Genomic DNA, 72,089 nt, shown 5'->3' on the forward strand with positions numbered 1-72,089 from the left:
GCCCCTAGAATTCTATTTGACTTAACCAGGAGGGCATCGGAACAAAGAAATTTTGATTTAGCATGTTGGATTTGTGGACACAGCAAAGTGGACTTGCTCAATTGGAATGACAGTATCTTTAAAAGTAAACCTGCAGTACCACTGAGCAGATCTTACCTCATCCTACTCCCATCTACAAGCCTGTGATCAACAGCAGCAGCTCTTTTTGTCAAGCCATAATTAGTTGTGTGTTTTTGGAGGGTCGTTTTTGTTTGTTATATGTTATTTTTTTCTTTTGAGTGCCATGGAGGATAGAGGAGCAACTTGCCAGGGGCTAGGGGTGAATCTCTGGCCCAGAAGTCATAATGGAAGGACTATGTAGATAATAATACATTTTATTTATTGTGGACGCTAGAGGGCACTGTTGCTCCTCAAACCTGACAACGAGGCAATGATGACACACGTTAAAAGCACCAAGAATTTATTTTTATTTCTTTTTCTTCTTTCACAGTGCTCTCCACCACCACAGCCACAAACAAATACACAATTAATTTTTCTTCTTCTTCTTCTTTCCTTTCTCCTCCACACCTCCAGCAAGTGTTGTCCCCTTCTACCTGACTCTGGCTCGCTTACTGGGTTTGCAGCAGTCCATTATGTATATTGCTCCTGCTCTTCTGTCCACATGACCTACTTCCAGATTAGGTGAGAACCTTCCTTTCACAGCGTTACCTGCTGGCACCCAACAGGGCTGAGATACAGAACTCCATGTCCCATGATGCCCTGTGGGAATCCGGGGTACCGCTTCACTCCAGGGAAGTTGCGCCATCTAGCATCTTGGGGGAGGCAGTGCCTTAAAGAAGCTGCCTTCCCCCATCCTTCCATATTTAGGGCATCCCGGCCAGGCTGGGCTGCCAGCCATCCCTTACATTATATAGTGACTTTCACATGCTCAAGGTGCTGCACAAGGCGACTCTCAGAAAGAAGTGCAGAGTAACAAATATTGTGTTAAATAATGTATATAACATTGGATACAAATAATATCTTCCCAGAATACTAAAAACAGATACAAAGATATACAAAGCTTTAAATACAATCAAAGACAATAAATCAGAGGAAAATACTAAATTTAATACCTGAAGAAAAGCCTAAACAAATAACACAATTTGTGACATAACACCGGGCCCTCCCTGCGTGAAGTTTGCATGTTCTCCCCGTGTCTGCGTGGGTTTCCTCCGGGCGCTCCGGTTTCCTCCCACAGTCCAAAGACATGCAGGTTAGGTGGATTGGCGATTCTAAATTGGCCCTAGTGTGTGCTTGGTGTGTGGGTGTGTTTGTGTGTGTCCTGCGGTGGGTTGGCACCCTGCCCGGGATTGTTTCCTGCCTTGTGCCCTGTGTTGGCTGGGATTGGCTCCAGCGGACCCCCGTGACCCTGTGTTCGGATTCAGCGGGTTGGAAAATGGATGGATGGATGGGTGACATAACACACACACATGAATTATCCTGAGCATCTGGACAGAAGAGGCAGAATATTAGGTTAAGTAAGATGGAGGCATAACTTGGCTGGGACACTTTATGATCCCAAGAATAATGGATGGACTGGGTGAAGCTAGGTAAAAGAAGACGTTAATTTCCCAGAATAGAAGGTGGCAGAATTCCTCTCAGCTGATCCCACTTAGGACACCCACAGAGTTGCATGGGACTTGAAGTGTGGAAGTGCAACCCTTTCAGAGTCCTTCAGTGCCACCAGAGAGACAGCCCTAGTTTTTTTAAAGAAGCATTCCTGGGTTAGGCTTAAAAGGAGCCCACCACCTCACCTCAGAGAGTCTATGGGCAAAGTTCGCCTGCAGGAGTGAAAGGAGAGAAGGAGCATTTAATTAATCTACTACTTAGTTTATGTTGGTTGTATATACTTGGACATTGTTGGTGACACATAAAAGTCTATTTGAACTCGGAACTGTGTTGGGTGAAATTGTGTCTGAGGTTTGGGGCTCAGTGGTGCCCCCCTTCTTTTTCTGCTGAGAGTCTGTAAAATTTTAATTTCCCCTTGAACAAATAAATAATAATAATTAGAAAATATACTGTATACTGACTCTTATTAAATATCAGTGACAAGCAGAACAACATAATGCCTCTCTTTTCATTCCTATGCATGGCTAAAATGGCACCTTTCTCCACCTATGGTGATTAATGTCCAACCCTGCTGCACCTTGTGCATGCTATTGAGAGCTACCATCGAATCAAATTGATGCTTTTTAAGCTGATTACTGGTGTTCATAGGCCAGTAAGTCAGCCCTCCTTGATTCATCCTCTGCAATTTGATATTCATCCCTGGAGGGTGTATAAGTCAGCTCAGTAATGTGCAGTGAGGTAAGTTTGGATATGACGTGCTTGGTTGGCACCCTGTGCTTTTAATGGAGTGCATTGCCTTTTATGGTATAAGGACTAAGAAAATGAAGCTCATTCTAATAGTAGATTAGGAAGTGAAATCCTGAACAGATTTAAAGTGACCACAGCAACTGTCTCAGAGTTTATTAGAATGTAGTAGGAGAGTAAAGAGCACAATGAGTACATCTAATGGTGGGAAATGGGAATAATGCATCAGCTGGGTAGACAGGACAAACATACGTACGTAGATATCTGTAGAAGGCGAGGGACAGATTAGATTTTGCTTCTCCTGCTGTATTTGTGCTGTGGTCCACACCCTCATATTAGAGTGTGAGAAATCTTGTATATGTAAAACCAGAAAGACAGACAGGATTTTGAAAGAAAATAAGCCCACGTTACTAATGTACAAAAGTTGTATTTGAAATTAATATAGTATTGAAAACCGTTTAGATTGTGATCTAAGTAGCATCTGAAGGCAGTCCTATCACAAAAATTAAATTACCCCAACTATGTGTAAACAGGTGGAGAGGAGATGTTAATTTTGACCTTTTTGCATATTCATGTAAATAGTTTAGTGAGCCTTCTGTGCTCCTGTTGGGAACATGCAGCCCATCCAAACACAACCTCATATCAAGATGACATAATGGCTGTTCTTCATCAAAGGGCCTGACACCCCACTTTGTAAATATGTTTCATCCCTCTGATTCCAGATCACTGTTAGGACTTTGTACCAAAAGAAGTGGATTATTATGTAGGGGGCCACTAGGCTTTGGGCATCCATGAACTGATCCTGAACCTTTTTGGTTACAGTATTTGAAGCTATTCATGGACTTTCAGGAATGAGATCTTAAAGCCATTTTAATTCCACCCATTCCTCTCCTTTCTAAGACTTTTAAACACCACTGAATCAAATTTGCTAAAAGTTCTTACTGATGTACAGTAAATACATTTCATAGATATAATATGTCATACCTGTTACTGCTATTTTGTTCAGTACATCTATCCATCCATCCATTTTCCAACCCGCTGAATTCGAACACAGGGTCACGGGGTGCTGCTGGAGCCAATCCCAGCCAACACAGGGCACAAGGCAGGAACCAATCCCGGGCAGGGTGCCAACCCACCGCAGTCAGTACATCTATGTATCTGCAAAGTGTTTTCACTTCTTTCTAAAGAACAGACTGAATTGTCCAGGTCAGGAACTCAAAAGGTGGTCCATGTCAGCTCCGTCATTGGCAGGTGGTGGATCTCTACTCCAGAGAGCCCAGAAGTGCAATAGGAATGAAATCTGGTGGACAGAGTAGGCCATTGCACTAAGCTAAATTTCCTGTCATGCTCCTGGAATTATTCTGGAACTTTCCTACTTTCCTTCCAATTGCAAATGCATGTAATGCTGCAATGAAGTGATGTACCTCATCATGAACAATGTTCATAAATCAATTTAAAATTCAAATTTTGGTCCACTAGTATTATATGGGGCTACGCAGGCATCACCAGCTTACAACCTAAACCAGCAAAACTAGAACTTTGTTGGCCCATTGGCTGTCATACCCAATATATGACAAAACAGAACAGAGCTGTGCATTCTTAAATGCCTCTTTAGGCAACAGACTTGTCCTTGGCTTTTAGTTTATTGATTGCTCCTTGTTTGTTACTCTGAACAAGTCACATCAGCCTCCATTTCATCATTGGTCTTTTTGAAGCATTGGATCATTAATGGGCCAATGCTTTTGGAGGTAACTGTTGGATCTGTACAAATTCGAGATTATTCAGATTCTTTAGAAGAATATAGAAGAGCATCTGCTTGCACCAAGGTTTTCATTTGAAAAAGCACTCCAGGTACTGCCATGGAAATGTCCATTACACTATACATTTCCAGAAGTGTATTCATAACCCAGGGAAGGCACTCTTTGAAGAGGTAAACAGGCCGTTAAACAGAAACATATCCTACCAGATGGGTTCCTCATATCAGTGGGTTGCCTGATATTGTCATCACAATATCACTTGCATTTTTATGGCTAAGTGTCACTTCACTGACATTTCTCAGTGCACTTATGACACCTTCTGCAAAACAAATGCAGCAAAGTGGGAACTCATATATGACTCGAAAGATGAATGCCAACTTTGCCCTGGACACCACTGTAGAAAAAGATGAATTGATTAGTTAATTGATTATCAGTTTTGCCTTCATTAATACTTGTCATTAACTAGGGGGCTTTGCCCCCTGCTCGCATCGCTTGCCAACCCCCCCCTGCCCAACCCCGGCCTGCGCTGTGCACCAGCCACTTCACATCTCTGCCACTTGCGTATGTGGATTTCACTTTCACCAAACAACAAATCTTTTAATTCTGGCAGATACCCCTCTTCATTGGGAAGAAACACTACTTTTCCCTGATGGCAACACGAATTAGACGATGTACAAGTCTCCAACTTAAAGTTTAAATCCGAACAATGTATTTGATCTCTTTTCACTGTTCTGTTATTTCACTTAGTAATAATTTCCGTTTGTTTGTGCTAATGCGATCTTTACTATAATTTTTTTGAGACTTTCGAGTTTTAGTACTTTCATTATCTCTAACCTGCTCTGCCATGTGTATCGCACCAACATTTTTTAATTTTTTACGAGGTTCTACTTCAGCGTTTCTCAACCTTTAAGTACTTGCGACCCGAGTTTACATAAGGTTTAATCGCGCCCCCCCCTAACATTTTTTTGAAACCCTAATAAAATGTATTCCTATATTTTTGCTGCTGATACACCGCTACGCCACATATGGCAACATTCATGCCCCCTTTTCTAGGGGGGTGCACCCCACAGTTTGAGAACTGCTGTTCTATCATCTACTCTATGTCTTTTATTTCTGGCCCCGGAAATATTTTTGGCACAAAGTCTCATCTTGCAGGACATGAAAGTATCTCTCTGAAAATCAAAGTCACGTCTCATCCCAGGCCAAAAAGTCTCATCTCATCCCAGGATATTTTTATTATAATAGAGAGATTACACAATTTTTTAAGAATCCCACTTTATTTTCCATATCTTGCTCTGTAGGCGGCACTCTCCAGCCATTAAACTTACATCTAGGTAACTGAGGCACACTCGTTTTAAGAAGCAGAATAATACAATTTTTTGATAAACACAAAGATTATAGAAATATGATAACTATTAGCATGTAAATAACATAGAAGACAAGTCACAAGACGGTGAAACATTTACTGGCTATTTAGAATTCTAATTTATCTTGGCACATATAAACACTTTGACAATACCAAGTCAGTGATGTCCAACATCGTGTGGAGTTGTTACTGTTGTTTTTCACGTTCAAGTGGACTCTTCTCTTCCTTGTTACATGGTCCTTTGTTCATGGCATGATGTGGTGTGATGCTGCCTTTCTCAGCTTGCCATCAGGCTCTTTGCTGTGCCCTCTCCAACTTCATACGGAAAAGGATTACTCTTTCTGGCTCAAGAGTGTGGGTTCAAAAGTTCCATTCTTGAAGCAATGACTGCTTTTTAGTCTTATCAAACTGGTCTTAACCACTGGCACAGGGCTTGGATTGGCAGAATGGATGTTAGAGCTAGTTCAGGGTATCCATCGTCAAAACAACAGATCGTTAACATTCAGCTTCCCAGAAGAGCTTTTTGGCTCCCCAAAAAGAGCAGCTAATCAGCTGTAAGGTCTCCCTTGAGAAAGAAGAGATGACTGCATCTGATTTTTGAAGGAAGGTGTAGCCTCAGGTGATTGCATCAAGGTCACTTCCAGTTACAGAACCAGTGCCTTCTTATTGGAGCATAATTTTGTTCACATATAGGCAGGTTCATTTTGCAATCACAAGCCTAAGATGAATGTCCATTTGGGTGCCATTTTGTCTGAAGGAGCCTCTGCAGAGATGTTAGTTCAAATCTGATTTACACCATTGATATCAGATGAAGTACATGGGCTGTGCAATGTGTTGTTAGGAGCTGCAGTTTAACCATTTACTCAGTGATGCACATGGGGTGAGTACACCTGGACTTCTGCCACCCACTTCATTCTGCTGTCTTAACAGGCCTTGTGTGCCACTCAAATTCTAACTAAATGTGCAATGTTTAGTTTGTCCTATGGCACCTCCTGTGGGTTTATGACCTAAAGCCCCCCCTCAAGAGGATAATGGTATCACATATGAGCCCACTATTGAGGAGGTGCACCCATGATGCCTAATTTTGTAATTTCTTACAAATCAGTTCAAATTACAGAAAGAAGATGGTTAGGCAAAATTACAAGGAAATTAAAAGATACTATTATTCTTCCAGACAATTAAATAATATAAAATAAATACACATCTTAGTACATACATTATTGTGGAGTGGACACAGTATGAAAAGTTTCACTTTTGTATTATTATTTAGAAAAATTCAGTATTCTAATCAATTGCCCTTTTTATCAAAAACAATAATAAGGGATTGTTTTATTTACATGTAATTTTAATGGAATAAAATATTGTTGTATTACAATTGTATATGTAATTCCTCAATCACTTTAATTCTGTGGAGAAATAAAAAAAAAATGTGGAGGAATAAACAATAAAAACATATATTATAATTAATATGACTTACGAGAGGTCAAAAATTATTCTTCTACATACTAGAGAAAAGCCAAGCAAAATGACACCTTTTATTGGCTAACTAAAAAGATTACAATATTTACTGTATTGTATACACTATATAGTACAATATAGTATACGATCAAAGTAAAACACACGCACACACGTAAGACTCAAATCATGATGCCACTGACTTTCAGTCCAACCATCTGTGCTATTCTGCAACCACTGTAAACTGCTGACTGTGGGATTTCTCAGGGTTTTTTCTCACAATTTAGTTAACTTTTCAGCAAGGATGACTTTTTCAGGGACTCAGGGCCATGAGATTACTCCATTAGTGAAAATCAGTTTTAATCTTAGATTGTTGGCAAATAGCTAAGAATTTCTCGATCACAGACATGGAGTTTTTGACATATAGATCTGCCTGTTTTCCACTACCCCTTCTGCTCTGTCCCTTTGTAAACTGCACACACACAGTCCTCTGGTACCTACTTACCCAACTGCTTTAAACAGCACCGTCTGCACACACGACACTGTCACAAACGCCAGTGTCACAGTATGCAACTGCTATGGTTTGGGTACATCAAATTTGCTAGTCAGAGTTACTGGATAGAATCTTGTTACTGGTTGATGTTAATATAAATGACTGAAAATCGCTGCCCATGTCACATTTACCGACTTGAGTGCTGACCTTTTGGGGGTGTTGCTTGGCCCTTTTTCTGACATCCAATTGTATGCTGCCTAATGGTTTAACACAGCATTTCTCAACCACTGAGATGCCCCCCACTTTTAGGATGTGGTCTCCCGCCGGGATGTGTCACAAGTTGCTATTGTTAAAATTGGTAGTGGGTTGTGAGTGGGTCACGGCGGATCACCGCTCCTACGATAGCACACACACCTGCACCAGCTCTCACAATGGAGTCTCAGATGCAATTTCTTCCCTTTTTTCACTTTTCCATTTTCTCATGGTACATAAAACACGAGACACCAGACAGATGAATGTCTCTTCTGTTTGTGAGGTCCAAAACACCCATGGCTCCTTATTCCTTGTCACTGCATTCTATGCATTGTACTTCTGGTTGCACATTCATTGGTTGTCAGGTCTCATGCACACAGAGTCCGCCCCTATGACTAAAAACAAAATCAGACATGTCAATGTCAGTCAAGGACCAGCTGGAGTGAATCACTGGTTATGTCACATTTGGTGACAGATTTCATGGGAGCGTGCCACCAGCTGCCTCTAAACTTGCTAAGGTTATGTAAGTGAAGGCTACGACTAGAAATCACTGGAAAAGCCGCCTAATGTGACATGGACTTCACAGAGTTCTTAATAACATGGGAAAGACAGGTCTGTCTAGTGCAGTGGCCGCTCATTTTATACAGAAAATAATATATTTTATTATTAACTCAAAAAATCTTGAATCTTAAAAAGTGAGCACTATTTCAGTGCTTGTTTGTAAAAAGACAAAGCAAACTTACATTGTTATAAATACAAAGATCAAATATTTCATTGTTCACTCCAAAATAACAAAGACTGCTTCAACTCTGGAGAAGCAGTAAAAAATGTCTCTTCTCCATGTTCATCTCCTTTATGACCTCTCTCAGTGCACACTGATGTGTTGACTTTGATTGTCTTTTCCATTTCCCTTGCTGGAGAAAATGTAACCATCTTATTGTCAAAGGGTCTGCCTTTTGTGATCTCTATCACTTCAGACTCTGAAGAGCTACATTCTATAACCTCCGCTATCTCAGAATCAGAAGAGTTAATTTCTATAAGATCTATCCCGCCAGACTCAGAAGAGCTGATTTCAATGGGATCTACCATGTTGTCATTGGATGGACTGTCCTCAATAATCTCAACATCGTCACTCTCAGAGGAAATATATTCTGTTCTGTGTGTTAATTCAGTGGATTCCTGAGGGATAACTTCTACTTCGTTTACCACCTCAGGAGAATCCAGGGGGATAACTTCTACTTCGTTTGCCACCTCAGGAGAATCCAGGGGGATAATTTCTACTTCGTTTACCACCTCAGGAGAATCCAGGGGGATAATTTCTACTTTGTTAACCACCTCAGGAGGACTTTCCTCCTTTGATGATGCTGACTTGGACATTTCTTTGTAAGACATGTTTGAACTGGATAGTCTAGGAATTTTGGAAGTACATGAAGAGTTATTGTTTCCTCTGTTAACCATATCAGGGGTATACAGAGACCACCATTGCCACTTACTAACTACGTCTGATGAGTTTAAGTGGACATCTTCTCTTACAGACACCTCTGATGTGTCACAATTACTGTATTCTTCAGTGATCATGTCTGGAACCTCAGTGGGACTACAGTCAATGACACTGGCTGTATCAGAGACATTACTAGGGCTGCTGTCTTCTATAAGAATCATGTCCGATGGGCTCATGCAGTGTAATTCCCCTATTGTAATCACGTCAGATGAACAGGAGCTATCACTACTTCTAACTTTTGAGTTGTATAAAGAGGTTGATTTATTTTTTATACATATTTCAGAGGTACTGGAAATGCTGTGTTCGTCTCCATTTATCACATCAAACTGTCTGCTCTTACTTCCACATTCCATCTTAGACATATCCAAGGGGTTTGTTTCACTTCCCTTAAGAACATTAGAAGTATCAACTGAGTTAATAATCTTTGGGCAACCCGAGCAGTCGCATTCATCTCTGCTAACCAACTTCTGCTGATCCGCATGCTCACACATACCTTCATTTTCTAAACTACACTGTCCTATAGCAAACTGATTGCAGGTGTACAAATGGTTACTTTTATTTTCAATCACCACATTAAAGTTGCACAAAGGGTGGCATTTCTGTCCACTAATCACCTCAGGGGTATGAATGTGTTTGCAGTCAAAATCACTAACTATGTTAAATGTGCTCAAAATGTTACTTTTGTTTGAAACAGTCATCTTTGGGTTAATTAGCAGGAGGCATTTATCTGCTTCAATCATCCGAGAAATATTCAAGGGGCAAATCTTTCCTCCAGTTGCTACCTCAGAAGTGTCTGTTTTGCTACTTTGGTCTTTCATACCGACTTTAAATGTATTACGATTGGTGTGTTCCTCATCACCAGCATTATTTTTACTCAAGTGAATACAGTCTACTCCATTAACTAAGCTGTGCATGTGAAATAGGCAGCAGTCATCAGCGGGTAAAAAGGTGCTTTCACGGGACCAGCATTTCTCTTTGATAGTTGCCTCAGAAATATTTTGGGCATTGCAGTCATGTGTTCCTGTGCTAAGCCAGCTGGAGATGCTCGTTTCCTTTTCGGTGCTCAGAGAAGTACATTTGTTCTCTGAAATTGCCTCTGAGTTATCCAAAAGGCAAGATTTAGCTCTGCTACCCAATACCAGGTCCAATGAGCCAAACAGCTCAGATGTTTCAAAGGAGGTGCACGGTGCTTCACTGATTTCTAGGTTTTCCAGTAGATGGCATTCTCCTTCACTACCCAAACTGCATTCCTTTTCTCCACTATTATCAGTTACAGTCTCAAAGTGGTTACATTCATTTTCAAGGATGGTGCTGGAATTAAACAAGGCATTACACTCACTTCCTGCTGTTATCTTTGCAGTAGATGAAGGACTACAGTCATTTCCTGCATCCAATGAACTGTCATTGCCTTCATTAGCAATATTTACACTGCCCATAAGGCTGCAGCAATCTCTTTCATTTACTTTAGAGATATTCACAAACCTGCGTTCACCTCCATTGGCCATGTCCAAGACAATTTGCCAGTTACTCTTTTCTCCTTCATGTGTTAATTTGGTGACCAAATGGTTGGATTCCTCACCATTAACTCCCTTGATGTTGTGCAAGGATCTGTGCTCTTCATTCACCATCATGGATATCTGTACGGTGCTGTCTTTCGCATGAACAACGTCAAATGTATCTAAGGAAGAGTGCAGCAAATTGTTGTCAACAACTTTTTGTTTTGCATCTATCAAGACTGTTGTGTCCAAGACATTGTACTCTTTTCTAATGTCTTTTTTGTTAATCATCTTCGGAGAGTCTTGTGGACTGTCTTCTTCTTTTTCTTCTTCTCTAGTCTTCACAGAAGAATAATATAAACTACATTGTTCCTCACTAATTTCTTCAGGGGCATCTAAAATGGAAACGTGTGTATCATGAATTATCTTACTGCAGTTCTCTGGACTGTTAAACATTTCACTTGTATCCAAGGTGCTGCCATTTCTAACTATGGCAGAGTCATCCAAAAAGCTTAATTCATCTGTATTAATTATATCCCTACTGTTGAGTAAATGACTTTCTCCAAATGTTTCCATCTCAGCGGTACTGAAGGATTCATGTTCTTCTTTATAAGCTACTCCAGAACATTCTGAAGGGGAAAATTCCAATTTTCTAACTAAATTATTTGAGTTATGTTGACCTGTTTCTCCATATCTAACCACTTCAGAATCATCCAATGGGGTAGCGGTGTCTGTGAAGCTGCATTCTTCTCTATGTTCTTCAGATGTATTCAAGATTGTGGGGTGATCTCCATTAACTAACTCAGGCACATCAAAAGCAGTTATTTGTTTTCTCCTATCTGCTATGGCAGTATCTTGAGTACCACAGCTTTCTCCTCTAAAAGCCTCCTCAGAATTGTCTGAAGCACTATTTGCAAATGAGGTGATTTTTACACTACTGATTTTCTTGGTAGTGTCTTTCGAATTGCCTTCTCCCGCAGCAACAATGTCACCGGAATCTATAGGATGGACATCCAAGGTTTTTAAAGAGGCCAGTTCTATCCTGTTATTTTGTTTAGGGGTGTCGGGAGGAGTGCAGTTTCCTTTATTAGCCATCTTAACAATTTTGATGTCAGTTACACTTTTGATATCTGATGTCCATGTTTTTCTTTCTTTTTTTGTAGCCACCAAATAAGGATCCAAGGAAGTAAATTCTTTTGTGTTAATTATGCTGGTAGCATCCACATGTTGGTAGTATTCTTCTTCCCCTAATTTGTCCAGATCAAAGCTATCTGAACGATTGTAATCTTCTATACTACCTACCTCTGAGGTGTTCAGGTGGATGGATTCTGCTCTATTAATTATCTCATTGATCTCTGAAGGGCTGTTTTTCCCATTTATAGATAATACAGAGCTATCTGAGACGTTGCGTTTTTCTTCCATTGTATCTTCTGAGGGCCACAGCAAACTTACTTCTCTTAGGTTAACTGATTGTGTGGTGCTCAATGAACTGCATTCTCGTTCTCTAGCTGACTGAGAGCTTTCCTTTCCACTAGCTAGATCAGAGTTGTCAAACATAGATAATACTTTTCTACTAACTGTGAAGTCATTATCTGTAAACCGTTTTTCACTTTGTGTACCCATTTCTGCTGCATCCATAGGGATGTTTCGTTGTTTATTCATTTTTTTTGGAGCACGAAGAGAGTTGCATGTTTGTCTTTCTCCGTCTTTCTTAAAATCATCCAAACGACTGGCAGTCTTCAACTTCCAAAATTCTAACGTTTCCCAGTTCTTTGCACTGCACACTTCAACCTACATGTAAAAGTTCAACATAAGGATGGGTTAATCATACAGATAAAATTTCAAACCGTAACTCTTAATGCTGTACATTCTCAACTTTCTATTTTAATTCATTTTTGTTATATGCATTTCATTTACAAAAACAGTGTGCACTGTAATAATCAGAATTATAGTATAACTAAAAGACCAGCTACATAAACATAAAATGTAATTTTGAAATATAAATGGAGAAAGAGCTGTCTTTATTGGTTGTCTTTTTGGACTGGACTCATTCGGTATTGTGTCTCTTTGGAGAATCATTAGGTATTTCTGGTTTAACTTGTGTCAGACGAGTGGTTGCTCTCAGAGTCCCGATTGAGCCACATTAGCTGTATTGTGAGTGAGCACCAGTTACGGTACTATGGCCATGTGGCGCAATTCCCCGAGGCAGATCTGGCTCACAGGATCCTCATTGTTGAGGACCCATGTGGCTGGACTAGGACAAGGGGACACCCACAAAACACCTGGCTGCGGCAGATAGATGATCATTTCTGGAGGATGGGACTGGACTGTTTGTCTGCCTGGGGGAGTTACCAACCATGATCTTGAGGTGTGGGTGCGGCAATATGCTGTACCAGTGCATGCCCCTCAACCTGACCTAACCTTATCTGACCTGCTCTCATTCTCTCTCTACATATGCATGTAATATGTAATTTTATATACTGTATATACTGTATATATCAAGCTGTACATTCATATACAAAAAAAAAGTCATTTGCATCAGAGGAGCACCTTCTAATTGTATGTATGTCATACCACTCCAAGACGAAAGGAGTTGCTGCAGCTACCCATATCATCTCCCTTTCCCTCCAAATCTCCTTGAGGGCAGCTGACTCCTCCACTTCCTGTTGAAGCACTTTAACACCATCCATAGCTGGAATGACTGAAAGATGGTATCCCTCTCTAACCAAGACACATGCTGAAAAATGGCTGAATCTCATCTATCAAGGCTGCTTTCCCTTTATTTAAGATGCACTACCATTGAACGCTCCTTTCATTTGTACATTTGTTGAAATTAAAAAGGACAGTCCAGCTGCCATCCAAACCTTTTGTATCTCTTGGCTGCATCTTTCACCCACTCGATGACAACAGCCACACACATGCACACACACACAGACACACACCAGATTTCAACTTCTTTCAATGTAGAAGGAATGGGTTAATTAGCATTTGTGCATTGAGGGATACTAATCGATCTTGAGCTCATGTCAAGAGAGAGAATCTCAGACGAAAACCACCTATCCGTGACAACATCAGATTTGCTAACCAAACTCAGTCCAGGAAGCAGCATGAGCATACTTTTACATTTGTTAGTTTGCCTATGACAACTGAGCCTAGATAGAGAGCCAGAGCCAGGTCTCTCATCTTTTATCAAAAAAAAATGTAATATTTAAAAAATATCATGAATTCAGGTCAGTTTGCCAAACTCAGAACTTTCATTACTTGGCCAGAGATCTCAAAGACGTACAAAGAAGAATTTCCACCTTCAAAAAGTCAAAATCATCAAACCTTTTGAGAATAACTCTATGAACAGCTTGCTGAGCATTGCCAGTCAACAGAGTGGCGAGGATGGCAGCCCAATTTCCTCTGTCCTAGCACATCATCATGGCATTACGCTCAAAGGTAAACAAAAAACACTCGGGGTCATTGGTAGGAGATGTTTTGTGCAGCATTATCTCTAGCATGAATAGGAATAGAGGCCCTCACATCAACATCTTGCTATTGATCCATTTTGTGCAATCCTCACTTCTGGTACCACTTGTTGCATTTTGGGTCTAGAGTTGTCCAAAGAATAGTCAGAAAAGCCCTTTAAAATACACATCTCTCTATTATAAAAGGAAATCTTGGGACGAAACTTTCTCTGAGATAATTCCAACTCCCGCGAGAGATACGTTCAGGTCCCGTGAGACGAGACTTTTGCCAAACAACATCATAAAAAGGTTCAAACATATTGACGCGATACACATGCAAAACAGGTTAGAGATTATGAAAGTACTAAAATTCGAAAGTCTCAAAAAACTGATAGCAAAGATCACATTAGCTCTAACAAACAGAAATCATAACTCAGTGAAATAACTGAACAGCAAAAAGAGATCGAATATATGGACATAGGTGATATGACAGAAGTATGTAGATATTGTTCTGCGTTAAACTTTAAGTCTGAGAATTGTAGATCGTCTAATTTGTGTTCCCAATCTTCCCAATGAAGAGACGTATCTACAAGAATTAAAAGGTTTGTTGTTTGGTGAAAGTGAAATCCACATACGCGAGCAGCAGAGACGCAAAGTGGCTGGCGCATAGCGCCTGTCCAGGAGTTGGCGAGCGAAGCAAGCAGGGGGAAGAGCCCCCTAGTAATTTTTAAACTTAGTATATTATTAGAGTCTGCAAACATGATGAACTTCACTCTTTTGACCCCAGTTGTATCTTCATGGAAATGAATAGAATTCATAGGCACCTCCATCAGTGCTACCGAGCTCCGCGAACAATCCACAGGATAGAAAAGTCAAAACGGCAGTGAACCAAATAAGCACTAAGTCGCAGAGGTTTCCAGGCTTCTGCGAGCATGTGACAAGCAAATATTGCACACCGGCCTGCAGCTACTTGCAGTTGATCCTGCACTCTCAAAGCTACAATTAACTGAAGGTGTGTTTTCTTTGAAATTGAATCAGCGCTAGGAAATGAAACTGCATCCTGATTGCTCGCAATAAATATTTGTATGGGTGTGCATGTTAAATACTTTGTATTATTGTATGCTAATGATTCTTTATAAAATACATCCACTTATTGTGCTCATAAGATTTGCTTCAGAATGCTTTGAAATCACTTGTTATTTTAGCCTATTGCCTCCTGACTCACTGGTACAAGAAAACCCTGACAAATGTTATACCATTTCAATCGTCGTGATATGTACTTACGCAAGAAATCAAACTTTTTGTCCCCCATCCTATCCAATTGGTCACCTTCTAGACCTGAAAAAACATATTTTTTAGGCCATTCCTCGACAACATTTTGTACAGGAAATTACACCCTTATGATAAAGAGTAAACCAACAGATGTTATCCGCAAAAATAATCAGAAGGGTTTGAAGTTTCTGCAAGTCATGTTAATTGACTCCAGGGGTTCACCCCCTATGAATACCAGAGGTCAAAGTTACCCCTTTTCAGAAAGGTTTCAAAAAATAGGGATTGTTAATATATGGGCATGTGAAGTGCTGTTTTATGCTATTTTGAGGTTGCTGATCACAAATACAATATGATATTTTTTATATTTGATTCTTTACCATTGGAGCTAGCCTTCTAAAAGCCACCCCCAGAAGGTTATAAATGACAAAATTTCAACATATGCATATAGGGGTATTGATTTTAGACTATTTCAAGCTCAGTGATTACAGAGATGATGTTGTACTTTTGATCCTTTACTAGAGATCTAAATCTCTATGGACCTCTAACAGAGAATGAAAAATGACAAGTTTCTATTACAATCAAGAACATTTAGACTTCAAACATTTAAACTGAAGCGCACATTTTAAAATATTAAATAGTTGGCACAGCTATTCTTGTTTATTATGTGCTTGTACCTCATGAAATAAATGACATTTCTTATGAACACCCTGTAGTGAGAAGTCAAGCAAAATGACACCTTTTATTGACTAACTAAAAAGATCACAATATGCAAGCTTTCAATGCAAAAAAGGGGTCTGAGTTGCGTTGAAAGCTTGCATATTGTTATCTTTTTAGTTAGTCAATAAAAGGTGTCATTTTGCTTGACTTCTCACTACATTCATAATGGCCAACATGGTACAACACCCTAGTACTTATGAAGTTACGCTAATTCAGACTTTTTGTCGTGTCACTAACCGCCTTATAAGTTATATTAGATTCTTTCATCTCTCACCTGTGACTTGTGTCTTCTGGTTTGTGTTTCAGTTGTCCCTACTAAACAGCTGGTTCGAGTGGGTACATGCATTCATCATTCACTACAGATATGTAGAACTTGTCATGAGGGTAAATTAAAAAGTAAAGGCAATGTAAAAATTCTGCAGTAATCATAATGAACAGAACCTGATGCAGTACAACACAGTTGCAATGGCTTTTGGGTAGTTCAAATACATACAGCGCAGTACTCTGCCATCAGTCTAGTTGAAGCCAAGGACAAATGAACATGGACGCTCCTCTGCAGTATTGAGCAACACACTTTGAGCAGAGAGAGTGAAACCTGTTGAAACTCACTGAAGGATGTTGGCTTGTGAGATCAGTAAGCTGTTTGGAAACCCATCTTGCTCAAATTTTATTGTACCCCCAGTCAACATGAAAATGGTATGTGCAGATCCATAGTTGATATCCAAATGGGTAGAAACAGTGGACAACTGAATTTGTCAACCTCCTCTGATGTCTATGTGACGTTGATGATTGACGAGATTGAGTTTTGTTGCTTACACTTGTCTATCCCACTTTAAACCATTCTATCCATTCATAAACTTTTTGTTGAGTTGTGCTGTTTTCATTTCCCTACTGATGCAACATCCTTCTTTGAATTTAAGGAGGTTTCACTCCCTCTCCCCAAAGAAATCTCACTACAGCATGTTGTTCAACAATTGTGCAATCTCGCAGCAGAGCATCCATTTTGATTTGGTCTTGGATTCAACTAGATGAATGGCACAGCACTATGCTCATTATGAACGTATTGTATTGCATCAGCTTCTATCTGTAGCAGTTACCGTGTTCATTTTCAAATTGTACCCTTGTACATTATTCTCCCTGGCACCAAAAGTTATGATATGCACCTTTGAGGAATCCCCATGTATGTATTTTCTTCCAGTGTTCATCTTTAAGGTGTCCCTAAGTCCTTTATTAAGGTAGTTCTCTTCTCTTCCTTCAGACCACTCCATGGCACCAGAACAGCAGTCTTCTGCTTCATTAATATTTCTTTTGCACAAAACATTCATTTCTACTTCCTCAGACTCTTGAGAGGTCTCTGAGGTCTTCATCTTCCAAAACTCGAAGATCTTCCAGTTGTCTGAGTTATTGACCGGTACCTGCATATAATGGTAGAATGATAAGACTGAATAAAATGCAGACCCTGGTAAATGATTATTTATACAGTATACTGTACAGCAGACAGCACATTTTAGCTTAATAAATCAGCATGTTTACATGTACTACAGATTGGCAGCCCTCAGAGTTGCTTCCTGCTTTGTACTTGACGTTCCTGCTGCTCAAGACACAGTAATGGGGAAGCAGGTTCAAAAATGACAGAATTGAGATTTGAGTTGATTATTTTTTAGGTTGCTGGCAGTGTAATTGTAAGTTACCCACTAGGCAGATTTCTCAAAAATCTGAATAGATGTTTACTGAATTTTGGACTTGATGAAGCAATGAATACACCATTAGACTGATTTAATGAAAACACCATTACAGTGAATTAAATTACACTTGAGTATCAGCCAGCTGTGGGTTTTGCTTATCTAGTGTGTTATCACTGAAAACCTCAGGCAAGCTCTCTAGCTGGATACAAATTTGAATAATTTTTTCAACACTACCCAAGACTGAAATTAAGTCATTAGCTGTATGTAGGCATTGATCACCATGGGTTCAATTGAACAGAATTGGCTCAGGCTGACAGACAATAATCTTCTCTTTACCAACACTCCATGTCTTCCCCATGGGGTTCATGAGACAAGGCCATTCTGTCCTTCATAACCTTTTCAAAGATCCTGTTTAGAATTCCAAAAAGATCCCAGGATAGCCATGAGATACAATCCATCTACAGTGTCCCAGATCTGTCCCATATTGTCTCCCAATGGGCCATGCCTGACAGGTATAGCAAGATGGCACCCTAGCTGTATCCTTAAACTACCTTAACGGGCTCATCTTAATCCAGAGAAGCAAGGGGTCTGCTCCATGTGTTCTCCTGTATTCCTAACAGAGAGAATGAAACCAGCAAAGGAATCTCCTTTTGGACATTTGTCCCCATGGTGCCATCGTTTAGGTCACAACACAAATGTTTTCATCACAGGTTAGAAAGGGGTTATAGACTGAAAGGCACATCAAAAGCTTTGTCCGAGGACTTAGCTTCTGCTTCCCAATCACAGTCTCGAACAACATTCACAAAAATGCCATCACTGCACCAATTCATTGGTCAATTATCCCGATCACCTCTACCCTCACTGGTGAAAAAGAGCCCCTAGGGACTTGAATGCCTCCATTTGAGGAAACTGCTTAACCCTTACATGTAGGTGTGACGGACGGCCGGCTGTTCAACCCGGCCAGGACGTCCAGAAAGGAGTAAGATGGGGGAAAGCAGGTACAGAGGGACACTGCCTCTACCAGAACACCAGATGGAGATGCCCCTGCAGCACAGCGGCACCCCAGATTCCCGCAGGGTACCATGGGAGTTGGAGTTCGGCTTCACAGCCCTGCTGGGTGCCGTGGGTGCCACCTGGAGACGCTACAGGGGGGCTCGAGAATCTGTACTTTCTATATAACCCGGAAGTACTCCTGAGTTACAGGAACGGAACCACAGAAATACTTTTGGGCCGAAGAAATCCACAAATCTCCATCTGACCCGGAAGTGCAGATGAGTCACGTGGCCTGAAGAACAGAAGCACTTCCGGGTCAAAGACTATTTAAAGTACTGGTGGAGACTCACCAAGAGACTTGGGAGGGAGTAGGACAGAGCTTGGTGGGAGGAGTGGAGGAGAGATTTGTGTGCTGGTTATTGTTATTTTGCTTGTGTATGGTGGCGGAGGTACTTATGGGCACTGTTTAAAGAAGAAAAGATCATTAAAGATCTTCTTGGTGGTTTTACCCTGTGTCAGTGTCTGTCTGTTGGGTTGAAAGAGGCAACAGCGACCTCTAGCGTCTTACAGTAGGGTAGAAGCAAGACTTTACAGACTAGCATAACAATTTTGATAAAATGTAAAATCAGTTAAAGCAACATTAACCTTAATGATTTTCATTATCTAGTCATATCGCTAAAGTGGAAGTCAGCAGCTTTGTGCTAAGCTCTTCTTAAACATAAATAAATATACAAAGTAAGTTGCCATAATTGATGAGTGCAGCATAAGTCTTGATGAAGTATTGTGAGTGGGATCTACATCAATGATCAGAGGCAGACTTCATGATTTGAGGGCTCTAAGCAAAAACAGGGATATAGATGCCCTCAACATCTTGTTCTTCCCCATGAAAGCTGGTGCATAAATCATTCTGTCAGACAAAAAGTTTAAAACAACTCTTGTTATAATCAATAGAAGAACAGCGTGGTGGCAAAACATGCAGTAAGTTTTCAAAAGGAAAAAACCCATTTGTTATAATCGATAGGAGGACAGCCTAACAGCAAAACACAGAGTGAAATACAAAGCAAAGACCAACTGTGGATTACAAAGCTACATTAAAACTGTATACGTAAGTGTGTGTGTGTGTGTGTGTGTGTGTGTGTGTGTGTGTGTGTGTGTGTGTGTGTGTGACAGAACAGATTACTAAAACTTGTCTCTCTATTGCATTTACCTCAGCAGGTATCTCCACTAAACTAATTACTATCGCCACTTCCATTAAGATGGCAACCAAAGCACACCACATTGTAATTTTTCTCACTGTACACCATCCATTATCTCCTTATCTTTTCTCCATTTTTCATTTTTATATAATAATTAGAATTAGTAAATTAGTAGCCATTGTGATTTAAAATATAAACATTACTTTTCACCTGAACCGGCCTCCTCCTCACCACTGATCAGCAATCTTTATCATATAGCTGTTTTGTCCAGACAGCAGGGTGACCATTCATTATGGCAGTGTCATCTTGTTGGAGGTGAAGAGGCTCACCTACATATTCATCTGTTTTTCACTGTCACTACAAAAAGAGGTAGCGTTAATTTCAATGCGAGCCTTTTCACATTCCTCTGCAACTGAGATTGAAGGAAGGGTGGCTGGTAGGGCTGCACATGCAGTACCACATCATGTTGTGTTGGAGACTCAGAAGGAGGTCATTTTTGGTACATTTCTCTACGAATTTCTTCATTTCCTCTTTTTTCTTCTACTTGTCTGACCTGAATGGCTAGCTATGTTTCATGTTGTTGTTGCAAGCCTATGTTATTAGCCTTTAGGTTTCAACGCTTGGTTTATGTGGTCGCTTCTTGAGTTCTTGTGAACTCCTTGTGACTGTTCTAACTGGCTGCCTGCACGGGGTCCAGGGGCGATGGAACAGTCCACTTTTCCATCAAGGACTGGGGGAAATGAATTCAAACAAGTGGTAAAACAGGCACTTTCATTTCATTTTTTTAATTATTAAATCCAGGAAACATAAATAATAATCACCAGTTAACGTGTATCTTTCATTTGCAATAAGGTCTTTTGGTAGCTTCTTCTACACTCTTAAAATAAAGTTTTTTTTAATGGCACTTTATGGCTCTTTAACTGGGTTGCTTGTTTCCTTATGGAACCATTACTGGACAAAACACCATTTTGTTATTGAAAGCATTCTTTGCATATAAAGTTAGTTCGTTGTGCTTTAAAAAAGTTCTTAATATGTACCAAAAAAAAGGAAATATTTAATGTATGGTGGGCCACCTCGCATGACACTAACAAATTAAGAAAACCTGGACTTGGCCTGTGTTAATATACGTATGCAGCAAGAGTCCTTTTAAAATCAGGAACCCTTGGTATTTCACAAACCTGTTACCATCTCTTCATGATTACAGTCATATGAAAGAGTTTGGGAACCCCTCTTAATTCTTTGGATTTTTGTTTATCATTGGCTGAGCTTTTAAAGTAGCAACTTCCTTGAAATATATGACATGCCTTATGGAAACAGTAGTATTTCAGCAGTGACATTAAGTTTATTGGATTAACAGAAAATATGCAAAATGCATCATAACAAAATTAGACAGGTGCATACATTTGGGCACCCCAACAGAAATATGACATCAATACTTAGTTGAGCCTCCTTTTATAAATATAACAGTCTCTAGACGCCTCTTATAGCCTTTGGTGAGTGTCTGGATTCTGGATGGAGGTATTTTTGACCATTCTTCATACAAAATCTTTCCAGTACAGTTCAATTTGATAGCTGCCGAGCATGGACAGCCTGCTTCAAATCATTCCATAGATTTTTCAATGATATTCAAGTCAGGGGACTGTGACGGCCATTCCAGAACATTGTACTTCTCCCTCTGCATGGATGCCTTTGTAGATTTCGAACTGTGTTTTGGGTCATTGTCTTGTTGGAATATCCAACCCCTGCGTAACTTCAACTTTGTGACTGATTCTTGAACATTATCCTGAAGAATTTGTTGATATTGGGTTGAATTCATCCAACCCTTGACTTTAGCAAGGGCCCCAGTCCCTGAAATAGCCACACAGCCCCACAGCATGATGGAACCTCCACCAAATTTGACAGTAGGTAACAGGTGTTTTTCTTGGAATGCAATGTTCTTTTTCCACCATGCAAAGCGCTTTTTGTTAAGACCAAAAACTCAATTTGTGTCTCGTCAGTCCAAAGCACTTTGTTCCAAAATGAATCTGGCTTGTCTAAATGAGCATTTGCATACAACAAGCGACTCTGTTTGTGGTGTGAGTGCAGAAAGGGCTTCTTTCTCATCACCCTGCCATACAGATGTTCTCTGAGCAAATTGCGCTGAATTGTAGAACGATGTACAGATACACCATCTGCAGCAAGATGTTCTTGCAGGTCTTTGGAGGTGATCTTTTGGTTGTCTGTAACCATTCTCACAATCCTGCGCATATGCTGCCCCTGTATTTTTCTTGACCTGCCAGACCTGCTGGGTTTAACAGCAACTGTGCCTGTGGCCTTCCATTTCCTGATTCCATTCCTTACAGTTGAAACTGACAGTTTAAACCTTTTTGTAATCTTCTCCTAAACCATGAGACTCAACAATCTTTGTTTTCAGATCTTTTGAGAGTTGCTTTGAGGATCTCATGCTGTCACTCTTCATAGGAGAGTCAAAGGGAAGCACAACTTGTAATTGACCACCTTAAATACCTTTATATCTCAGGATTGGACACACCTGTCTATGAAGTTCAAGGCTTAACGAGCTACTCCAACCAATTTGATGTTGTAAGTAATCAGCATTGAGCAGTGACAGGCATTCAAATCAGCAAAATTACAAGGGGACCCAAATTATTGCACAGCCAGTTTTTTACATTTGATTTAATTTCATACAACTAAATACTGCTTCACTAAAAATCTTTGTTCGGAAAACACAGCAGTACTCAGATGTTCCTAGGAAATGAAAGACATACCACTGTTATCTGTTTTGTTGAAAGTAGAGTCCATTATTATGCAGGCTGAGAGGTTTCCCAAACTTTTCCATATGACTGTATTTACTGTATGGAGCCTGTAATTGATCTAAATAAATATAGGTTCTTTCTTGGACCATCATGTGGAGGGGTTCTGTTTGAAACCAAAAATGGTTCATTTATGACATCGCTCTGAAGACCCACTCTGGCACCATCATTTTTAAGAGTGTAGTGCAGGGCCCTAAGTGACTTCTTACCTCGCTTATAGGTTCAGTCCGCTCCTGCCTAATGTGTTTCTAAGTTTTAGACACATAAGGAATTCCTTGGGTATTTAAAAATCCCTCTAATTTTAAGTTATAATGGTTAGCTTTCTTCAGAATAACCAAATGTATGGTAATGAAAACCCGGCCAAATCTGTGAGCTTACCTGGGTTACCTTACCTTAAACAATCTTAGAATTGTAGAGCCAGTTTAAAGAAGATACGCACCCAGCTCTTTGTTTTTTGTTCTTTCCTCTCCAGAGTGGCTCTTTTTAGAACTTGAGTCTTCTTCTCCAACTCGTTCTTCAGTTCTTTGATCTCGAGTTCCCGCTTCTCCAGTGACATTTCCAAGGACTCCCGCTTCAGTTCAAGGTTCTGAAGCCTCTCCTGGTAGGATTTCCTCTTTTTCTTTACTGTGTATTTTAGATGCTTTTTCAGCCTATGGAAGAAAGGCTTGGGGTTTAAATACTCCTCTGATATGACACTGCTTGTCTCCACAGTACTTGATGAGATTGAGCTACAGCTAGGAAACTCTGGAAGATGTCCCTGAAAAAGTAAGAAAAGGGCTTTAGCTTCCTGGAAGTGTCTTCAAAGCAAACATCTCATGTCAGTTGGTATCATAGTAGCTGGTAAACTTCTGTCTGCTGTCCACATACCAAAAAGTTGTTCACATAAGTCAATCTTCTTATATAATACTCTACCGTGGTTGTCCTTTTGTCTGTCCAGGTTTTTAAATCACCTGTAGCTCGCAAGCTGTTTGAACTATTGACCTGAAATTTGGTATGCATTGTGGCAGATGGCTTGGGAACCTACCCAGCTAGGATGCCGGGAAGGACCGGGAGAGAGACAATACCTCCCCCCAGGCCATGAGAGGGCAGCCCCTCTGGTTCACCTGGGGGCCACAGGAGCAGAGCTTGGAAGCTCAACCCTGTTGGAGCCCGTGGCCATTGCCAGGGGGTGCCTGGAAGATGGCTACATAGCCTTGGATTGCAGCAATTCCCCCACAAGAGGAAGTGCTGCCAGAACAGAAACTAAGTACGTCCGGAGTGCTTCTGGGTGCAAGGGCAGCACTTCTGCCACATCAGGAAGAAAAGAAGAGAAGAAGTGGGACGTTAGGGTGGAGAAAAGAAGAGCTGCTCAGAAAGCAGCAAGCGCATCAACCTCTGAGCAAACGAATGGTAAACGTACAGAGAAAGAGGATGAAAACTAGGAATGACCAAGTCAAGTGTATTCGTGTGCCATTACTGGTGTTAGTATAATACTAGAAATGGCTCTAATGAATTTATAAAGCTGTTTACATTTTTTATTAACTGTGTTTATATATTATACAAAAGCTAAAACATTAATCACTCCCACATACAATGATGTGAAATATTAAAGTACAATTTTGTGGTTTTAAATATCAGTCATGGCTAACATTTATCTTGTCCTCATGAAGTCGCAAAATTAACAAAATACACCCAGCTTTACGTCATACTTCTTCAGCTCATTGATGGCTAGGAGCATTAGTAGTTGTATTACTTTCATAAAGTGCTGCCACGACATCACAAACAGGATGAGGTTAGGATTTTGACTTGGTCATTCCAAAGCCGTCCAAAGAAATGCAGGTTAGGTGCATTGGCAATCCTAAATTGTCCCTAGTGTGTGCTTGGTGTGTGGGTGTGTGTGTGTGTGTGTGTGTCTCTGCCCCGCGGTGGGCTGGCGCCCTGCCTGGGATTTGTTCCTGCCTTGTTTTGGCTTGGATTGGCTCCAGTAGACCCCCGTGACCCGTTGATTGAGTGACTGACTGATATTTCAAATCCCAGACTCTTTTCTTTTCTTTCCATTCATTTGTAGATCTGGTTTGCATTGTTTGGTTGTATAACCTAATTCTGGCCAGGCTGCAGCAGTAGGACCCTGAATTTTTCAACATAAGAGGAGAATGTGGTGGACCCAAGGCCGGATTAAGACCCCAGGGACCCCAAGTTATCAAAGATCAAAAGGCCTCCCTTACCTCACCTCACCTCATCACCTCCACTGAAGACACATGCATATACACACACACTATGAATATCACAAATGTCAATAGAAAAGGAGGTGCAGGGAAGGAAGTAGGAAAAAGACTAAAACTTCACCTTCCTTTTTAGTCCATTTGTGTCTTGCAATAAGTGTCACAAACTAATTGACGGCATCACATCTACAGGAAATCATCTTTCTTCTGTTTGCACAGTTAACTGACATATATTATTTTTTTAAAAGGCCTATGCCACTTTCTGGCAAAAATGGCGATATGTAACTGGCTGTATCGGGGCCAGAAAAAATAAAAGACTGGAATAAAGATTTTTTATTTGGGTTTGCCGTTGTCTTATGTGTCTTATCTCTGGCAGTGTCCTCGTTGTTTGCTACATTGTTCTTCACATCTATGTAAGTAACTCAGCAGAATTGGACAGCACATTTACACTAAAGCTGCTACAAGTGGTCATACCAACGTTCTTTTGACCATCTGTAAAGTCTCCATTCTACTATTTATTGCTTGTCCATACATCCATCCATTATCCTAACTACAGGGTCACGGGGGTCTGCTGGAGCCAATCCCAGCCAATATAGGGCGCAAGGCAGGAAACAAACCCTGAGCAGGGCACCAGCCCACCCCAGTTATTGATTGTCCAAATCTTTTATTTTTTTAATGATACAGTTTTTAGCAAAACCGCGTCTTTTGCTTCTATTACTTTTTGAGCTCTCATTTTGAACAATAATAAATGGATAACAAATGGCTCAGCACAATCATTTTAGTAAAAAAATGCAGTGTATTTTTTATTCCAACAGATGGCACACCACAAACATTAACACTGCTTTTACGGATCTCATACTAAAAGACATGTAACAGAAACATGTGCGTTGCATGATGCACTGCAAACATTAACCCTGAGGTCCATGTTGACTTACCATATATACTGAAGTATATGTAAAAATCAATCATAAAATCAGACCAAAACTTATATGCCCATTCAAAAATGCGACACTTAATTTTTAATTTTTTTTTACATCTTCTTGACTCCTCCAATCTTGCACAAGTTTCTCAGAGGCAACGAATTTTGTTGCAGCAGCGTAGTTACCAATTTATTTCGCCACTTCAACAACATTTAATTTCAAACGAGCTTCATATTTTTGCCCGATTGAGCGTTCCATTGTAGATAAGGGAAGCTCCTACACTAAAGGTGTATGAGGGTGTGAGATACAAAAAACACAAAACAGTGCAAATGTTGCTTCGGAATAGTTCGGGTATTACCAGGTGGTCACAAAGGCACAATACATAGAAAACAAAAGGCAGTGTGCTCCGTGGTTACTCTCTCATGTGGGCATTAGCATATCATAATTTATTTTTTCCGCATTCGACTTATACGACTGACATTATAAAATAACAGTAATTCAAAGTAACATCAAGTCCCGACTTATCCATGGGAGAACTTATCCACGAGTATATACAGTACTTGGATTTCAACCCGTCTTAGATAGGTAATACAGCCATCTTTCTTTTTCAGAATGTCAGCACATCAAATTTACAGTCACATAAATGTGATCTATAGACACCTGCTCTGATCGTGTCCCACCCATATCGACCAACCAGCACGAACATTTTGCTTTTAACAGCTTTTTATTTAGGTCCGACCTGCAATTGCTCCATCCTGGATGTGACGTTAACCTGCATCCAGATCTGCAAGTAGGCCCTCCAACCTGCAGGGAAAACTTGGGGGTTGGTGGCAGGATTGGCACTTCAGCCACCATGAAAAACCTCACACTACTCCATTCAATCTGAAGTAGTGTGGTGCTGAGGTGTCACCCATTGCATGGCTGCACTCGGGTCCTAATCTTGAGTTGGTTTGTCGTGTGGAGGGTGTGGCAATGCGCTGTATCAGAACATACTGCCAACCTCTCTCTCTCTCTCACCGATTGAACACATTTATAATTGTGAGGGTCAAAGTTGGGCAGGGGTGAGTGCTGGACAGCAAATTGCTGTACATGCCTATGCTGTTGGTGAAAACTTTGACTTTTCCTGTTTTTAGAACTTTGTTCCCTCTCATATGTGAAGGCTCCTTTGTGACTAGGGCCACAAGTTGTGCACCAAGTCACCTTGATGGATTATGGGGTATCTTGTGGCTGATAAAAAAGCCCCAATCATCATCATCACTTCACCACCTTGTTTGCTTGAGTTTTCTGTATTGTGTTTTTGCCAAATATGAAGTTGTTTGAGTGTAACAACTAAAAAACGTAACTTTGGTCTTGCCAGTCACGACTTTGTTCGAGAAGTCATGTGGTTCAGTCAGTTGGAAATTTGCAAAGCTAAGTCTTACTACCATGTTCCCGTGATAAGAGAGGTTTGTGGCATTCCGTGCAGGCTCCGAGCCGGTCTAGGTACACGCATGTACCACTCTGAGGTTAATTGGGGTGCTTGGCTGATCAAACAGTTATGTGCAAATGTGAGCGGATCAGTCAGGTGCCTCATTCCCACCTCAGAATAGCACCTGCGCCCAGTCACGGCTATATAGGGAGCCTGCATGGCAAAGAGGGGAGATTAGAGTCAGAAAATTTGGATGTGGGTGTCAGTAAACTTTGCACCCTAGGCACCAAGTTACCTAAACTATTCTAGAACATTTCAGTAATTATTTACTGCTCTGATGCTGATCTTTCTGATCATAAAATAGGTCATTACGATAGCAATTGATGAGAAGAATTCAAAATTAATTGCTCATTTACGGTATTTGAGGGTTTCTCTAGAGTGCCTCTTTCTCTTGCATGATTTGACTAAAAAATTAATCAGCACATCGTCATCTCATAACAGGCTTAAGTTTCAAGTTTGGGATTTTTCTGTTCAGCTGTTTCAGCTATAGACCATCCTCAAGAAACTGTGATACACAAACAAAGAGACAGACACACACCCATCATCAAGATATCGATGTTTTTGGTATCACTGGACCCTAAAACATTGAGATCCATCGAAAGCTGGAGATCGAAATTTTTCACGAATCTAAAGCTTTCGCTCCTCCACCATAGTCGATAGGCTGTGGTGGGGGAGGGCACAAAGCAAAAATAAGAGAAAGAATCAAGGAAGAGAGGAACAAATGAATGGAGGTTAGGGAAGGAGAAAGAGGCAGGATGATGATGAGCATGTGTCATGAAGAATGGAGGCAGGAGGTCAGGTCAGATGAATGCCCCGGGGAAGCAAGCAGCAGGCCCACACTCGACTGTGGAGCTGAAGAAGGGACGCTCCCTCTGATTGATGCAGAGGAGTAGGAGCATTCCTCTTATACGGCATCTTCGTTTTCATGCTGACACACTGGCTGAGGAAGACATGAAAGGGGTTTGGCGGGGAGTCAAATGGACGCCCACAGACTGGACTCAGGATTAACTTTGGATGACTGCGCCAACGGCGGGCGTCTCCTGCAACACTTTGCACCAACTCCTTGCTGACTGTGTGTGTCCTCATTTGCCTGGGTCATCCTTGGTACGTTATCAACGATTCCAAGTTCAAGAAGGTCCCAGAAGCAACTGGGGAGAGTGCAGCTGACCTGGACTGTCAATGTTCTTTTTACAGAAAAGATACACCTATCTATATTTGAAAAATATACTCCTAGCCATATTGGCTACTTTTTTATAATGGCAGAGTCATGAACTGTAATATCTACCATGTTGACAGGGTCCTGTAGATTTCCATATTGCCATGAGCATTGTAAGATCTGCTCTCGTATTTATCAAGCATCTCAAGAGCAGAAAAATGGCGCTAAGTGGCTCAAACATCTCAGTGTGACACAAAGTTCGGTGTGACTTTTAGCAGTAGGAATAATAGCATTTGATCAATTTTCCCAATTTAGAAAACTGCTCCTAACTTCACCAGGGTTTAGAGGAGCTTGTGAACTGTTGTCACAGATGGCCAGCCGGGACACCTCTTCACGGAGAGTACCAGGGGGGCAAGTGTGGGAAGAACAGTACCTCCCCGGGATGTTAGATGGTGGCCCCCTTTGGTTGCAGTGGTGCCTCGGATTCCCGCAGGGCTTCATGGGAGTTGGAGTTATCTACATCCCTGTTGGGATCCGGGGGGTGCCACCAGGGGGTGCTGCAACAGCTGCTGAGCCCTCTTGGCCGGGTTTTCCGCCGCACCCGAACGAGCACCTGGAGCACTTCTGGGGGCATTATAAAAGGAGCCAGCAGTCACCACTCCAGGAGCCAGAGTCAGGAAGAGGGAGACAAAGCTTACTAAGGAGGAGTGGAGGAGAAAGATAAAAGAGAATAGAGAAGGAAAGTATTGTGTTTTTTGCTTTTGGACTGGGTTGAGTTCTTGTGGGGATGGGAAAGACATTCCACACAAGCGAAGAAAAATAAAAAACGTGTGTTTTTATAAGTGTGCCTCTCGTGTCTGTCTGTGTCAGGTTAAGTGCTGGTATAGCGCCATCTATTGTCACACTGTCCTAACTTACTACGAGATACCAGAAGATGCCGTTCAGGAAGAGATTGGCACACACATCTTAGGAAAGGCTGAATGTTTTGGAAACCTGGACAACAATGAATTTCCAAAAAGATATTAATTTGATAGAGATGGAATCACATGTGTAACAAATTTTGTACATTATTTATGTAAAGAAGCCATACTCTGTCTGCCAAAATTAAAGTTTGTTACTGTTATGCTTAATGGTCACACAGTAGTGATGATTTGCTCGCATCAGAACCAAAAATTTCTTGAATTTTGCAGCAAATTATAAACACCATTACAACATGGAAGGTAACACACAGATTTATACGTTTACCTACATAAATGTAAAGAATTACTTATTATTATCTCAATGTGAGATAATGTTAAAGCAAGCCACATTCATGCAAGTCAGCCCGCACATAAAGTGTGGATGAGCATGATCTGTGAATCACAAGCGATGGCACAGTATCAACACACAGGTGGTCATGGATGCAAACTGCACTATAGTAGCGTGGTATAGCGGGTCCACAGCTCAGATCAAAAAGGCCAGTTTTTTAAATAATCGCCACACTCGCGGCCTAAAGAGGGGGAGTGGTAGTGTGGTCAGAGCAGTTCCTGGGTGCATCCGTGATTGAAGCTACTAATCGCCACACCTGAACCACGTCCCCGTAATAAATAGGAGAAGTGCGAGGTGGAAGGGGGAGAAGAGACCGGTAAAAGATGGAAGAACGATAGACTTGATGAGCGAGAGAGCAGAATTGGGGGTAGTGCAAGAGAGTGGACGAGCCAGCCAGCTGAGGAAAAGGAAGGTCAGCGTGGTCGGGGGTCCCGGATAGAGCAAGTGATCGGCGCTCAAGGGGACGGATCATGCCCATTGAATGCTAGAGTGGGAGAAGGAAGATGGGAGGACAACCGACCCCGAGTGGTCTAGCAGACGCAGCTAAGAAATGGGTTGATAGAGAGAGGACCGCGGCGGCTGAAGTCTCGTTGGCTGAGCAAACCATGGGTAAGCTGAGGAGGCTGGGAAGGAGCTGCGTCTGGCTGGTGTAGCCCCAATGACTGCTACAGGTTTTAATTCTCGAATTATAGCCTTGTTTTAACCTTGTGGGATTTTTATATTTTTATTGGATTACTTATTTAATGAACATTTGACTGCACTGCACTAATTTGGGCACTGTTGATTTTGTTGTTTTTATTAAAATCATTTTTGCACCATCCCCTTGCTTTGTTGTTTCTTCTTTGTCCGGCTTATCTGGTGACATTACCGATGGTGTCGGGTTCAAGAGCTCCCAAAATGGAGACAGGAGCCTGCAGCTGAACCCATATCGTCACAAGTACCCAGCATACTACCCTGAAGGTAGGAGGGCCTGATTGGTGATTGACGATGAAACGTCACACGGATACAGTGAGCTTTGCCTTCCACGAACCCCTAGAACATTCACTTTACACCTTGCAACCTCAGGAAGAAAGGCAGACTGGGACTCACAGGGAAATGGATGAATAGAACCTTGCAGTAGGTAAGGGGGGATCACCAAAAGATCAAGTATGGAACAGTGGAAGATGACTGGGGACACTGGGAGAGTTAGCTTGACTAGAAACAGTGCAAGAAGTTTTTAGTATGGCTGTTACTTCATGAGACATTGCCCATGACCATAAAAAAGGGGAAGTTAATTCTTCTGGAAGTGTGGCTTTGGATCATTCATTGTTAAATAAACAGGCCAGTTGGCGCACTTAACTCTTATGCAGTGTATGTGTGTGTGTCTCAGTTTTTCCATCTCGGTGTTTGTTACAAGATTATTCAAGATGTTGCAGCCACTATTACGTGCCTCTTAGTATAATATCCTACTGTATTATGTTTTCCTTCTTCTTCTTCTTCCATCCATCCATTTTCCAACCCGCTGAATCCGAACACAGGGTCACGGGGGTCTGCTGGAGCCAATCCCAGCCAACATAGGGCACAAGGCAAGAAACAATCCTGGGCAGGGTGCCAACCCACCGCAGTCTTCTTCTTCTTTGATTATTATTATTATTATTATCATCCATGCGATGAATCCTAAGCATCAGTATCAGAAAATAAACAAAACATCATCATGAGTGTCAGCTGACAGCAATAAATGCCGCAAACGTTGCGATGTCACTCAATCTTAGAAACGGCTTCCTTCTCCTCGCTGGGACTGGGAGTAGGACTCTTTGTAACTATTCTCATGTCTTACTTCCATGGTAGGATACAGGAGAAAGTAGGGTGAAATGACACCTTTTATTGACTAACTAAATAGATTACAAATGCAAGCTTTCAAGACAGTTAAGGCCCCTTCATCAGGCTAATCTATTTAGTTAGCCAATAAAAGGTGACATTTCACCCTACTTTCTCCTGTATCGATCTATGGCTAACACGGTACAACACTCTACATCCGTGGTAGGAAAAATTCTTATCCTATAGTCAGACTTTTATTGTAATTCTCAGGAGTAACCCTGAGACTTTTCATAAATACAGGCCCTGATGTTTGAGTGAATTTTTCAGAAGCCTTGCTCCAGTGTTCTCCATTTGTAAATAATCCTTCTTGCTGTACAATAAGGGATTTCACACTGTCTGGAAATGGCCAAGCAACAATCGTGCCTGTGAAATCAGTGCTGTTCTGCTTTACCCTTGGCATGGTGTTACTACAATTCCCCAGACTGAACTGCTTAATGTTCTCCTTTTATATGGCGAGGGTAGCTTTTCCTGGCAATCAACTGCTCTTGATTAGCAGCACTGGCCTCTAATTACTTGCTCATTTGACATGGCAGTTATCAGTTATTTAATTTTCATGCATGACTTCTTACATTTTTCATATTTTTATTAAATAAATAATGACAAAGTAGAATCTGCTATGTTTTTTTTATTACCTGAAATAACATCTATCAAATTGTATGTCTTGGGAAGGACTAGGTAATTTTTTTTAGTAAAGTCCCAATACAAAAAAAAAAAAAGAATTTAAAGACTTTTTTCATATTACATGTTGTACTCAATCAAGTGAGTCAATGTCAGCATTAAATACATTTAAAATGACAATAGTATTTTAAAGTATAGGTTGGTCATTAAAGCTTCCTCATATTGACAATGAAATTCCTGATAAAAAGGAACAATGAAAAATGAAGAACTCTACAAATGCCAGGAGCTCAGTTTGATGGCTAAGTCTTTCCGGAAACATCCAGACTTTTCCTAAAATATATTGTGGCATTCTGCGGTGGGCTGGCACCTTGCCTGGGTATTTTTCCTGCTTTGCACCCTGTGTTGGCTGGGAATGGCTCCAGCAGACCCCCGTGACCCTGTGTTAGGATATAGTGGGTTGGAGGATGGATGGATGGATGGATATATTGGGGCATCAGCTTTGACTCCTGTAACGTGACTGGGCCCTTTGTTACAGACTCCCATGATCCTGTGTGAAGATCATATTGACACCCATTTACTATCCACAAGCGTCCTTCTGTGTGGGTTTTTCATCGTCTGGTTTGATTATCTCTGTTAACGCCATTTGATATTTAAAAAAACTAGGGGGCTCTGCCCCCTGCTCACTTCGCTTGCCAACCCCCGTGTGGGCCCTACGTGCTAGTCATTTCCAAGATCCGCCGCTTGCAACAAATCGTCCTGTGCTTTGCATAAACACGAATATCAGCTATCTCTTTGATATCTCCGTCTTTTGAAACTATTATCGCTGACAATTATTCACATGTTGGTTTATTATAAATGCGACCATGATCTTTCAGATTCATATAGAAATCCAAGAAAACTTCTTTGTCCGTGTTTTTCAGATAAATTTTGTGTAAAGTGCGATACTTTTGAACGTATGGATTTGTATCCATTATTGGCTGTAGAATTTCTAATACGTCCAATCGTTTAACTCTTTCCATTCTATCTTGCATCGCTTCTCCGCGATCATAAACATAAACCTGACCGAATTGTGGTTTCTCTGAAATTAAACTTGTAGTAGCTTTAATTTTTGCAGGACAACTGATTCTCATAGGCCATTTGACATTTAAAAAAATGTCACCACAGTCTTCTGTACTCAGGGTTGAAAGGATGGACCTCTGCCAGCCTGACAGAATGCATCACATGTGCCAAGAAAGCCACATTTAAACCTGTCTGGTAAGTTGGGCTGTCCTGATCACATGAACAAAGAGCACCACTCATTTTACCTGCTCATTAAGCTCCCCTCATATCACTTATGGTGTAGCATCATCCCTTTTGGAAATGTTCCAGCGTTGGCATGCCTTTCAGAGGTCTACCTGGCCACTCCCTGTTGCACAAGTTCAAGTGGAGTTTTGTTCATGGCACAGCGCCCAACACGCCCAAAGCAGTTATTTTGACACATGGCAGAGTTTCACCATAATGTTCCTTGATTTTTGCATTCTTCAGGTTTTACTACATATTTAGGCTTTTTAATCATTACCACATTTTGATCAGAGAATGACAACAAAGTGTCAGACTCAGAGTCTCACAGTCTATACGTCTGTATTTGTATAATGTCTGACATGTTCTGTACTTACTTCTTGCATGAGCGTTGAATTGCATCTTCATTAGTTTGCAGAGTTCTTAGGTTTTTTTTTTTTGTTTTTGACTAGGCTTGAATTGTTGCCTGATCAACATCTGTGTGGAGTTTGCATGTTCTCCACATGCTTGCGTTGGTTTTTACACTGATTTTCTTGTACCTGGACATTCTGAAAAGACCTTGTAAGAATGACTGTGGATATAGAAGGGAATGTGTCCTGTTTGTTAGGTTATAGCATAAAAACCATTGAATATAATTTGAGAGACTATATCCTCAGGCTAAATGATGTATTAATGAGACCATATCTGGAGTATTGTACAGTCATATGAAAAAGAATGTGAACCCCTCTTAATTCTTTGGATTTTTGTTTATCATTGGCTGAGCTTTCAAAGTAGCAACTTCCTTTTAATATATGACATGCCTTATGGAAACAGTAGTATTTCACCAGTGTCATTAAGTTTATTGGATTAACAGAAAATATGCAATATGCATCATAACAAAATTAGACAGGTGCATAAATTTAGGCACCCCAACAGAGATATGACATCAATAATTAGTTGAGCCTCCTTTTATAAATATAACAGCCTCTAGACACCTCCTATAGCCTTTGATGAGTGTCTGGATTCTGGATGGAGGTTTTTTTGATGATTCGTCATATAAAATCTCTCCAGTTCAGTTACATTTGATGGCTGCTGAGCATGGACAGTGTCCTTCAAATCATCCCATAGATTTTGGATGATATTCAAGTCAGGGGACTGTGACGGCCATTCCAGAACATTGTACTTCTCCCTCTGCATGGATGCCTTTGTAGATTTCCAACTATGTTTTGGGTCATTGTCTTGTTGGAATATCCAACCCCTGCGTAACTTCAACTTTGTGACTGATGCTTGAACATTATCCTGAAGAATTTGTTGATATTGGGTTGAATTCATCTGACCCTCAACTTTAACAAGGGCCCCAGTCCCTGAACGAGCCACACAGCCCCACAGCATAATGGAACCTCCACCAAATTTGACAGTAGGTAGCAGGTGTTTTTCTTGGAATGCGGTGTTCTTCTTCTGCCATGCAAAGCACTTTTTGTTATGACCAAAGAACTCAATTTGTGTCCCATCAGTCCAAAGCACTTTGTTCCAAAATGAATCTGGCTTGTCTAAATGAGCATTTGCATACAACAAGCGACTCTGTTTGTGGCGTGAGTGCAGAAAGGGCTTCTTCCTCATCACCCTGCCATACAGATGTTCTTTGGGCAAATTGGGCTGAATTGTAGAATGATGTACAGATATACCATCTGCAGCAAGATGTTCTTGCAGGTCTGTGATCTGTGGGTTGTCTGTAACCATTCTCACAACCCTGCTCATATGCCGCTCCTGTATTTTTCTTGGCCTGCCAGACCTGCTGGGTTTAACGGCAACTGTGCCTGTGGCCTTCCATTTCCTGATTCCATTCCTTACAGTTGAAACTGACAGTTTAAACCTCTGAGATAGCTTTTTGTAGCCTTCCCCTAAACCATGAGACTGAACAATCTTTGTTTTCAGATCTTTTGAGAGTTGCTTTGAGGATCCCATGCTGTCACTCTTCAGAGGAGAGTCAAAAGGAAGCACAACTTGCAATTGACCACCTTAAATACCTTTATATCTCATGATTGGACACACCTGTCTATGAAGTTCAAGGCTTAACAAGCTCATCCAACCAATTTGGTGTTGTAAGTAATCAGTATTGAACAGTTACATGCATTCAAATCAGCCAAATTTACAAGGGGACCCAAATTTTTGCACAGCCAGTTTTTCACATTTGATTTAATTTCATACAACTAAATACTGCTTCACTAAAAATCTTTGTTCGGAAAACACCGCAGTACTCAGATGTTCCTAGGAAATGAAAGACATACCACTGTTATCTGTTTTGTTGAAAGGAGAGTCCATTATTATGCAGGCTGAGAGGGGTTCCCAAACTTTTTCATATGACTGTATGTAGAAACAGCATGAATGAGTCGGAGGCTTCAGAGTGTCTAGTCTGAAGCAGGAGTCTATTGACTTTCTCTGGAATGAATTTCTGGGCCTTTTTGTTTTTGTTGATGTAATTTCTACTCAATAGAATTAGTAATTTGGAGATATTTTGAAGCCTTTCCACTAAGCATTAATAAATCCTACCACACTCCATTCCAAGCACTACATTATCATGAATAATACTTAAACTTTTTGCAATGTATAGTATTTTGCATTCTGGCATGTTACTACAATAAACAACTATGTGTCAGTTTTTTAACCTGTAGTGCTTACCCATTTCAGGGTCCGGGGAGATGGTTCCTATCCCAGCAGCAGTGGTGTGGAGCAACACAATGAGAAGTACCAGGATAAAAGCACACACATTATTTCAAATCACAAATCTTAAAAGTTTAATGTGTAACAGCTTGCTTTTATGTGATTTTAGCACAGACTCGAAAACAACCGTTTAGAAATCTAAATAACTGAAAGAGGACAGCTGTGAAATGCACCCGTGCATCATTTCGACCTCGGAAGACCCCTCGGACAGACAGGAGACCGTTGTGACCGATCTACGCCTAAGGGTGGTACGACACTTTAAGCCTGACATGGACCAATCGGAAAATAAAAATAAAAAAGATCTTAAACCCCTCTATTGATATCAAACGTAGACGTATTCGGGTGTCGACATAATGAGTTGCGAGATCCCAGCCGCGACGAGCCGATTTGACTGCTGTGGGCGGGGAGAGGGGAGGAGCCTCCTGCTTACATACCTCGTAGACGCCTTGGTGGAGCACTTCGTCGATTTCCTGCAGGGTCTGCCGTAGCTGCGTGCACTCCGCCTCCTGCTTCTGCCTGCGTGTTTCTAGGGTCGCGTTAGCCAGTTCTGCGTGCTCCAAGCTTCGTTGACATTTGCTTGGTTCCTTGGAAGTGGTGCTGCCTCGCGTGAGCTTCAGCAGCATCTCCATTGCCTCCTTACTAACGCAAAGTCTCCTAGCAGGCCGGCACGGCTGTAGGCTTTATAGCGACGGAAGCTGGGTGATAGCCCGTTGCTATGGTAATCTCCTCTCCCAGTGCAGCAGGTAGTTACGCGATAAAATAATCAGGAGGAATCCCGGCCGTTCCACTACCAATTTTCTTCACACATGAGTGTTGGCTACTATAAGGGCAGCGCTGGTCAGCGGTAGCTGGACTCGAGGGGTAGAACGGAATAAAAAACTGGTCACTGGAGTAGTCATTCGCAAGTAAAGACATGAGGAAGGATGGGTGATTCCTCTGAGTGCCTGTACGGATGAAGAAGTAGCGGTCAGTGCTCACTATTATGCTTCAGTTATCCACAAGTATCGCTGGTACTGCAGTCGCTGTTGCTAGAATCGATCGTTGTTTCCCCGCATATTGAAATTGATTAGGAAAAAGTAACCCGTTTGTACTTACGTCGTTAAGAAGGATATGACAGCAGTGATCTCAGGAACAAGATCGGAGCCACGCTATCAGACAGCACACACCTTCAGGCACTGTTAAAATGGATCACCAATTAACCTAGTCGGCATATACGTGTACAGGTGCTGGTCATAAAATTAGAATATCATGACAAAGTTGATTTATTTAAGTAATTCCATTCAAAAAGTGAAACTTATATATTAGATTCATTCATTACACACAGACTGATGTATTTCAAATGTTTCTTTCTTTTAATGTTGATGATTATAATTGACAACTAATGAAAGTCCCAAATTCAGTATTTCGGAAAATTAGAATATCAATTAAGACCAATGCAAAAAAAGGATTTTTAGAAATGTTGGCCAACTGAAAGGTATGAACATGAAAAGTATGAGCATGTACAGCACTCAATATTTAGTTGGGGCTCCTCTGGCCTGGATTACTGCAGCAATGCGGCGTGGCATGGAGTCGATCAGTCTGTGGCACTGCTCAGGTGTTATGAGAGCCCATGTTGCTCTGATAGTGGCCTTCAGCTCTTCTGAATTGTTGGGTCTGGCGTATTGCATCTTCCTCTTCACAATACCCCATAGATTTTCTATGGGGTTAAGGTCAGGCGAGTTTGCTGGCCAATCAAGACCAGGGATACCATGGTCCTTAAACCAGGTACTGGTAGCTTTGGCACTGTGTGCAGGTGCCAGGTCCTCTTGGAAAATGAAATCTGCATCTCCATAAAGTTCGTCAGCAGCAGGAAGCATGAAGTGCTCTAAAACTTCCTGGTAGACGGCTGCGTTGACCTTGGACCTCAGAAAACACAATGGACCAACACCAGCAGATGACATGGCACCCCAAACCATCACTAACTGTGGAAACTTTACACTGGACCTCACGCAACGTGGATTCTGTGCCTCTCCTCTCTTCCTCCAGACTCTGGGACCTTGATTTCCAAACGAAATACAAATTTACTTTCATCAGAGAACATAACTTTGGACCACTCAGCAGCAGTCCAGTCCTTTTTGTCTTTAGCCCAGGCGAGACGCTTCTGACGCTGTCTCTTGTTCAAGAGTGGCTTGACACAAGGAATGCGACAGCTGAAACCCATGTCTTGCATACGTCTGTGCGTGGTGGTTCTTGAAGCACTGACTCCAGCTGCAGTCCACTCTTTGTGAATCTCCCCCACATTTTTGAATGGGTTTTGTTTCACAATCCTCTCCAGGGTGCGGTTATCACTATTGCTTGTACACTTTTTTCTACCACATCTTGTCCTTCCCTTCGCCTCTCTATTAATGTGCTTGGACACAGAGCTCTGTGAACAGCCAGCCTCTTTAGCAATGACCTTTTGTGTCTTGCCCTCCTTGTGCAAGGTGTCAATGGTCGTCTTTTGGACAACTGTCAAGTCAGCAGTCTTCCCCATGATTGTGTAGCCTACAGAACTAGACTGAGAGACCATTTAATACATCAGTCTGTGTGTAATGAATGAATCTAATATACAAGTTTCACTTTTTGAATGGAATTACTGAAATAAATCAACTTTGTCATGATATTCTAATTTTATGACCAGCACCTGTAGATGATCTTTGATTCGTCTACATAATAAAGGTGATTTGGGAGTCCTGGTCAGTGAACTGAATGTTTTTTAGGTAGTAGTGGTTACACAGCTTCTTCTACTGAGAGAAAAAGGCAGTGCTGGTCTGGGATTACCCTGTGATGTTCCTCAAGCATGTGAATGATTAAGATTGAATTGGATGAGCATGGATAAGCATGATCAATGCTGGTTGTACCTGCTTTTACACATAAGACTGCTGGATCATTTAAAATTCTTCTAAACATTAAAAAGAACTAAGAATAACCAGTCAGCATCAGTTATGAAAAGGGTTAAGCCTGCAATGATCAGGGATTATTACTCCATACCCCAGTAACATACATGGACCTTGTATGGGCAGTGACTCAGAATAGGGAAAAAGGGGCGCTTTATGGGACAAGATTTTGTTATATTTTATTATTGGACACAGATTGGTGACCTATTTCATTTCTGTGTGCTTTTTTGTCCGGGATGCCACTTCCCACAATAAAGGGACACGATCTCCTAAGGAAAAAGAGCCTGCTCTGCCCTTTCTTATATAGTTCATCTGCGTTATGAGACCAGACCAGCCTGTCAAGTACTTGTAGGAGTGGACCACTTCTACATCCACTCCCCGAATGGTCACTGAACATGGAGGATCTTTGGTGCAGTGAAAGTCAATAACCAGTTCCTTGGTTTTGCTGATGTTATGATGCAGGCAATTCTCTGAGTGTTGCTCACATCTGCATCAGAAACATGGTCTTCAGTCTCACAAACCGTGGTCTCCCCGACAGGTAGTCCATTATCCATGACACCACAGGCTCATCCACCTGTGTATCTCTGAGTTTACCCCTTAACTGGGATTGCTGGATGGTACTGAATGTGCTGGAGAAATCAGAAAAACATAATCCTTACAGGTGAGAATAAGCCTTGTGCAGCAGGTAGACAACTGCATCTTCCACTCCAAACTACAGTGGGTCCAGGTGGTCTACCAGGATGTTTGCTTTATTTTGAGTTGTGTCTGTGTGGATGAAGTCCTTGCGGGTCTCTGGAAGTGCCTGATAAAAGGTGGAGGGGGTACAGTCTGGGACTTCTGGTACATTTTGTTTCTGGGGACTCCAAACATTCTGGGAAGTCCCTTCAATCCTGTTTGAAAAAGGAAAAAGGGAGCCGGATTAGAGTTCTAGTGTTTTTGCTTGATTTTATATATGTCTTTTCTTTTTTCTTTTTTTTAAATCTGTCATTTAACACATGAGCAGGCAACTGATGGACTTATAGATGTGAGTCATCCTCACTATGTTAACAAGTCGGACACGCTTGATAGTTTCATATCACTTGTTTTTAAACCAAAGACAAATCAATTTTTGTAACATCTTGTCTGTATCTCGCTCACTCACTCTTGTTTATCCTACATCTACTTGACACCCCGAGTTGAACCCTTGCCAGTTACATAGAGGGAGCGGGGTGTCACAGTATCCTACTTAATTGAATGAATGAAGCAGAGAGTTGGCCAATGAGTTCTCCACATCCTGGAAGGTATGGATATGGAAGGACTGGATAGTAGTTACTAAAAGAGATAAATCAGCACTTACTCTGCTTCACTTACCTGCGTACGTAGATTAAAACAATGATGATTGCTCCACCCCAGGTCAACAATGTAGCACCCATGCCTTGGATTGCAGTATGATGCACCGTCCATGTATTCATTTTCTAACTTGCATATCTCGTTTAGGGTCATTGAAGTGTGAGGAACGGCCAGCATGTTTACCTGTCTGGGGGAGACAGCATGCACAGGGTTTTGTCTCTCCTGGACTTCTAGATGGTAGCCCCTCCGGGTTGCAGCAGCACCACAGTTTCTCTCACAGGGTATCGTGGGAACTGGAATTCATGAACTCAGCCCTGTTGGGTTCCATGTGTGTCACCAGAGGGTGCTGTGGGGACTGGAGAGCCCTACTTTGTTGGCCTCTCTCCTCACCCAGGAGTGCTTCCGAGCGACAGCTTCAGGGCACCAGAATTCTTCCGGGTGTAACATAAAAGGGGCTGCCTAGCACCGCTGATGGAGTCAGAGCTGGGAGGAAGGAAGGCAACACCTGTCTTGGAGGAGCAGCAGTGCGGTGGAGAGAGAAAGAGAAAGAAGAAGAGACAATGTATATAACTGGTTATACAAGATATGTGTAATAAACTCCCTCTGTATTTGAACCTGGGACTGTGTTTGTGTGTCGTATTTGGGGTTTGGGGCTCAGTGGCACCCCCTAGCTTTCACAAATAAAAGTCAGACAGACTAGGACAGTGATTCCGATGCCATAATTACTAAAAGGGATAAATGGTGGCTGGAGACTTTTTGAGAATGAGCCCAGATATTATATGATGTTTGATTCATTTATTTCTCATTGTACTTACTGTCTTATTTAGTCATTTGCTCCATTGATGGTCATAAAAGGAAAACTGGAAGCAGCAACAACAAATCAGTTACACATAACATTAAATCAGCCTCTGGATGATACTTTAGCACAATTGTTATTACTAACAGTTAATATAAAGCCCAAAGTCCTTTTCAGCCATTCAAAATCAATCAGACATGCAAGAAGAGGATTTTTTTTCCAAGATAAAAAACTAAACTATAAAAGATTTAGATGGATTAATAGCCATCTGTCCATTTCCTGGACCTGTTTTTTTTCCCATTACAGGCATCCAAAGCCTATCTAAGTACTGTTGAAGACTGCAGCCAACCATAGACACTACGCTACACCATTACAGGGCGTTCACTCGCTCATACCACGCCAGTTCTGCGTCACTAACTAACCTAACCCGTCTGTGGCTTGTGGGATAAAAACCAGAGACACAGGGAGAACATGCAAACACCTAACACACACTTTGGTTTATCTTATATAAACTGCTGAAGAAAATTAAAGAAACACTTTGAAAACACATCAGACCTCAATTGGAAAAAAATCCTGCTGGCTATCTCTACTGATATGGAACGGGCAATGTGTTAGGAATGAAAGGACGCCACATTGTTTAATGGAAATGAAAATGATCAACCTACAGAGGGCTGAATTCAAAGACACCCTGAAAATGGGCAGAGTGGTGGCTCTGAGGCTAAGGATCTGCACTGGTATCCCGAAGGTTGCTGGTTCGAATCCCCGTCACTGCCAAAAGGCCACTGCTGTGCTGGGCCCTTGAGCAAGGCCCTTAACCTGTAATTGCTCCAGGGGCGCTGTACAATGGCTGACCCTGCGCTCTGACCCCAAGGGGTATGCGAAAACTACCAAATTCCTAATACAAGAAATTGTATAAGGCGAAAAAAAAAAATCAAAGGGAAAAAATGATGTGGCAGGCGAGTCCATTTCTCCGAAATTTTATTGCAGCAACTCCAAATCGTACTCAGTAGTTTGTATGGCCCCCATGTGATTGAATGCATGTCTGACAGCGGTGGGGGGGAGCATGCTCCTAATGAGATGACAGACGGTGTCCCGGGGGATCTTCTGCCAGATCTGGACCAGGGCATCACTGAGCTCCTGAGCAGTCTGATGCGTCAAATGAACCGAAACATAATGTCCCAGAGGTGTTCTATCGGATTGTGGTCAGGCGAGTGAGTCTGGGGGCCAATCAATGGTATCAATTCCTTCATCCTCCAGGAACTGCCTGCATACTCTCGCCACATGAGGCCGGGCATTGTCGTGCACCAGGAGGAACCCAGGACCCACTGCACCAGCATAAGGTCTGACAATGGGTCCAAGGATTTCATCCCGATACCTAATTGGCAGTCAAGGTGCCATTGTCTAGCCTGCAGAGGTCTGTGCTTCCCTCCATGGATATGCCTCCCAGACCATCACTGACCCCCCACCAGACCGGTCATGCTGAACAATGTTACAGGCAGCATAACATTCTCCACGGCTTCTCCAGACCCTTTCACGTCTGTCACATGAGCTCAGGGTGAACCTACTCTCATCTGTGAAACGCACAGGGTGCCAATGGTGGACCTGCCAATTCTGGTATTCTATGGCAAATACCAATGCCAGGCATTGAGCACAGGGCCCACTAGAAGATGTGGGGCCCTCAGGCCATCCTCATGAAGTCTGTTTCTGATTGTTTGGTCAGAGACATTCACAACAGTGGCCTGCCTGCTGGAGGTCATTTTGTAGGCTCTGGCAGTGCTCATCCTGTTCCTCTTTGCCCAAAGGAGCAGATACCAGTTAGTCCTGCTGATGGGTTAAGGACCTCCTACGGCCAAGTGCAGCTCTCCTAGAGTAACTGCCTATCTTCTGGAATCTCCTCGATGCCCTTGAGACTCTGCTGGGAGACAAAGCAAACCTTCTGGCAATGGCACATATTGATGTGCCATCCTGGAGAAGTTGGACTAACTGTGCCACCTCTGTAGGGTCCAGGTATGACCTCATGCTACCAGTAGTGACACTGACCGTAGTCAAATGCAAAACGAGTGAAAAAACAGATGAGTAGGGAAAATGTCAGTGGCCTCCACCTGTTAAACCATTCCTGTTTTGGGGGTCGTCTCATTGTTGCCCCTCTGTTGTTAATTTCATGAACACCAAAGCAGCTGAAACTGATGAACAAGCCCCTCTGCTACTTAACTGACCAGATCAATAGCCCACAAGTTTCATTGACTTGATGCTATACTTTCATTAAAATGTGGTCCTTTAATTTTTTTGAGCAGTATACAAAAAAACTGTAGGAGGTCGCACATGGACAGACATTGTCTGAAATTTGCAGAAGACTGTTATTGTGAGTCTTTTACAAGAAATGGAGGACAGCCATGGACCTGATGTTGATAAGTTTGTTCAATGGTGTGACTCTTTTTTCACACCTAAATATCTGAGATTACGGATTATGGTTGTAAATCTGTGGCGCTCCCCTCCTTTCAGTGCTTCAGCTTTAATTAAAGGAGAGACAGTGGAGATGGCAGAGCACTACAAATATCTGGGGACAATTATTGATAATAGAATAAATTTTGATCTTGACACAGAACAAATTCACATGAAGGTGCGGAGATGACTCTTCTTTCTTAGGAAACTCAACTGTTTTAAAGTGGACAAAACCACAATGACACTGTTTTATAAGTCCTTTATTGAATCTGTTATTACATTTGGTTTTATATGTTGGTTTGGTGAGCTCAGTATTAAGAATATAAACTTTCTTAACAATACTATAAAAATTAGCAGTAAAATTATTGGTTTGCAGCAGACCTTTGTCACTGAATTGCAGAAGGCCGACTCAGTTCTGCCAGACAGTAGCCGTTCTCTTTTTCTTTTATTTCAGTTGTTGCCATCAGACAGCAGATTTAGGTTTCCAAAGGTAAAGAGCAACACATTTAAGATCTCTTTAATTCCTACGGCTATTTGCATTTTGAATTCTGTTAGTTGTAAGGATGCTGCTGAATGTTAAATTCTAAAGTATTACTTTGTGTACAGTTTAAAGTGATTATTTTCTTTTGCTTTAATCTTCAATGTATGTGTACAGGGGGACAACAATGGTTCCCAGTTGTTGTATATTTGTTTTTTATTGGATCTTTAGTAATAATACCTTATTTTTTGTATTTTCCTGCTGTACCCAGCAGTGGGCACTCACTCCCTGGGATTATACCCTTTATTGATGCAGAACAGACTGGAGTCATATCTCTTTTACAACCATGGCAGAAATAATCAGACAAAAGAAATATGGTAGCTTGCTTTAAAAGATAACTTCCATCCCCATAATATACAATGTATAATTCATGACAATACAATTTATTTTTGTGTAGCCCAAAACCACACAAGAAGTGCTGCAATGGGCTTTAACAGGCTCTGCCTCTTGACAGCCCCCCAGCCTTGACTCTCTAAGAAGACAAGGAAAAACTCCCAAAAAAACCCTAGCAGGGATTAAAATGGAAGAAACCTTGGAAAAGGCAGTTCAAAGGAGACCGCTTTAAAGGTAGGTTGGGCATGCAGTGGGTGTCAAAAAGAAGGGGGTCAATACAATACACAGAACAAAACACAAGCAATCCTCAATACAGTATAATAGTAAAATAAAAATATTACAAGTACAGAGCAGAGTTCAACAGTAGATGATATTACATAATATGATTTGGATTTGTTTAGAGTTCTGGAGACCTCGGCCATCAAGCTGACTCCCCATATTGGCCATTGCACAGCTGAGTTAGCGCTGGGCCAGCCAATCTGATGAAAGGACCCCTCTACCCCATGATTCCTGCGATCCTCCATCAGGGATGACTTTACTTTAGGCAGGTAAAATGACTTGGCAGGTGGGCAGTGGCACCAAGTGCCACGTTTGAGTACCGAGAAGAGAAACAGAACAGGTGAGGGTTAGTAACAAATTATAACTATCATGTTACTTATGTTTTTTAGTGCTAATGACTAACAACAGAGATGCAGTCTGTACAGTTAATCAGCAGCTCTAGTAAGGGTATGCTAAACTGAAGTAGTGAGTTTTCAGCTGAGATTTAAAAGCTGAGACCGAAGGGGGATCTCTTATAGTAGCAGGCAGACCATCCCACAATTTAGGGGCCCTGTAACTAAAAGCTCGACCTCCCACTGTTATTTTATTAATTCTTGGAATCATAAGCAGACCAGCATCTTGAGATCTTAATGTGTGCTCTGTTTTGTAAGCCATGATAAGTTCAGACAAGTAAGCCGGACCTTGGCCATTTAAGGCTTTATATGTTAAAAGGAGGATTTTGAAATCTGCCCTAAACTTAACCGGAAGCCAGTATAAGGATTTAAGAACTGGAGTTATGTGTTTGTATTTTCTTGTTCTTGTAATAATTCTTACAGCAGCATTTTGGATTAACTGGAGGCTGTATAAAGAACAATTTGAACATCCAGTGAACACCAAATTGAAATAGTCAATCCTATTAGAAATAAATGCATGAATTAATTTCTCAGAATCCTGTTTACAGTATTTAGAAAGTACCTTAATTTCACAACATTTTTAAGGAGGAAGAAACATGATTTGGACAACTTTGTAATGTGTGCTTTAAATGACATGCTAGAGTCAAAGATAACTCCTAGATTGCGGGCTGATTCAGTAAAACTTATGGTGATTCCAACTAAGCTAAATGATGACAAAATATTGTTGTCCCTCCAACAATTAACATCTCTGTTTTATCTGTGTTTAAAGACAAGTAGTTCTCATCCATCCACTCCTTTAATTCAGTAACACGACTAATTAAAGATAACATTGGAGAAACTTCATTTGATCTAAAAGAAAGGTATAACTGGGTGACATCTGCATACAAGTGAAAATTAAAATTATGTTTCCTAATGATAGATCCCAGTGGAAGCATGTAAAGTGAAAACCATAAAGGTCCCAGTACAGATTTATACATACATATCCTGGCCGGAGAAAAGCCAAGGAACAGTACAGTCATCACAGCCAGTTCTTCAGGTGGGGAAATGCTGACAACTATACACCCATCCGGTAGGAATGTTCAGTGGCATGGAGATGGCTTCTGACTTCGTGATGGATCCTCGTCATTATAAAAACTCATATATTTACATATGCATAGAATTCTTGTCAGATATGGGCAACTGCCATAGGGCTGTCAATATTATTACTGGACTGTGCCAAAATAGCACCTTCACATGTTCTCATCATTCATGGATTCTATAGACTGTGGCTCTGACCGTATTGGTTAAGCAGACATCGGCACTTTTAAAGTAGCCATCCTGTGTGTGTCCTTCTCATGCCTCTGTCCATTTCTTTGACAATTTATTGTGCGTTGTGAGCTATAAAAAAACGGGTTTGAAATAAACTTCACAGATTACAGTGGCGTATTTCAAACAACGTTGTACACCTGCTGCAAACAAATTTCTCTCTGGGATAATAAAAGCCTACCTAATCTAACCTAACACAGTGAGTGACATAAGAAGTGAAAATGGAGCTTTGGAACACGAAAGGACGAGTAGTAACCACTAACTAAGATACCTCATGAAAGAAAATGTAATTCATACACTGAAGCCAGAAACATTAACTAACTTAAAGGAAAATAACAACACACTTTACATCCGGCGACAGAAGGAGGCGTTGTACAGTGTATGGATATTGGGGTCCAGTTTGTATGAACAGCTGCATGGGAAGGCATCATGGCTAGCGTTACAAATGTCTCGGTTTGTGTATGGTACAGTTATGCCCATGGCTTGGAGGGCTGCTTGCTAGACTCTCCTTAGGAAGGAGATTGCCAGAAAGGGAGAGGGTCACATCATGGTGACCTTGGGACACCTACTGGTACTCTGAAACTACAGCACATTGAGTCCCAGGAACATCCAAAGCAGGTCAGGGGTCAAAAAAACAAAACAAACCCCTAACATCTTGCTGTGTCAGATTATTCTTAATTAATCACTTGAGCTGTAACTTTAATGGTAATAAGAAAAGAATTAAGAAATTAAACAAGAGGGAATTCACAAGAATAGTAACAGTAAAGGCAATAATTTGAGCCATTAAATATTAAACAAGGATATTACAACAGATAGTTTGTTTAACAAATGAAAAGTAGAAACAAAATGCTGTGAGTGAAAATTGAAAGTGGAAGTTAAGGGAGAGGCAACACTTAAATTTGTACAAAATGCACTGAGAAATCATCAAAACAGAACACAGGAAGGAATTCCCTAATAGTAAAGAAAGCCTTAGTGAAATGAAATTGAATACTAAACGTCCAATGAATGCCCTTCCCGAATTACGTATATGACTTTTATCCCACGTACTTTGCAGTGATGGCTGACAAAAAAAATCTAATAATCAGTAATCTAATGTTTTCATACAGAACAGAGATTACAAAATGTCTGACATAACAGGAGTCTGTGGTGGCCAATGCTGGACAACAGCATGCAGTATAAAAATGTGCATTCTGGACTGTGGATGTGCAGTCAGGGGAGGCAGGCACAAAAATAATAATGATAACATAAAATAAATGCTGCGGTGGGTTGGCGCCCTGCCCGGGATTGGTTCCTGCCTTGCGCCCTGTGTTTGCTGGGATTGGCTCCAGCAGACCCCGTGACCCTGCATTCGGATTCAGCAGGTTGGAAAATGGATGGATGGATAAAATAAATGTGTCCACTGGTCTGTGCTATAAATTTGTTTTCTGTATGACTCCAATGATTGTGATCATTTTTATAGTCAAAATCGCTGAATTTGCGCATTTCCTGTTTAAACAGAGGAGAGAAACGTGAGGCTCGGCAGCAACGAGCCTCACCTCACCTTGGACTGTGCTCTTCCTCACACATGGGGTTGACACATGCAGTTAGCATGTGCCTGTTGCTGTCTCTCTGTATGTCGCCAATATAATGTTCGCAGATATATTTATTATGAACCCTGCCTTACCACAGTCTGGCTAATATCTTTAATGATTGTGTGTGACGTATTTATTCTTGCTGATCGGACATAAAACCTCAGAGACAAACAGTTCCGTGCCGCACTGAAGGGGGTGCATGTGAGCCTAACGAGTGCTCGTTGCTGCTGCTCTTCTACGCAGAGACGTGAATAACTTATCAGAAAGTGCAGTGCACTGCAGCAGTCTGTTTATTTTTATGTTTTGTTCCGACAGACTGCCAAAATAGAAAATTAAGATTTTAAAAACTAAAGGAAAATAAGGAGGGACTTTTAGAAGAAAGTGACGGAGATTTTTGTGGAGAAGGATAGGCGCATGGACTTCATTTACAAATAAAGGTAAGACCATAAACGGTTTTCAATTTTATAAAAAAAAAATGGTATCAAACTAAGAAAAAAACAATCCAATTATTAAAGACTACATTTTGTCCTTAAATAAAATATTCTTTTGTTTTTCTTGTTATCCTTTTGTTGAACAGGATTTATTAAATTTGCTAAAAACATCAGAATAAAAAACTGAAATGTTTCAATTAAGGTCAAATTGAAATCTGTTTTTTTGTATTTCACTCAATACTTTCATTTGTATTGAATGAGTATGAATTGTGGAATTGCAACAGCAAATTTAGAACATGTGGAGGGTGCAGAGCAAACGCACTCTCTTCGCTCTCTCCTGCTGCTATAAATTTATTGCTCTTTCTTAGCCAAATATGCACCTTACCTATCTGTGTGTGAAGAAATACTGATGAGATATGAAACATAACTAGTAGTCAATGTGCATGCTGGCTGCCCAATGAATAGTCGATAAGATACTCTTTTGGCTTCATTTATTTGTAAATCTGACTCTGAAGGACTCACCAGCCATGAACCTCACCGCACTGTTCAGGACACTGCAAGAAAATGTGAGTTTAATGACAATGTCAATTTAGTTAAAGAGAACATTTAAAACAACATCAGTAATGCTGTAGCCAAAATGCTTTACATTAAAGCAAACATACAAACAATGAACATACAGTGCATCCAGAAAGTATTCATAGTGCATCACTTTTTCCACGTTTTGTTATGTTACAGCCTTATTCCAAAATGGATTAAATTAATTTTTTTCCTCAGAATTCTACACTTAACACCCCATAATGACAACGTGAAAAAAGTTTACTTCAGGTTTTTGCAAATTTATTAAAAATAAAAAAACTGAGAAATCACAAGTACATAAGTATTCACAGCCTTTGCTCAATACTTTGTTGATGCACCTTTGGCAGCAATTACAGCCTCAAGTCTTGTTGAATATGATGCCACAAGCTCTTTGCAGCACCTCTCAAGCTCCATCAGGTAGGATGGGAAGCGTCGGTTCACAGCCATTTTAAGATCTCTCCAGAGATGTTCAATCAGATTCAAGTCTGGGCTCTGGCTGGGCCACTCAAGGACATTCACAGAGTTGTCCTGAAGCCATGCCTTTGATATCTTGGCTGTGTGCTTAGGGTCGCCCCAGTCTGAGGTCAAGAGCGCTCTGGAGCAGGTTTTCATCCAGGATGTCTCTGTACATTGCTGCAGTCATCTTTCCCTTTATCCTGACTAGTCTCCCAGTTCCTGCCGCTGAAAAACATCCCCACAGCATGATGCTGCCACCACCATGCTTCACTGTAGGGATGGTGCCAGGTTTTCCCCAAATGTGACGCTTGGCATTCACACCAAAGAGTTCAATCTTTGTCTCATCAGACCAGAGAATTTTCTTTCTCATGGTCTGAGAGTCCTTCAGGTGCCTTTTGGCAAACTCCAGGCGGGCTGCCATGTGCCTTTTACTAAGGAGTGGCTTCCGTCTGGCCACTCTATCATACAGGCCTGATTGGTGGATTGCTGCAGAGATGGTTGTCCTTCTGGAAGGTTCTCATCTCTCCACAGAGGACCTCTGGAGCTCTGACAGAGTGACCATCGGGTTCTTGATCACCTCCCTGACTAAGGCCCTTCTCCCCCGATCGCTCAGTTTAGATGTCCGGCCAGCTCTAGGAAGAGTCCTGGTGGTTTCAAACTTCTTCCACTTATGGATGATGGAGGCCACTGTGCTCATTGGGACCTTCAAAGCAGCAGAAATTTTTCTGTAACCTTCCCCAGATTTGTGCCTCGAGACAATCCTGTCTCGGAGGTCTACAAACAATTCCTTTGACTTCATGCTTGGTTTGTGTTCTGACATGAACTGTCAACTGTGTGACCTTGTATAGACAGGTGTGTGCCTTTCCAAATCATGTCCAACCAACTGAATTTACCACAGGTGGACTCCAATGAAGCTGCAGAAACATCTCAAGGACGATCAGGGGAAACAGGATGCACCTGAGCTCAATTTTGAGCTTCATGGCAAAGGCTGTGAATACTTATGTACATGTGCTTTCTCAATTTTTTTATTTTTAATAAATTTGCAAAAACCTCAAATAATTTTTTTTCATGTTGTCATTATGGGGTGTTGTGTGTAGAATTCTGAGGAAAAAAAATTAATTTAATCCATTTTGGAATAAGGCTGTAACATAACAAAATGTGGAAAAAGTGATGCGCTGTGAATACTTTCCGGATGCACTGTAAAATGAATACAAACTAGGGGGCTTCGCTCAACAAACCCCGGAGCAGGTGCTGGGTTCCCACTCTCTCTCGGCTGAGCCGCTCGAAAGGCGTCGGGGTGCTCCTCCGTTATTGAAAGCGATTGTATTTAAAGAGATGATGAATAGAAGAGTATGCAGGGCGTGGGAGGAAGACGGTTTGATGCTTAGTTATTATAGACAGAAAATCACTTACTTGAGTACTTCACTACAACTGTCTATTTTAAATACCAATAAATAGTAAAACATAGTAAAAGTAGAAAATTAAAAGTAGAAATAAAAAAGCAAAACATTATAATGCATAATAAAAAGTAAATAAAAAATTAAATTACCTAAACACCTCTTCCAAATGGGTCCGTGTACTTTTTGGTATTTAATGGTCCAAATGGTTTGAAATTTCACTTTAGAAGGAAAAACGAAAATACAAAAATGAAAGGAATTTTCAGATTTAGATTTTGATTAAACAATAAAATGAGGGAAAATAAGGTATTTTTTAATTCTGTGGTAACAAAGAGCAGACATAAATTTAAAATTGTTAAAATTGTTGACACTGTTCGCATGTGTCCTCAAAAATCGTGCAGAAGAAGAAGTACCTCCGGTTTCAGACAACGAAAATGCATCTGTTTTGTTGTTTTTGAGCTATAACACTTTCATTATTTGAATCACAAATAAATCCAGAAAAGTATATGTAATTTTAAGTTTATGACTGCTATTTGTTACCACAGAATTAAAAAATACCTTATTTTCCCTTATTTTATTCTTTAATCAAAAATCAAAATCTGAAAATTCCTTTCATTTTCATTTTTTTGTTTTTGCTTCTAAAATGAAGTTTCAAATATCAAAAAGTACACGGACCCAAAATAATATTATGAATTACTTTATGCTCTAACTTACATTCTACAAAAGCTGCTTTTTTGCATTTCTGTTTGCAAATTGTTCAGGATATTTTTCACTTTTTCATTATTTGTTCTTGATTTTTATTACAGTATATGCAGCTCTTTTTTGTTCATTTTCTTTTTTTCAATGTTCTTTATCAGCTCTTGCTGCTCTTTTTCTACCACAATCTAAAATTCAACGTTCTTGATCAGATAATTTGCTTTTCTGTCTCGCCATTATAACTGACTGCACTGAAGGGCGAGTTAGCACTGAGAGTGTCACGGGGAGTGATGACTGGACAAGGGGAGTGGAGGGGAGTGATGAAAGCTGAATAACACGGACACAACAGAAAAACTTTTTAATATAATAGAGAGATAAATAGAAATAAAGTACAATAAAACAAAATACAGAAGAGTAGGGAAACTATCAGTATCACTGAAGGTCACTGAAAGCTTGAGAATAGAAATGCATCTTCAGTCTCATTTTAAACAGTTCAATTGAAGGTGGCTCCTTAATGTAATGAGGTAAAGGGGTCCACAGACGAGGTGTAGCAGTTGCAAAATTCCTGTCCTCCTTAGTTTTACACCATAAGAGACAGTTGACCAGTAGATCTAAGTTCTCTAAATGGCTGGTGTAAAACACACAATTCAGATAATTGGGCAGGAGCATACCCATGCAATGATTTAAAAACTAGCAAGAACATTTTAAAGTCAACAGGTAGCCAGTTTAAAGAAGCTAATATTGGAGAAACAGAATCAAACTTCCTTGCCCTGACCAAAAACGAGCAGCAGCAATCTGAACAAACTGCAACCTACATATCAGGGATTTGCTGATCCCAGAATACAACGAGTTGCAGTAATCAAGCCAAGAAAAGATAAAAGGACGAGCAAGTAAATAAGCAAGTTTAGTTTGAAAAAGAGTCGTAAAAACGCTTGAGGTTCCAGATAAAGTTATTAGAAAAGCTTATTGGTGGGAGGGAGAGAAGAGCACTTGTCCATCTGCAGGCGGGTCGGGCATACACAGGTGTGTGAGTGAACTCATTCTAGAAGTAAAGTTCCAGGATAGGGAACATTTACATCTACATTTTACAAGTGTTACAGGACAAGGCTACAAAATTGAATTCCATAAGTGAAACCCTCAAAACAAATTATATACTAGTTACAATTCCCAGTTGTACAAAACCTAACAGCTAATATCAGTTAAACAGATATTCACCAAAAAAGAGAGTCTTTAAGCACTTCTTGAACATGTTGAGGGTGTCAGAGTTTCAAATGGAGATGGGCAGCTCGTTCCACCAGCCAGAAGCTACACATGAAATGAATGAGGTATTGAGATTTCATACCACGCAGAAGTGGCATCACAAGATGCTGTTCATCGTCAGATCTGGGAAGTTGAAAAGGAGAATAGGACCCCACAGGTACCTCCAAATATATAGGTGCAGACCCACTGACTACTCTGTAGGCAAGCATTTAGGATGTGAAGTTAAAAAGTGCTGCTACAGAGAGCCAATGCAGTGATCGTAAGAGAGGAGTGACATATACCTACCTTGGATGGTTGAACACCAGATGTGCTGCTGCATTTTGAATCATCTGCAGTGGCTTCGTGACACATGCTGTATACTCTTGCCAGTAGAGACTTGCAGCAGTCCAGATGTGAAGATCTTGCACATATTGTACAGAGTCAATCTGCAAGACCATAGCAACAAGGTCCTTGATGGACAGTGTGTCATCAATCACCACCTCAAGGTTGTGTTACCGACTTGGAGGGTGTTAGCAATTGTGAGCCAAACTGAACAGACATATGGTGCTAAATAGATCGATGAGTTGGGATAACAACAAGGTCTGTCTCTGCCAGGTTGCACCATTGGTGAGTCATGCAGAGATTCTAGCTTATAACATGTGGTCCTCTGGAGGGAATGACATAAAAAAGCTGTGTATCATCAGCATAGCACTGATAGGAAAATCTGTGGGACTGGATGATTGGACTTATTGAAGAATTGTAGGGAGAAGAGGAGAAGGCTCACCACTGATCCTTGGGGCACACCTGTGCTATCTTAGTATGTCCTTGACTACTCTACATGGTAGGATATACAGAACATGGCGTGTACCCGGAGCATCACTGTGTGAGGCCTCATTGACGGAAAAGAAGCAGTGCAGGGGATTGGCCATGACAGTCCCTTATCCAAATAAATCACAAATTATTAGGAAGGGTTCTTCCTCCCGGGATCGACCTAGGAAAGAGCTCCTGGGTAGTGCAGAAGTACCTGAATGAGAAACGCGAAGAATTAAAGAGGGGGTTGGTCCTTGTTTGTGTGCAAATAGTGTAATAGTAGTGTAAGAGGAAGAAAAGGATTAATTTCTCTCTATTATAAAAGGAAATCTTGAGACGAGACTTTTTGCCAAGAGATTTTGTCAAGTCCCACCCTCCTCTCAACCATTTACGGTTAACGGCCAATGCCCATGGTCCCACCTCTCATTCGTATGAATGCTTTTATCAGACACAGTTCCTGCGCTCTCAGCTCTTATAAATTTTTACGTTTTTCTCACTTTAAGTTCCCAATAAAAGAAGACTTATTATGTCCAAATCTTCTTGTAGAATTTCATCCCAAAGGCTTATCAACAGAAGAAATGAGTACACGGGCAATCCCAGCACTGAGAAACTATGAAGTAAAATGAATTAACATGAAAATTGTCGATCGGTTACAAATTGGTTAAATGCATATCAGAGGACTATGCTGAAACCGTTGGTGGTGATAGTGCGGAAGATGAAAACATCAACTTACAATATGCTGTAGATTATCTACAACCGTTAATATCATCTGGTCTTCCACCGGCCAAAGAGTAGACAAAGACGAAGTAGAACGTAGAACATTGTAAAGAGGTTCAAAAACATTGGCACGATACACATGCAGAGCAGATTAGAGATTATGAAAGTACTAAAATTTGAAAGTCTCAAAACACTGATAGTAAAGACTGCATTAGCACTAACAAATGGAAATTATTTCTCAGTGAAATAACGGAACAACGAAAAGAGATTGAATATATGGACATAGGTGATATGACAGAAGTATGTAGATGTTGTTAGGCTTTAAACTTTAAGCACAATTCAGTCAGGTTTATATTTATGATCACCGAGAAGCGATGCAACATAGAATCAAAAGAGTTAAACGATCAGATGTATTCGAAATTCTACAAAAACATATAACTCAACGAATACCTCTAACGCAACATGAAACATAATTTTATTTCAATTTATTACGTTTTACTATTTTTATTATTTTTAACTATGGTTAATTAATTGCTGTAATGTTCCCATGAAAATAACAATCTATTTAAATTGTACATCCGCTTACCCATACGCGTGTGGCAGAGACGTGAAGTGGCTGGCACATAGCACTGGCCCGGAGGTTGGCGAGTGAAGCATGCAGAGGGCAGAGCCCACTAGTCTTGTAAATTAATTTTTTTATTGCTATTTAATCATGTCATCAAGACTTTCTGTTTTCTTTTATTAGTAAGTGAAGACAACGCTGATTTATGATCTCATTTGTTTGTCTTGAAGTCACCTGTAAATAAAGAAGCACTGTTTTCATGTATTTTTATTCTTTTGGGTCTGTATCTCATTATTGTCTACCACTGATGCTCAGTGCATAAACTACTAGACACCCAAGGAAAACATGCTGGGCTGAGGTCATGGGAGTCACAGATAAATAAATATTTTTCATTTATAAAGCTTATTTGGATGATTGGAAAGCATTTTTTATGATTTCATCTCCCTTGCAAGACACCTTTATTTTCTTGGGGACATTAACTTTATGTTTGAGGCTTTAAACCCTTTTGGGCTCACAAAGGCAGGCCACAGGAGTTGGGATTAAGCCCGTCGGGGTGAGGCCTTTTCCAGGTTGGCAAAGGCGGTCTGTTTTCTCCAATGAGGCCTCACACCCCTTTTTCGTTTTGGTCTATTTCACAATAATCAGAGGTGGTCTCTAAATGCTAGAGAAAATGCAAGAGGAGTGCAATACAAATGCAGCAGAACAAATTGGAAAGAAGCTAATGCCAGCAGCACAAACACATCACTGAATTATCACTTACATAAATGGCTTCAGCAGAAACAAGGAAAGGAGAACTAATCAACCTTCAGCCACGTGTTAAATTCTGCTGTTCATTCTGTGTTGTTTAAATGTGCAACACCTTTGCATGTGTTGGACTAGAAACCAAAAGATGCAATTGTCACTCTACCACCTCCTCCTAAGTGACATTATTTTAGGCTAATGAGGGTGAAAGCCAGTTGCTGTACAGAGTGGATCTCATTCATGACAGCTAAGCATTTCTGTAACAACAGAAGACATTCATTGGATCATTTCTCACCCAACTAGAGGGTCACCATGACCAAAATTCTAAGCAGCAAGCTGCTTATTTAAAGGTTTTAACCTTTCTTTAATTTAATTATATGGTAGCGAGCCTATCAGTTTAATGGGTTAGAAAAATAGAAAATGATTATCCTCACTTGACATGTACTCGTAAAATATAGGCTGCGAGGAAATTCTGGAGTAAACCCATCAGCGAGTTAGTCTTATTTTTGACCGTTGTGACAAGAGCAAGCTGGAGTCTGTGGTTTTCTTAATTGAATTTTAAAAGGTGACATCAAGAGCCGGAGAGAAGTGAACTCCCATTATCATCAGAAAGCCCTCCAATTTGCCAGTAGATGGGAGAGTGCTGTGGGTGAGGAAAGATAAAAAGATAAACTCAGTGTGTAATATTTGGAAGCTAGTGGAAATAGAACAGAATGGTGGTGAGGACACCTCAAAGTAGTAGTGACCCCAACCTTTGCCAGTATGGCCACACTTTCCTGTCTGACCAGTTTGGCCTTTTACAGAAGCGGCTGATTGAAATAAACTAAAATATGGTTATATTAAAGCTGATCTAAAACATACGCTGCAAGCTAATGGCCTTCATTCTTGAACTCTAAACCTCCTTCACGCATCTGTGGCTTCTGTCCACACCTTCTGTAAATTGTCATGAAGCAAATAGCAACGCCTCATGGGTGCCTTTAGATTGTCTTTTAAGTGCAGATTTGTCCCCTAACCTAGAAAGCAAAAGAAATGGAGGAAGGTTACATCTGTCACGAGCAGATTCCTCACGTGAATACAAGGCTGATAAATATATAAAACATCCCTGAGGACTGAACTGACAAAGTCAGGCATACAGATGCAGTAATAAACTCTCAGTGGAAATAGAATGCTAAGACTCCCATGATTCTGAGCATCATCTGTTCAAGTGTCTTCAGCTTTGTACATCTGTGTCAATCACAACATGTATTGTCCCACTAGGAAGCAATCCAATTTGAGATAATCAGTGGAATTTCTTCGTTAAACTTGTTATGGATGGGCTTTTCAAGAAAATGTGGCACAATGAAACAGTGATTAGCGCCGTACCTTCACAGCTCAGTCGTCCTGGGTTCAAATCCTGGGCCTGATCATTCTTTGTGTGCAGTTTGCATGTTCTCACTGTGTTTGTTCTCCACTCACTTCTCAAAGATGAAATGTGTTAGATTAACGGGTGACTTGGTATTGACCATGTGATGTCTGCCCTACCTCAATACTGCTGGGATCACCTGTCACGATGAGCCAAGCATGTCAGCCTGTCTAAACTTTGTCTGTAGTGTTTCCAGTAAAGTGCATTAAATAATCTTGGAAACAAAATGTGTTAAAAGTATTCACAGCTAAGCCTCTGGTAAGTGACAGTTTACTTACAGATACCAGTTGTTTCTTAATACTTTTCAACTGATTTTGGTGAGTGAGCAGTTTATAGAACTCAGTCGTAAACCACAATAGTACTTAATAGGAAAGGGTTGTGTACAGTGTCACACACATGCGAGCAGCAGGCAGCTAAAGGACCTGAGAAATTGTAATAAAACATCCGAACAGGGGGCGGCGTAGTGCACTGACTGTCTTTCTCAGTTCCCTACAGACCTTTCCCAGGAAATCCTGCAAGGTTCCAGCGCCTCAGAAGACATCACTTCTGGTGCTGGGCCCTTTTGCTGATGTCACTTCTGGACCAGAAGACATCACTTCCGGTGCCAGGCCCTTTGCTGATGTCATTCCCAGTCCAGATGTCATCAATTCTGATTCCGTGCACTTTGATGACGTCACTTCCAGACCAGAAGACATCACTTCCGGTGCTGGGACCCTCTGCTCACATTACTTCCGGCCTAGATGACATCACTTCCGGTGCCAGGCCCTTTGCTGACGTCATTCCCAGTCCAGATGTCATCAGTTCTGATTCTGTGCCCTTTGATGACATCACTTCCGGACCAGAAGACATCACTTCCGGAGCTGGGACCCTCTGCTCACATCACTTCCGGGGTCAGGGGCCCTTTGCTGACGTCACTTCCAGTCTAGATGACATCACTTCCGATTCCGGCCCTTTTGATGACGTCACTTCCTATATGGGCCTTTAAAGCCTCCATCTTTGTCTCATGAAACCAGTTCTGTTTTGGTCTCTGTCTTGTATACAACTCTTTGAAAATTGACTACATTTGCAGCCAGGATACATTATACGGATGGCTGCTCCAAACCTTTATGATGTCTGGTGTGATTCTTTGTGACAACAGCTTCTGTCCTGTCTCGTGATGGGTCACTTAAGCAAACACTATTGATCCACTAAGATCCACATCGTTTCTCCAAGGGAGTTAGAGATGACGACCATCTACAATTCTGCATAAGGGGGCCACCAAGGAGATGATAATCAGCAGCAATTCTGGATCTTGATACCCAAAAAAAAATAAAGCAAAATTGGGTCACCAAGAAACAAAAGTTTAAGAGCCACTGACTGGACAGGGTTGTGGCTAAAGCCATTGTATGGAATGTATCCTCTCACTCTTTTGTGTTTTGAAAATGAAGACAGAACATTTGACCAATGAATGGAGGGGGGGTTGGGCAATCTTCAATTCAAAAGTGGCTTTCATTTTCTGGAGTAATTTATTTCATAATATTTTAGCAAGAAAATATTGTGTTTTGCACATTCTAAACATATGGTCGGGTGACTTGATATGTGGATTATGCAACATGAGTAACATGAGATGTTTTTTCATAAATATTTTTATAATGTCATACACAGCCAACCAGTCTGTGAATGATGTACTTAGGTCTAAGCTTGATAAGCCAGGGGCATTTATGAGGATCTTGTGTGTGGACTTTAGCTCTGCTGTCAGTACAATCATCCCAGAGCTCCTAGATAAGAAACACACCCAGTTCAACCTGCCAATCGATCACAGACTTCCTTACAGATAGGAAACAATATGTGCTGTTGGGCACACACGTCTGACCCATTAACCCTTAGTACTGGTGCACCACAGGGATGTGTGCTTACCCCACTACTCTTCTCACTTTATACAAATGACATGTGAGGTTTGTGGCTTAACTCATGTTAAATAAATAATTGGGAGTCCCAAAGCGTGCAGGATCCAGGTGGGTGCAGATGCAAGTGTGAATGTGCACCCGTCGCTTCAAGGGTGAATAGGGTGCTTGGCGGCAGCACTTGCACCCTATCGAGGCTATAAAGGGAGCCTGCATGGTGAATTTGGAAAGAAAAAAAGAGAGGTTACATAGAAGAAGAAGAACAAGAAGAAGAAGAAGAAGAAGAAGGAGGAGAATGGAGGTTAAGATTAGTGTGAAAGGCAGCAGCTTGTATGAAGTCTGTGAGGTAAGTGGAGTCAAGTGGTCAGGAGTAAAAGCCCGGGGGAATGACCATGAGGCTAACACTCACGGAGGGCTGAAGAAGGGCTCACCTGGTGATTTACTTGGGTGAGTATGTGTAGCCCGTCAGGAGGGGTCTCACTGGAGCCAATGAATTGGCATCAATCAAGGGAAGTGTGAGTAGCTTGGTGTTGTGCCATGCAGAATGCCAAAGGACTGGCAGTAGGCTTTCCGAGCCTAAGAATTAAAGGTTGACTGCAGCTGTTGGCGGGTATCTCCTCTAGCAGAGGATACTAATAAATGGTGAGCTAAGGGGACACCAGAGTTTGGAAGGAGAACAAAAGCTTAGTCAAGCAAAATGACACCTTTTATTGGCTAACTAAAAAGATTACAATATGCAGGCTTTCCTGGCAACTCAGGCCCCTTCTTCAGGCAAGATGATTGTTTTAAGATAAAGATGACTGCCTTGATTTTGATCTCATTTTATTAGATCTATTTACTGAACCTTTTAATCTACACAAGCACCTTGACTTTTATGGATTATTTATTCATTGAAGAATTGAAGCAGTGCACTTGCGGGCACTGTTTGTTTATTTGCTTTTTAAATAAAAGCACAACCCATTTGCAGTGCCTCTTACTGACTGTGGGTGTCCTCTGTGGTCGCGGTTCATCCTCGGGTACGTTATCGACGGTTCAGGGTTCAAGTGACTCCCAGAAGCAGCCAAGACCTGGACCATGACATTATGCCTCTGTTGATTAATTTATCAAACTTCTTAAATTTGTATCCTGCTAGTTAGCCCGCTATATATTATTTTATAGAATAAAACGGTCCTTTATCAGGTGATGGTTAACCACACAACCCAGTAAAGTGTCATATATTTAAGATATGGTTAGCTATCCTATTTCGTGACATCTAGATTTCTAGGCTGTGTAGATTTTTTTTTCCTCCTGATGAGACAATCCAGTGAAAAGAAGCACTGAAAATGGAAGACTGACATGCCAAGCATAAACAGTTATTACCTTTTTTTATTTACTTATTCCTGGAAAAGGCACCTACCTAGTTGTTGTGTGCTGTCAGTTGAAAAGAAAGAAAGAAAGAAAGAAAGAAAGAAAGAAAGAAAGAAAGAAAGAAAGAAAGAAAGAAAGAAAGACTGTGTTCAAATGTTTGTTCGATTGTATTATTAAGTGAGAAGGAAAAACGACAGATAACCTGCCCCACTATCGTCCGACGCACCTGCAGTTTCTTCTTCTCCGTCACTTGTCTGTTATTTCTGTTTTTAATGACCACGTCGGAACACCCCTCGCCCTGACTGACACGGCCCCATAACCTCAATGAAGTGTCCTTCCCGACATCTCACGACTTTCAGCACTAAGCCGCTCTGGTGCTGCACGCTGCCGGCGGAACCTTAACGAGTGGCGCTCGATGGGCACTGCTCTGTCAATTCACTTTTTTCAATGGCGCCTCGTGGCCTCTAGATGGCAGTGTTCTTTCCACGTTAAACCAAATGTCCCAAAAGATGGGTTTGAGGGAAAAAAAAACAGGCGCTTTTCGTATTTGCTTTGCAAAAGATGCGTTTTTTTTCCTTAACTGGTGACATCCCTCCAAGCTCCACTTCTTGCTGACTGATACCAGAAGCTCTTGCGGCTGAAGCCAGCATGCGCCAAAAAGTGCCGAAAAAGATCGGCGGAATGTGGCAGTTTGTTTTCCAGACATCTTTGGTACATTAATGGGTGTAAGGCGACTCCGAGCTGCACTTCTGAGGGAGAGCGCACGCATCTGCGGGCCGTGACAAGGGCCTGCGGTGAAAAGGGACAAAAAAATAAGAAGAGAAAGAGAAGAGAAAGAGAAGAGAGTGGGATGGGAAAGGATGCTAGTCCCGGAGGAGAGGCATCGCAGCGCGAGCTGAGGACCACGAAAGCACACGAGGCTTGCAGAGAGGAGGGAGCGGGTGACCTGACAGCACGCGACTAGCACGGCGGCTTGCAGGTACTTGTGGGACGGGGAGGGTGAGGGGGTACAGCTGGCAGCGACCCGGGGCCACCTCGTGCGCGTCACAACACAACGGCGCCTTGCTGCGCTCCTTATGGCTGACGATGGTGCCGCTGTGGGCTCAAACGTTGCTTGCTAGATCAATTTTCATTAGTGATGTTACCGATGCTGCTTTTGTTTTCACCACGGCGTCATCATCACCGTTATTATTCAAGCAATCCCCAACGCGTTTCGTGTTGTTATGCTTAGTGCTCTCTTGTCATTGTACTCGTGCACCTTTTAAATGACCAGATGAATCTGAAGTACACCCGCGCCGCGTCCATCCCGTGCATCTCATGAAGGTCACAGCACCGGAGCTCCTCTTCAATAAGGCGAACCTCTCGAAACTTCGGGCGCATGAGGATTTAGGCTGCTGGTGGCCGCGACCCCGGCCTGGATAAGCTAAGGCGGGTTCGGTAATGGACGGATGTATGGAAGGTTTGATAAAGATCTGATTTGCACGCCAAAATATGTATTTATTAATGACGTGTGTCATAATAGGAACTGAATTGCACAGATTCGGATCGTCTCATTGCACACAGTTCTCTGTAGATGTCTCTAACCACCACACAACGGGAGAGATGTTTTATTTGACCGTTTCACAGAATATAACGTCTATGTTTCTACAGTAGTTTTTTATATACAGTATATAACGGCTAAATCAGAATTTGTTTAAAGACTTTCAGCAGGTACACGAGTATCAGTGACTGATCGCAAACGTGATTTTTTAAATTACAGTTTAAATAGCGATGGCAGCCTTGTTGCTCACATTACACCCAATACTGTTTTCTAATACAGTCATTCAAGGTCAACATAATTATTTTTCATTTCTCAAAAATGATTTTTCCTTTGCATGCCACCCCACCCAGCTCCGCTCTGCCCCCCTTGGTAACAGTGATGTGGGCTGATCGGCAGAGGCCCACAATTCCCAAAGTGCAGACACTTTCACTCTAGAGCTTCACATGGAAGTGTAACCGTGGAGTTGAGCCATAGCAACACTCCTGAAAAAGCGAGGTGAACACCGGCAACAACCACAATAAAATCTGGCTACATATAAACACACTAATCCATTCAATAAAGCAATAACACCATAGGCTCATGAGACATCACCTGGCTTATTTAGAAAGAAATGAGAAATACAAGTACAACCTAATAATAAAATGAAGGAACGATATTCCAAAACACTAAATAAAAAATGGCTCAAAGGAAATTAGGCAGGCAGTGTGGTGTTGTGCATCAAGCAGTGGTTTGTGTTTGTTCATGCCCCGGCTCGAACTTCACTTAACTCCCATGTGCTTCAGTTGTAAAGTAACATCATATATCGTGCTAGCTGTGCTGCCTATGTTGCGATGAAATCTAAATTAATGTTTGTCGTGCACCATGTGATGGATATGCCTTTTGGTATGGCGTTCGTAAAAGTAGTGTTAATCTTTGTGATGTACCACCTGTTGGAATTAAAAATGAAATGCATATGTCTCTGCTATGTGCCTTATGGTGTGGGGTTTGTAAAAGCAGCGTTAATGTTTGTTGGAATGATAACTGCAATGCATTATATTGCCAAAAAATGTTTGTGGTGTGCCATCTGTTGGAATGACAGAAACAGAGCAACTGGACGGATACACAGACACCCTTTTATTAAAGTGGATTAAAACCAATTGTCAAGTATCATAGTCTGGTAGGTTCCTTTGAATACAGGGGTCAGGTAAATACACATTAAGAATTTTTTTCCACATTGATAACCATAATCTATGTGTACACATATTGATTTCTGAACAGTATGCACATATATATTGTTCACACGCAATTAAGTAATGCTATAAATATATGAGTAAAAATATTAAATAGTGCATTGTGGCTTCTGGAAACATCCATCGTTTAAAAAGTTACATGTGTGACTGCATTTCTTTCCAAAACCCTACAGCTGCTTAGAAAGCAGAGCTTCAAGCGTGGCTGTGTAATCTCTATACATATAAAAGCCAAATACGACTGACTCACTCATCACGAAATCTCCCGAACTATGAGGACTTGGGACTCATGTAGGTTATCCTTGGCCCATAGGTGCTAACTAAGAAACAGTTTTAAAAATTTTGTGGTCCAAGCACGTTCTGTCCGTATGTCTGTCCACTTTTCATGAGAGCATTACTTAACAGACTTAGATCTGGTTGTTTTGTATAATTTGCTTGAACTTTCCGGTTGATTTTGCAACTTCTCTCATCACGCTAAGTACCATAGTTCACTTGCGGTACTGATGTATTTATTCAAATCCAAGAGAGTGGCTGTGGGCCAAGAGTAGGGGGACGGGGCCTTCCTCATTCACTCGCCAGCCTCTGTTCGAGTTGGTCTACATCTCGCCACGTGTTGGAATGCACCTTACCTCCGCTTAGCTAGTGATACCTGTTTGTTCAACAGACTTCATCATCTACAGATTGTTAAGGATTAACATTTGACATTTTTGAGAGAGAGATCAGAGCTACGTGTGTTTTAGTTGGTAGTTGCTGATTGCCAGAGTTATCACAGCCATGTGCTTTTCTCCCCACATGGGGAACACTCTCCCGTCAGAGCTGAACACGATCAGATATAGTGCCAATGCCTATTGATTTATAAAGTTTGTCCTGTTTCATTACTATGTGGGCACAGCCACTGGGTACAGCTACTAAAATTATATTGTGCAAACTACATTAAATTCCAAACTTTTTGTAGAAGTTCATTGGAGAATGTATTCATCCATCCTCCTAACCAACTTGTCCAGGGCAGGAATGCGAAGCAGGTGGAACCTATCCCAGCAAGCATTGGAGTCAAGGCAGGAACAGCACCTGGAGAGGACGCCGGTCCATCGCAGGGTGAACACACAAAATCAGTTTAGCATTACCAGTTCTCCTAACCAGCATGTCTTTGGACTGTGGGAGGAAACAGGAGCACTTATATCTCTATCATGTCGCGGAGATAATTTTGTTTACAATACACTACTGTTAAAAACATTTATGTCCTTACACTTGGTCACCTATAACAGAACTGAGTCAAATTCACTGTTGATAGCAAGATTATAGCCAGGCGGCAGGTTGGAATGTTCTATTTACATATTAGCCTGCTAAGATGTCCATGATAACAGCTTCACCTTGACTAGTTAACAGTCAAGCATTTCTATCAGAGTTACTTCGATACCTGCAGTATGTGTATTGCGTCAGCATTAGTTTACTATGGATGACTGTTAGGGTGGTACGGTGGCACTGCTGCTTCACATGTCCCAGATGACTCTGACAACAGATATCTACTGTTTCCAATAAATGTACATCAACATAGTGTATCTGAATTCTGAGAGACCTGCAAATTCCTGTTGTTGAACAATAATTTTATATACTTCCATGACAAAGGCTATGGAGTATCAGAGTCTATTCTGGCATCATTGGTCATAAAGCAGAATCCAATTCATGGATATGTCCATCACTAAGTACCTTCACTCACACCGGGCTAATTTAGAGTTACCAGTCAGCAAGATTGACTTACCTGTATTATTAATTACCAGTAACGGTGCACTGCACAAATACAGTGCATCCGGAAAATATTCACAGCGCACCACTTTTTCCACATTTTGTTATGTTACAGCCTTATTTCAAAATGGATTAAATTCATTTTTTTCCTCAGAATTCTACACACAACACCCCATAATGACAACATGAAGTACCTTCACTCACACCGGGCTAATTTAGAGTTACCAGTCAGCAAGATTGACTTACCTGTATTATTGATTAACAGTAATGTGAATTTGTGAATTTCCCATTGGGATTAATAAAGTATCTATCTATCTATCTATCTATCTATCTATCTATCTATCTATCTATCTATCTATCTATCTATCTATCTATCTATCTATCTATCTATCTATCTATCTATCTATCTATCTATCTAATGTGTACTGCATGAATACACTTGACTTGATCATTCACAATTTTCATCCTCTTTCTCTGAATGTTTAGCATTCATTTGCTCAGATGCTGATGCGCTTGCTGCTTCCTGAGCAGCTCTTATTTTCTCCACCCTAGTGGCCAGCTTCTTCTCTTCTTTCGTCAGCATCTTTTCGCATTTAAACTGATTAAGTCAGTGTTTGTATTGCAATTACTTAGTACATTTTCCTTAATTTTTCACTTAAGCTGGCACTTAAGTCTTCAAACTGCCTCAAGAATAATTTAAGATATGAAGAGGTAGGGGAAGTAACGGTGAAGGTGGTAGTGATGAGAACGCCGCACGGCCGCCCTGATGGTCGCCACCGAGAGTTGATTCTACAATAAAATAAAAATAAAAAGAGGAATAACCTTGGAGGTCAATCATCACCCGGAAAGCGCACAGTAGATATCACATAGTATACAGTATGTGTAGCAAATTTCAGGTCAATAGTTCAAACAGTTTGCGAGCCACAGGTGATTTAAAATCCTGAACAGATAAACAAACAGCGTATTATATACTGTATAAAAATATTATTAGCTAGATTGACTTAGATTATCTAAATTCACTTATTTGGCTGACTCCTTTATCCAAGGCAACTTACAACATGTATGATACAATTGGTTACTCTTCTTTTGTTGCTTTCCAACTGGAGCACAGGCAGATCTAGTGACTTGCTCGTGGTCACACAGTGTCAGTAGGGGGATCTGAACCCGCTACTTGAGGTCCCAATTCTTAACCACTACATCACACTGCCTGCCTATGTACATGTGCGGGACTATTGATGTGGGATGAAATGCAATACTTGGAAACGAAATGGTAAGAGGGGCTTCTCTACGCTAACATATTCACCAAAGTGATGCCTTTCCTCACCATGCACTCAGACTCAAATATTGTGAGAAACTGTTTAAAACCAGGACAGAAGGTATCTACAGAGCAGGTTCAGATGAATATATACTTTCAAACTAGGCTTTCATGCTGAATAATCCATCCATCCGTTAATAATGCTGCTTAATCTAATAGCCTGTCCCAGCAAGTTTGGGCACAATGTAGGCACCAACCTTTAACACTAGAATTACCAGAGCCTACGAAAAACCTCATAGATCTGTCCCACCTTAAATTGCTTCTCACCTCTCCATCAGCGCCTATTGTCCTGTAAATGTGTGGACAAGCAGCAAACAGCAAGCAGCCTGATATCACATCCGCCACCGCCTCACAGTTTTCTCAGCTCAAGTCTGTTTACCTGCGTGTTAGTTGCTTGGAGTTGTATAAAGTGAGAAGTCAAGCAAAATAACACCTTTTATAAATACTATATTGTTATTTGGAACACTTGCATTTCATGTACGTTCCGTGTCTACAACTATCTATGGAAACACATCGTTAAAACAGAAACGTTTTTCATGTTTTAGTAATAATTGACAAAATGTAGACATGAAGTGTATAATGTGTGAAGCCTGAATTCCAAATATCAGTGAAACACTTTCACAAAAGGTTCAAATATAACAGAACAAGTGCGCTTGTATTCAAAAATTTAACTGCAGAAAAAGAACCCGCATTAGGGTGCGACATTGACATGCATTTACTACAACTGCTTCAGTGGCGCGCAATGGTATCAACTGTTGAGTGGTAATCAAAACTTCACGGTTTCGATCCCCGACGAGTCTTTTTTGAGAAGTGAGCTGCTTTTATTCTTACTATTTTAGAATAAAAACGTACATTTGATTTCAGTCTGTAAGAGCCGGTGTAAATGTATGATACTTGTAAAGGTTAGCTTTTTTTTTTTTTTTTTTATTCCGTTTCATTCTCTCAGTCGCATTCACGATCCTACCCTACCCCCCCCCCCCCCCTCATCTGACACTGCTGTTTTCACATAAAGACAAACTATAACTCTGCAGTGTACTTGTGACACTGTAGGAAGTAAGTAAATAAACCAAGGTAAATAAGTAAATAACATTCGATCTGGCTCTTATATACAAAGTACGGCGACGGCAGCTTCCACCTGCAGCTATAGACTCTTCAGTTCGCAAGCGACTCTCCATGCTAGTGTTTATATCTGGACGGTGTATGTGCCCTAAAAAGAAGTCTGACTGCATTCTCGTACCAATGTTTGCGAACTGAAGTGTCTGCCTGCACTTTTCGTGGCATTAGTCAAGTCAAGTACATGTCTTTATCTAAAAACAGAGTCAGATTAGGGGTTGGGGGAGCAGGAAAGTGTTGTGGGAGCGTGAACGTGAGTGAGAGAATAAAACTGCGGGAGCTGCCATCGCTGTACTTTGTACATAAGAGCCAGATTGAATGTTATTTATTTGGATTTAGTTACTTACTTCCTACAGCGTAAAGTCACAAGTACACTGCAGAGTTCCCTGTGTCTGAGCGACACGGGCATGCTCAAAAAATACACATGTAATGCCACGAAAAGTGCATGCAGACACTTCAGTTCGCAAGCATTGGTACGAGAATGCAGTCAGACTTCTTTTTAGGGCACATACACTGTCCAGATGTAAACACTAGCGTGGAGAGTCACTTGCGAACTGAAGAGTCTATAGCTGCAGGTGGAAGCTGCCGTCACCATACTTTGTATATTAGAGCCAGATCGAATGTTATTTACTTATTTACCTTGGTTTATTTACTTACTTCCTACAGTGTCACAAGTACACTGCAGAGCTATAGCGTGTCTTTATGTGAAAACAGCAGTGTCAGATGGGGGAGGGAGGGGGGCAGGTCAAGGTAGTATTGTGAACGCGACTGAGAGAATGAAACTGAATAAAAAAAAAAACTTAGCTAACCTTTACACATATCATACATTTACACCGGCTATTACAGACTGAAATGAAATGTATGTTTTTATGTCTAAAATAATAAGAATAAAAGCAGCTCATTTCTCAAAACAGACTCGTCAGGGATTGAACCCGTGAAGTTTTGATTACTAGTCAACAGTTGATACCATTGTGCCACTGAAGCAGGCGTAGTAAATGTGTGTCAATGTTGCACCCTAACGCGGGTTCTTTTTCTGCAGTTATATTTTTGAATAAAAACGCACTTGTTCTGTTATATTTGTACCTTTTTGAAAGTGTTTCTTTGATATTTGGAATTCAGGCTTCACACATTATACACTTCATGTCTACATTCTGTCAATTATTACTAAAACATGAAAAATGTTTCTGTTTTAACGATGTATTTACATAGATCGTTGTAGACACGGAACACACATGAAATGCAAGTGTTCCAAATAATGATATACTGTAGTATTTGTAAAAGGTGTCATTTTGCTTGACTTCTCACTCTATACAACTCTAAGCAAGTGACACGCAGGTAAACAGACTTGAGCTGAGAAAACTGTGTGGCATTGGGGGGATGTGATATCAGGCTGTTTGCTGTTTGCTGTTTGCTGCTTATCCACACATTTACAGGACGAAAGACGCTGACGGAGAGGTGAGAAGCAATTTAAGGTGGGACGGATCTACAAGTTTTTTCCTAGGCTCTGGTAATTCTAGTGTTAATAGGGCATTGGTCCATTTTAAGAACCTGAGCAGATCCTTTCATTCAGGTTCCAACCTGCTTATCCAACTCAGAGCCTATGTGGGCAGCACAAAGCTTGATGAGCCCTTGGACAGAACACTAGTGACTGAGTGCAGACAACAATGAATAACCATATACAATGCATATAAAAAGAATGTACCCCTTGCAAGTTTTCACATTTTATTGTTGTACAATGTAGAATCACAGTGGATTGAATTAGACGTTTTGGACACTGATCTGCAAAAAAAGAATCTTTAATGTCAGACTGAAAATAGATTTCTACAAAGTGGTCTAAAATTAAAAACAAAAGTAAAGCAGAAAATAATTGATCACATAATATGACACGACTAAATCATCACTGGGGCAGCCAGTTGGCTTTAGAAGTCACAGAAGTACCGTATATAATCACATATAAGTCAGGTCTGGAAACCCGAAAAATCGATCATAAAATCAGACCCCGACTTATATGCCCATTCAAAATTGTGACACTTACATTTTTTATTATTTACATCTTCTTGCTCCCTCTAATCTCGCATAAGTTTCTCAAGACACATCGAATATTGAGGCAGCAGCGCAGTTACCAATTTCTTTCGCTACTTCAATGATGTTTAAATTAAAACCAGCTTCATATTTTCTTCTAATCGAACGCTCCATCGTAGATAAGGGATGATCTTACAATTAAGGTATTTGAAGATGTGAGATACAAAAAACACAAATCAGTGCAAACGTTGCTTCGGAATAGTTTGGGTATTACCGTGTGGTCACATAGGCGCAATATATATAGAGAGAGAGAAGTTAGGAGCACACGCTGATACAGTACATTGCTGCACCCACATACAGAATAAATGCAGTGTGCTCCGTGGTTACTCTCGCAGGTGGGCATTAGCATAGCATAATGTTTTGGACCAATAGCGGGAGTTTTCTGCATTCGACTTATACGACCGACATTGTAAAATGCCAGTAACGGTGCGTCAACATTAGTTTACTATGGGTGACTCATAGGGTGGTACGGTGGCAGTGCTGCTTCGCATGTCCCAGATGACCCTGACAACAGATATCTACTGTTTCCAAGACAAATAAATCAACATAATGTATTCGAATTCTGAGACACCTTCAAATTCCTGTTGTTGAACAATAATGTTATATACTTCCATGACAAAGCTATGGAGTATCAGAGTCTATTCTGGCATTATTGGTCATGAAGAAGAATCCAATCCATGGATATGTCCATCACTAAGTACCTTCACTCACACCGGGCTAATTTAGAGTTACCAGCTAGCTAGATTGACTTACCTATATTATTGATTAACAGTAACGGTGCACTGCACAAATACAGTGCATCCAGAAAATATTCACAGCGCATCACTTTTTCCACATTTTGATATGTCACAGCCTTATTTCAAAATGGATTAAATTCATTTTTTTCCTCAGAATTCTACACACAACACCCCATAATGACAACATGAAAAAAGTTTACTTGAGGTTTTTGCAAATTTATTAAAAATAAAAAAACTGAGAAATCCCATGTACATAAGTATTCACAGCCTTTGCTCAATACTTTGTCGATGCCCCTTTGGCAGCAATTACAGCCTCAAGTCTTTTTGAATATGATGCCACAAGCTTGGCACACCTATCCTTGGCCAGTTTCGCCCATTCCTCTTTGCAGCACCTCTCAAGCTCCATCAGGTTGGATGGGAAGCATCGGTGCACAGCCATTTTAAGATCTCTCCAGAGATGTTCAATCGGATTCAAGTCTGGGCTCTGGCTGGGCCACTCAAGGACATTCACAGAGTTGTCCTGAAGCCACTCCTTTGATATCTTGGCTGTGTGCTTAGGGTCGTTGTCCTGCTGAAAGATGAACCGTCGCCCCAGTCTGAGGTCAAAAGCTCTCTGGAGCAGGTTTTCATCCAGGATGTCTCTGTACATTGCTGCAGTCATCTTTCTCTTTATCCCGACTAGTCTCTGAGTTCCTGCCACTGAAAAACATCCCCACAGCATGATGCTGCCACCACCATGCTTCACTGTAGGGATGGTATTGGCCTGGTGATGAGTGGTGCCTGGTTTCCTCCGAACGTGACGCCTGACATTCACACCAAAGAGTTCAATCTTTGTCTCATCAGACCAGAGAATTTTCTTTCTCATGGTCTGAGAGTCCTTCTGGTGCCTTTTGGCAAACTCCAGGCGGGCTGCCATGTGCCTTTTACTAAGGAGTGGCTTCCGTCTGGCCACTCTACCATACAGGCCTGATTGGTGGATTGCTGCAGAGATGGTTGTCCTTCTGGAAGGTTCTCCTATCTCCACAGAGGACCTCTGGAGCTCTGACAGAGTGACCATCGGGTTCTTGGTCACCTCCCTGACTAAGGCCCTTCTCCCCCGATCGCTCAGTTTAGATGGCCGGCCAGCTCTAGGAAGAGTCCTGGTGGTTTCAAACTTCTTCCACTTACGGATGATGGAGGCCACTGTGCTCATTTGGACCTTCAAAGCAGCAGGACTTTTTCTGTAACCTTCCCCAGACATGTGCCTCGAGACAATCCTGTCTCGGAGGTCTACAGACAATTCCTTTGACTTCATGCTTGGTTTGTGCTCTGACATGAACTGTCAACTGTGGGACCTTATATAGACAGGTGTGTGCCTTTCCAAATCATGTCCAGTCAACTGAATTTACCACAGGTGGACTCCAATTAAGCTGTAGAAACATCTCAAGGATGATCAGGGGAAACAGGATGCACATGAGCTCAATTTTGAGCTTCATGGCAAAGGCTGTGAATACTTATGTACATGTGCTTTCTCAATTTTTTTATTTTTAATAAATTTGCAAAAACCTCAAGTACATTTTTTTTTACAATGTCATTATGGGGTGTTGTGTGTAGAATTCTGAGGAAAAAATTAATTTAATCCATTTTGGAATAAGGCTGTAACATAACAAAATGTGGAAAAAGTGATGCGCTGTGAATACTTTCCGGATGCACTGTACACTTGACTTGATCATTCCTAGTTTTCAGACTCTTTCTCTGTACGTTTAGCATTCGTTTGCTCAGAGGTTGACGCGCTTGTTATTTCCTGAGCAGATCTTCTTTTCTCCACCCTAGCGGCCCGTTTCTTCTCTTCTTTCATTGCCATCTTTTCGCGTTAAAAATGATTAAGTCAGTGTTT

General features: G+C 41.2%; 2 protein-coding genes across 4 annotated transcripts in view; one reads left to right on the forward strand and one right to left on the reverse strand.

Moving 5' to 3' along the window:
* Positions 1–7,098: 7,098 nt before the first annotated feature.
* On the reverse strand, positions 7,099–36,967 carry LOC127529346 (uncharacterized). 3 transcript variants are annotated; one of them, XM_051932504.1, is made up of 5 exons: positions 36,735–36,967; positions 23,234–23,551; positions 17,274–17,525; positions 9,011–12,463; positions 7,099–8,968 (listed from the first exon to the last, which is right to left on the reverse strand). In XM_051932504.1, the coding sequence occupies exons 1-5, from the start codon at positions 36,927–36,929 to the stop codon at positions 8,447–8,449; spliced, it is 4,740 nt and encodes a 1,579-aa protein (XP_051788464.1). In that variant the 5' UTR covers positions 36,930–36,967; the 3' UTR covers positions 7,099–8,446. The 3 variants fall into 3 exon arrangements, with proteins under 3 accessions (XP_051788464.1, XP_051788463.1, XP_051788462.1); XM_051932503.1 differs by having other exon boundaries at positions 7,099–8,884; positions 8,927–12,463; XM_051932502.1 differs by having other exon boundaries at positions 7,099–12,463.
* Positions 36,968–60,962: 23,995 nt separating this feature from the next.
* The window catches only part of tmem74b (transmembrane protein 74B), a 22,050-nt gene continuing 10,923 nt past the window's right edge, over positions 60,963–72,089 (forward strand). Inside the window, exon 1 of the mRNA XM_028810626.2 lies at positions 60,963–61,436. The gene's annotated coding sequence lies outside the window, so the exon portion shown is untranslated. The remainder of the gene's footprint in view (positions 61,437–72,089) is intronic.

Source organism: Erpetoichthys calabaricus, chromosome 10 (assembly GCF_900747795.2).
Source record: "Erpetoichthys calabaricus chromosome 10, fErpCal1.3, whole genome shotgun sequence".
Classification (NCBI taxonomy): Eukaryota; Metazoa; Chordata; class Cladistia; order Polypteriformes; family Polypteridae; genus Erpetoichthys; species Erpetoichthys calabaricus.

Excerpts from the sequence above, each read along its gene's own strand:
- LOC127529346 (XM_051932502.1), bottom strand. The coding sequence starts at position 36,929 with ATGGAGATGCTGCTGAAGCTCACGCGAGGCAGCACCACTTCCAAGGAA. Across the intron at positions 23,552-36,734 it reads TCCACCAAGGCGTCTACGAG|GGACATCTTCCAGAGTTTCC; the intron begins GTATGTAAGCAG and ends TTACTTTTTCAG. Across the intron at positions 12,464-17,273 it reads TACATGGGGATTCCTCAAAG|GTTGAAGTGTGCAGTGCAAA; the intron begins GTGCATATCATA and ends TTTTACATGTAG.